This window comes from Punica granatum, chromosome 2, assembly GCF_007655135.1.
Source record: "Punica granatum isolate Tunisia-2019 chromosome 2, ASM765513v2, whole genome shotgun sequence".
NCBI lineage: Eukaryota > Viridiplantae > Streptophyta > Magnoliopsida > Myrtales > Lythraceae > Punica > Punica granatum.
The window spans coordinates 29,800,027-29,870,356 of NC_045128.1; the positions used below are offsets into that span (position 1 = coordinate 29,800,027).

The following is a 70,330-nucleotide window of genomic DNA, read 5'->3' on the forward strand; positions in this document are numbered from 1 at the left end:
ATTTTTATTCTCGGAGTGAAATCGGAATCACTAGTCCCGTTGTGAATCGTAGAATTGTGCGATTTTACGATTCGACTCGCGAGTCTAACAACCATACATAAGTGATGGTGTAGTAAAGCGAGAGTACTTTGTTTCTTATTTTTGATGATGTGACGACGTGAGAGTTGTTTTCATATATATATATATATATAGTAACGGGATAAAAAGGAAACATTTTGAAAGTTGATGTACATTAATGTAACAAATTAAATGTACAGGACTTTAACTGGAAAATATCAAAGTTCAGGGACCTTATTGGACATGAAGATCAAGGTGCCGAGTTTACCAAGAAATGACGCCACCTGCCACACATGCAACCGACCATAAAACAGCTCCAAAATCAGATTTTGGTGGCAATAGCGGCTTCGAAAATCAGCCATGTCTCAGGTACTCCTGCCCTCGAAGATCTTCCCAGCTCTGTTATGTTTGCTGGGGACTTCGTCACTCTGGGTTCCCCTTCTGCTCATAGATTGTTCTTTTCATTTTTTTTTGTTTTGTTTTCTTCTTTTGTTGCTTCTGGGTGGCTTTATATGTGGGGTTGATGTGTGGAGATTGTTCTGATCGTGGCAATTGATGAAGTAGGCTCAACCGGACCTTGAATTCTGAGTAGATTAGGGCTGGATTTAGTTTACTAAATGGTTGATTTGAATCTCAGAATTTCCGGGATTCAACGAGAGGTGCTGTCGTAAATTTTGATTTTCTCTTGCAAATGTTCATGTTCGGTGCTAATAAGCTGTCGATTTTGTTGGCTGCAAACTATCACTCCATTTATCTCAGATCAGCAATTTTAGTGTTTATGTTCTGTTTTTCGATTCATGCTGTCTGATTGTCCAAACTCACGAGTTTTCTTCTAGTAGGCTGGAATTCAATTTCAAAGTATGAGTTGTAACTTAATGAGTCGCTATAATCTGTGTGGAACGCTGACATAGTCGGGTCTTTTTATGTGAAATGATTCATTTATGGAAATAGACCAGCTCAGTTACTGATATGCATCGGTGATAAGAGACACATATGTTTGCATAGATCAGTAGAAGTGCTTGTCTGTTTACTGCTGAAATCTTGCAAGTGTAATAAAACTTAAAGCTATTGGTTTTAGAAGGACTTGGAAAGGAGATACACAATTCTCACTCCTGTTAACCTTTTGTGGTAATTTTCTGCTTGCGCAGACTGTTGTTCTCAAGGTCGGGATGTCATGTGAAGGGTGCGTTGGAGCCGTGAAAAGGGTTCTCGGTAAACTGGAAGGTACGTTCTGCTTGGTTGAATAGTTATTAGTTTTGTACTTGAAGGAACAATGAGCCTGAACGAGATTTTATATTGACATGGAGGTTGATCTGTACCGCACCCTTTCTCCCTTTTTCCTGTGGAAAATGCTCTTTCCATTTGGCTCTAGATGACAGTCCAAGCTTCTGTTGTCTCCACTGAAAGACGCACGCATTCCCTTTTGCTTTCAATCTCTTTAGGGTGAAAAAGAAGGTTATGTTCCCATGCTCTGATCAGTGAACACGTCTTCTGGGGTGCGACCCGACACTATTCATCTCGTTTGTTTTTCAAGATCAAGAAAAACGGGTAGAATCAAACAAATCTTAGAAATAAACATCACCCGAGATGCAACACATAAATTATATCCTTATGTACCATTTCCCTGAAAATTAACAGAAAACGGGAATAATCCCTACAGGTATCTGGTTTTATTGGTAAATGTTTAGTTTTCCTTGATGGTAAAGAATGGTAACAGTTGCCTTCTTCACATGTCAGGGGTTGAGTTGTATGATATTGATCTGAAGGAGCAAAAGGTGACCGTGAAGGGGAACGTCCAGCCCGAAGCCGTTCCTCAGATGGTTTCAAAGACAGGAAAAAAGACGACCTTCTGGGAGGAAACTGAGGCTGCGTAATAATGGAAAAGCTGAGATTGCCTTGTAATAATGTCCATGTCAGTTCTAAGTAAATCTATTGAGAAGTTCGTTGGCTTTTCATTGATGAATGTAAGGCGTGATCTATGATGTGGTGACTGCAGAAAGTGTCTTCACTATTTTAATTTAATATAAATTAAATTAAAATAGAGTAATTACAAATTAAAATTAGGTGTTCATTGTTCACGCATTCGCATCAAAATTGCTTAGCTACATCTGCATTATACAGCTAGAGGAACACCGGATAATCCTAACACAACCTGTGGTATCAAATCTTGTTCAGTGGATAACGGTAAGGCTGTACATTGTCCTGTCGCGCACGTAAGATTATCCGGACTACTCATATTGAATTCACTGGACCGTGTAGGCTGTTCGAACAGTTCTCTGCAAACCTATGCGTGCATGCTCGGAATTGGGTTTACTGCAAAGATGTATGTCAACAAAGCTCGTTAATTCAAAGAGGTGGCTACCATAAAAACGGACAACTAATGAATTCAACACACCCTTCAACCTCACCTTGAATAGGGCAATAATTTTGGTGCATGAGAGGAGCGCTCGTTAAGGCCAACCTAGGGCTGCTATGGCTCGGGGATCTCGGTCTAACTTGGGCTTCGGAGTTTTTGTCATGGGGTCAATTAATTCCTAGGTCCATTGCCGGTAGCCGACTCGACTTGCCAATGTTACCCAAGTGGGCAGGACATGTGGACCAAGAAAGATCAGGGAGCAAGTCGTTTTTGTCATGGGGTCAATTAATTCCTGGGTCCATTGCCGCAGGTAGCCAACCCGACTTGCCAATGTTACCCAAGTGGGCAGGACATATGGACTGAGAAAGATCAGGGAGAAAATATAACCCGTGTGTATTCGCGAGTACATGCCATTGCCTTTGCAAATGTATCCTTTTATGGATAGATCCGACCATCCAACTCCAACCTAGTCGAGGGTTTATTGTGCTTTTTGGATACCAGGTGGTGCGCATTAAGAAATTTCATCCGCAGATCTTGTAAACACAGATGCATAAGTTGGTACAATTTCTTGGAGATATATTCAGTAGACACGAGAAGGAAACACCATATAAGTTCTTTGCTCATATTACATTAACTACCTACATATCTTTATAGCCAAATGCAACGCGAACCATCGATCATAACTAAAACACGTACAGTAATTTAACCCATGCAAACATAGGCCGAATATTGTAAACAAGCACAAACCTGGTACCGCGCTCGATGATGCCGCGTTTGCATTTCACGATTTGTCCATGTTAAGAGACGTGATCTTGCGCTCCAACTACACGGAGAAGAAAATATAAATTGTCACGTAGTCCAGAGATAAGATTATCAAACTTATCCAAACGTCGTGCATGTATAACATGCATTGTGAGTAAACATGGATCCGTACTTCTTCCTTTCAAATAATCAAGCAAGTTTATGTGTGTATATATATATATATATTTTTATAAGTATGTGTATATATATATATAGCGGTAAATGTACATTACCTCGAGTATAGTCGCCAATCTGTCCTTAGCAACCTGATATTCCCGGTTGAGTCGTTCCAATGCCAGGACGCACCTAATAAATTATACAGTTAATGCAATAGTACAATCTATCCATATCCATATATATAAAAGTAAAATTGTATCCTATTGTAATAAATGCTCTCGCATTAATAGAAAAAAGTTATTACAATAATATATTAAAAGATTAAGAGAATTAATTTAATCAAGTCAAGCTCAATTATGAAAACTCAATATCTTCTTTGCTTATTAGAAATGACCCAATTTAAAAAATAAGTGACAATTAAGAATACTAACAAATAATTATTTAATTAAATATTAACCTAATTTCTATTATAACGGTAAAATTATTGTAATATGCGAAATTATGATAATATGAAAAAATAAAAAAAATAAATACTTGAAATAAGACTTTCATCAAATTTTGTATTTAAAGAATACGTAACCAATTTTGTGTGAATATCTATAAAAATATGTATACTATACAATTATTAGATAAATATATAATGCATCAAGACCGTTAGTTAGAAAATATATGCGGGACCATTGAAGCAATTAGACTAATTTTATTAATTGATCGCCGAAGGAAACTTCAAATTAACTTTTAGCATGTTCTATTGTATTAAAAAGCAAATATATTTTTCAAAAATCAGAATAATTGTTATAACAAAGGATATATATGCGTGTTAAAGATGAAGATATATATAGAATACCAAATAATATAAACACTACAAAAGAAATTGATGATATACAAAATTTTTAATAATATCATGACCATATAAAAGAAAAAATTTGTAACAAAACGTTGTTAGCTAATAAACGTAAAATAAAATTTAAAGATTAGAATGTTATAAACAATATTTTAGAAAACAAGTTTATATTATAATTACAAAACTCAATATATATGATAAATTTATATTAACAGTTAATTTAAAAATATATATGATTCATATTAATTGAAATAGAAATTATTATTATAATAAGTTTTATTAAAAAATTATTGAAGATTATTTTTTGAATATCAAATTTTGAAATTGAAAATTGTTATAATTTTGGATAAGAAAATTCATGTTTAAAAATTTAAATAATTACAATAAAAATGATATAGAGATATACAAACATAAACTTATGCAACGCATAGGTCATTAATTACCTAGTATATATATAAAGTTATATCTCACCCTATTAAATAGAGTTAAAATAGTAAATATAAAAATAAAGTTTAAGTTAATTTTTATCAAAAAGTTAAAAAAGAAAAAGACAAAATATATAATGTCTCCCACCCTGTAAAATCGAGTTAAAATAGTAAATGAAGTTATCTACTACCCTACTCACATCTTATTAAATAGGTTTAGAATGCTAAATAATATTATTTCCCACCCTACTAAATAGAGTTAGAATGGTAAATACCAAAATAAATTTTAAGTTAATTTTTATCAAAAAGTTAAAAAGGAAAAGAAAAAAAAATTGTATTTATCTTCCACCCTATTATTAAATGGGGTTGAATATTAAATATAAAAATAAAATTTAGGTTAATTTTTATTCAAATATTTAAAAAATAATAATTAATATTTTTATTAAAATAAATTTTACGTTATAAGTTATTATTAACAAAAACACATTAACTAAAAATATGTGCATTGCACAGGCCTAACATCTAGAATTACTACAATAGACTAAAGGGAAAAGGGCTTTTGACGAACTTTTTTGGGATCTTGGGCGACCCTTTTAGGCATTGGGAAGTAATTATAATTAATGTATGAAATATCTCTAAATTACATCATGAAATAACAGAGTATACTAGATAACATTAACAGATATATTTCCCAAAGTGAAAAAAGATAAGTCTTGGTGTTGCTATGCACATGATCCTTCATGTAGGAAATCAATATTAATCATAAAGTATAACCATTGTACATGCTAATATAAGATTTTCACATAGTTACAAATATTTCCAAACGACGACTAATGTAGATTTTTGAAAATTAAAAGAGCGTTAGAATTATGATTAAAAATTGATGAAAAGCCACAGTGTTTCAAATAATATATATATATATATGATATTATCATTTATATATTAATGAAATGAAAATCATTTTATCTTATTGCATTTGATTTTTATTTTTTAACGTTATTTTAATTTCTTTCTGATTGAATATAGATGTGAATGAAAGTTATATTTTCAAACATCACATATTATGTAATAATACAATAATATTGTGACAATTATGTATCTACTTGCATTATGCCTTGGTGTTGGATTTAAATTTTATTTTTAAAACTTTTTATGTACACTATAAGATGGCAAGTAACTATATAATGTATTTATTTATGACATGCGCTCCGGTCCGAAGTGAATAAAGTTTATTTAATTTTCAATGCTGAAAATATCATTTATTAATTTGGAGATAAAATGAAAAACTTAAGAAATTATAACTTTTTTTGGTAGCTGCGAAACTATAACTACTCAGGAAGCACTTTTACTATGAATAAATTCATAAATCAAATTCAAAGTAACTCAATAAAACTAAATGGGAAACATTTTTTAGAATTAATTAGTGTTTATATTAATTTTTGTATCATCATGCTCACTGCCTAAAAGATCATTTGTTTGAATTTTTTTTAATATTACCAAAGAAATAGTTCCCTCAGTAATTCCCGAGGGAACCTTCCCTCAGTAATTTTTATTAACTTTATTTAATATATTATTATTATTATTATTTTAAAAAAACTTTTAAAATTTTATCAAGGGATCATTGATTCATTTCCCTCAGTAAATTTTTTTGAAATTTTTTAGTATTAACGAGGAATAAATATTTGGTAATTCCCTCAATAATTCCTTGGTATTACCGAGAGATTTTTCCCCCAGTAATTTATTTTATTTATTTTGAATTTTAATATTTTTATTTTTATTTTGTATTACCGAGGGAATTTTACCAATGAATATGTTCTCTTGGTAAATCTGCAGTTTCTAGTAGTGAAAAATGGCCGAATTTTCAATAAAATCCTTAATAATGCAATAATATGCAGGATATTCAATTACATTATAATATTTTATTCATATAAAAAATATAACAAAATATGGAACAATATAATAGTAGTCAATATAATTGATGGCTGTGTTAAATATAATAGTTTCTCACCCCTCCCTTGATTCGCGGTTAATAGCTTTTGCTAGGTCAGCACATCCAAGTACCATTCCACGAAGACCGATGCTGAAGAAGTGGGAAAAGTAAGAAAGAGACCATAGAAAACTTTCCACGAGTTCAATTATTTCAAGAATTAGATGACAATAAAAAAAAACTATTTCAAGTATAGCAATAGCAATATGATTCATTACGGGGAATTAAATACACTTAATAGCTTTTTTAGTTAAAAAGGCTTTTAATGGGATTAATTAAGTGAATGAAAAGAGAAATTAAGAGGGAAAAAAAAGGTATGTGAAATCTCATTGATTGGAATTGAAGGGGATATGCAGGTTTAGATTATTCCATGAAAACTTTAGAGAAAATATCACGGGGGTTAGAGTTGAAAAAAGAAAAAACAAAGCAACATTTTTTTTTTGGGTGAATAAAGAGAAATTGCATTTCGTTTTCTAATAAATCAAACCCCTTTTAAATAAATAAAAAAAATCAAACCCCTCTTGGAGAAGTTGATGAAAGTATCATGCGATAGAACTCGTCCTCATCAAATATCAATTTTTCTAGACAGTGGTAGACAAATGCATCTTCATCTCGGAATATGTTAATAATCTTGGGCTTGTATCGGTTATGACCGTTATAAAATATACCTAACACGATGTCTAGAAGAATGTATAGTCATAACGGTTAATCTTAATTAAGTTTGTCAAAGAATCGAACAACACAGTTTATCTTAAGTTTTCAAAGAATCGTCCAACACGCATGGGCAATCCTTTGTGTTGTTAATTGTCCATCGCCTGTTCAATTATTAGAACAAAAGATCTTGAAAGACATTTTCTTCACGTATTCTCAAAATGATGCCTATTTCGGAAATATTCCCGCTTAAACGCTCTTTGAACAGCATATAAATGAATAGAAAATAAAACATTCTTCATTAAGAAAAAAAATATGACATAACGGTTTGCCTCCAGTATCTTTGTGATCACGCACGTGCGTGATCATGATGCCTATGAACAGTACAATTAGAAGATTAATTTTTAAAACTCGATAATAATCAACCGCCATGAGCATATACATCGCCGGTATAGAAAGAACCATATAAAAACGGAAGAACTGTATAAATGTTTCAAGGTAGCTGATGCATACCTTGAGCTGCTCCCTTTGAGCTTTATATTGTACTCGAGAATATCATTGAAGTCTACAACGGGAAAATGCCTGTAAAAATATAATACATAAATAATTATGTAAAATCAACATATAGAACTATATAGATGCCAAAGAATAATAGAAAGCTTTTTCGGGTTTAAATAACAATGAAATTAAAGAGCTAATAAATAATATTACGTACAAGGCCCTGTGAAGACTATTCAGGAGCCTTTCGGCGTTGGAGCAGAAGGCCAAGGCCGTTCGCAGGAAGAAGAGAGGGTTGCCTGTGTCCTCCTTCACCTTGTAAAAAATGTCGAAATACTTGTCCAAGATGCCCTAGACAATATGCAAATCATAATTATACGATACGTGTGTATGATATATATAGTACAGTGAATTACTGGCCAGAACTACGCATGATGATGAGTCGTTTGCGTACCTGTTGTTGAAGGGAGGTCACAAGGCTGCTAAGTTGATTGGTAAGAGATTCGAGATCCTCACAGTCGTCGGCCATTTTCGGAGAGTGACGAAGAATCTTGAGGAGACTGTTTCAGAAACTATATAGTCACCATACAGTAGCCGAGGGATAAAGGGGAAGAGAAAGAAACCAAAGTGGTACGTTGAGGTTCGGCATCTCTTTTTTCTAGATCAGGTTCCAGTCTTCTTAATCTACGATTGGCAGAATTTTATTTTTTAATACGATGATTCAATTAAATTTGAATTAGTCGAGACTTATTTGATTCTGAATATCGAATAGTGTAGACTGAAAGAAAGGGAAAAGAGAGAGAGAGAGAGAGAGAGGGCGTGTATTGTGTGAATGCATGACTGGCAGCAGGGGAAAAGGTTTTTAATGGGGAGGTTACATAGCTAAGCCCTCCTAATTGCGATTTGCATGCAATGGCGCAATCTTCTCCAAAAAGGACAAAATTTAGGTTCCTATCCAATATGGTTTCGTGCCCTATGGGGATGAAAGGTGGAGATCCCTACGGGTGGAAATAAAGCGAAAGGGAAAACTTTTACCAGTGAGATCCGACCACAAAGATCAATCCATCAAGAGTGATATGGCAGACAAATTGAGGGGAAATTATATAGTGCAATTATTAAAAATATGTGAAGGCATTATCTAGTCAAGTGTTTTACTAAAAGTTTGAGCGAAATTCTCTCAAAATTCTCAGACTACACCTGTATAATTTACTTCAATAGTTATTTATTAGTAATCTATCTAATTTGCTCTAATTAAATCTCAAAATACGTGTGAATTACTCGAATGACGCGTAATTTATTTAAAATTAAATTTTTTATTATAATTTTAAGTAATTTACTTGCGTACATTATGCAACGCTTTTAAAGTTTTTGTACCTTATAGGCACCTTCCCCAAATTTGTATATTGATTCGATAACTGTATTACTATATGTGAGGGATTGACATTGTTAGGCTCTGAAGGCGGACATATATAGTAGGGTCTTGCAGGGTTCCGATCAATGGTGATTGAGTGGATTGACATCGGTTTAATCCTGGTCATGATTTTTCCCCCTTTTTCTGTTTTTTATTAATTAATATGAAAAGTAAATTCGTTGATTTTTTTTCATTCGGTAGAAATAAAATTATTGATTTAGACCATATATAATTCCTCGAGACTTGCAATCAGAGTATAGTGCTAGAGGGGTTGGGCTGGGACATTCATATTGATGGGGCCCATATATAAGGTGATTAGTACGGGCAGGCTCTGACTCGGCCCAGTGGGCCAAAATTCTATATAGTGGTTCTTTTTTCTTTTCTTTTTTTCATTCTTAGTAGTCGAGAAAATTAAAATAGCACTTGGTAAAGGAGTTAAATTTAATTTGATTTGATATAAGAAGATGAAGAAAAAAGTAGTTAGAAAAAGTATGCGAGAGAATTTAAGAAAATAAAAAAATAATGATTGTATTGTTGAATTGAGAAAAAAATGTTAAAATTGAAAAAAAGCGTTGAATGGTTGAAAGAATTTAGTATTAAAAATAATTGTAATAATATATACAAAAAATATGAGAGAGAATTTGAAAATAAAGATAAAAAAATAATGATTGTATTCTTAAATTGAGAGAAAAGTAAAGTTAAATTAAATTAAGTTAAGTAAAATAAAGTTTTATTATCAAAATAATAAATTCTCATTTATTTTCATCTCTAATGAAGATATAGTAACTATTTAAGAATTGTCTAATACTTATACAAACCGCATAAATCTCAACGTTATTTGTATATAAAAATATTTAATCAATATGCGAATATATAATCCCTTAAAAATTTTAGATGTCAATGATTGTCAACGTCTTCCTTTTCCATGTCTATTATGGAACATAACGAAATTGATAAGCACTATTGTATAAACATAAACAAGATGAAACAACATGTTACAATGGAGTTACGTATGATAGTTTGACGCGCGAAACACACACAAGTTTGGAAAAATTCGGCTTTCACGGGATAAAGTAAATCTTTTGTTGATTAAGGTAATACCACACTCATAAATGTTCTTTCCTCAAATTGTCAAGTCAATTTCTTTTGAAATTTTGAAATTTAATGTTTTCATGCTGAAGTCTAATTGATTTTTTTTAAAAAAATAATAATTGGAGATATTTCATGTAATAGGGTTTTATTTATTGCATCCCTTCAAACGTCGCGAACGTTCATACCCGCTCAACATCTTCCCCCCCGCTTACACGGCCACCTTTCATTGCAAAAATTAAATCTCCTCGAATTACCCACAAAGCCCATCGAACTTCGAAGCTTCCGGCGTCACATGGAGGCTATTTACGTCTTTTTGTAAAGCCAGAAAAGAAATATCCATTCTCTCTCTCCTCCCTGAAAGAGCTGACGAGGAAGGAGGAGGAGGAGGAGAAGAAGCGCCTCTCTCACACTCTCTCTCTCTCTCTCTCTCTCACTCTGCCTCGACCTTTGGACAGTTTGCAGGAACCCTAGCCAATCGGAGCCGTTGATTGGCCGATCCAACGGCTGCCATCAGTCAGTGAAGTGGTTATCTTATTCTTTGGGGGTTGGTTCCCCCATCATAAACCCTAGACGATCTATACATACACCCCTGTACACGCGCGCGCGCGCACACACACACAAACCCTCTCTCTCTCTCTCTCTCTCTCTCTCTATCTATCTGCTTCTTCGGCAAGATATCCGTGAACCGCCTTCAATCTCCCGATCTTCCTCCCTTCTCTCTCCCTCTCCGTCAACACCCAGGAGAGAGAAACAGTCTCTCTCTCTCCCTCTCTATCTCTATAGCTATGTGTGTATGTCTGCGTCTTTTGATATTTTGAGAGGCAGATCTGTCGGTTTCTTGATCTTTCCCTTGCTTTGTTTACGTTACTCTTAGACGATCGAGCTCCCTTGATCGCTGTACCGATCCGTTAAATTTCGTGTCTTTTTGGCTCTTTGCTTCTGTCGTGGGCTGAAACTCACTGGGCCTTACTGTGTAAGTGCGCGTCGAGTCGGGATCCCGAGTTCCGGGCATGGCGGTGTTCTTCTTCGTCGGGGTCCTACTGTGATGAGTTTGCGCTCTGGAGGGACTGAGATTCGGTCGGAGTCGCAGCCCGGGTCGCTCGCGCGGGGAAATTTTCCAACTCGGTGGGGACTCAGTGAGCCGACTCGGAAACTCGGTGTTGACTCAGTGAGTCGGACGGCGTGCGTGTTTGGTGTCGCTTGAGTTGGGGTTTTGTCTCCTCGGAGGTGAGGGTTGGCCCTGGAAGCTCTGGTGATTGGGGCCGGCAATGCCTTCAGTGGGTATGCGAAGAACCACGAGGGTCTTCGGAGTGGTGAAGGCTGCGGATGGGGCGAGGGTGCTGCGGTCGGGGCGGCGGCTCTGGCCGGAATCAGCCGAGGGGAAGCTCAGGAAGGGCGGCGAGAAGGACGAGTGGTACAGCTTCGTGGATAGCAAAGGCAGCGGCAAGCAAATTGGGTGGGCAAAGAATGTGAACGCGAAGCAAGAAGCCGTTGCCACCGACACTGGGGATGGCGAAGATCATGAAATGCCTGATGCCAAGGCCGTGGCTGTGGTGGAGGGTGTAATTAGTGATGTGGATAAGATGTTTGGCGTTGTCTACTGCCGAAGACGGAGGAAGAGGAAGGCACCGGACGTGAGCGATTTAGATGAAAAGAAGTACAGGATTCACTTCTCGCGGAGGCCAAAGAGGCTGAAAGCTGAGGGCATCAAGACAGACACTTGCGTCCCGTTTAGGGGACTGGCTCTTGTCGTAAAGTCAGCTTCTTGCAGTGAGGATTCCGGGTTTGTTGGATTTCTTTTTTCTATATTGAGTTACATGAGGAAGGTCAGCTTGGAGATGTCTGAGCTTTCTGGGTTCTTGTCGGAGGACCCGATCCGAGGGGTTTATTCGTCACATGGAGTTCGTTTCTTGTGGGTGAGTTGTTCCTTGACCCCTCCTGCTTTTTCTAAGCATTAGGATTTCAATTGTGAATTAGTTGGGTTCTTTGATACTTATTCCATCGACAAGAGCTTGCCAGCTTGAGTAGTTTCAGCTGGGAGAGTTGGGAAATTTTTAGAGTAACTCAATTAGATTGCCGTGTTCAGCTGAAAGAATTTTGATGGTGGAGCTGTAAATATATCGGATGATTGAGAGGAATCCTGTGTTCGATTTCCGGCTTCTATTTAATTCCAATTGATATGGTAGCTTGTACATCATTTGTTCTTATTGAAAATCTTATGGCGGAGAGATTTTTCACTAGTGGTGGCAAACTGAGCAAGTTCAGTGGATAAGTAAATTATGCTTTGTTTGTTTCTTGTGCACTAATGTACTTTTTATGAATCCTCATACATATCTCGTATTTGCTTTCAGGGCCCTGCATCCACATTTGGCTCTGGGATTTGCAAGTTGTTTGGGACCAGAGATGATATACCGATGTTTTTGGCTAATTTTTCCGCCATTCCAGATTGTTTCAGGTCCTTACATTTTGATATCTTCCTGAAGCATCATCCTGTGCCATCACCTCGTGTAAATAATTTAACCGATGAGCAAATAGACAGCGATGATGACGATGAACTGTCAGGTGACCGAACTTCTTTGCCTTCCAATACCAAGCCAGTCGCTGACACTTCAGGTGGCAGGTTAGTGCTACACCTGCCTCTTAGGACTTTGAAATCAGATGGACGTTCTGCCCCATCAAGGCATGGCATGAACACCCGTGGTATTCGCAAGAGGCGTAGCTCTTTCAAGACAATTAGAGCTAGAAATCCTTCCCTTATGGGTTTGAACAAGAACAATGGAGCATTAGCTTCAGATCTTGTAAGTGCCAAGAAGAATGGGTTCCCATTCTCCTCTGTAGTGTCAGGTGGGCAAGTTAGAAGATCTGGCCGTAAAAAACCTGCTCAAGTCGTTAATGAAATCTCCACAGCTACGACTACTGGTACTACTGCATTGGCGCCCCTACAGGATATAGACTCAACTTCTTGTTCTGCGAATTTATTGATTATCGAATCAGACAAGTGCTTTAGAGAAGAAGGAGCAACTGTTCTTTTAGAACCTTCAGCATCAGGGGAGTGGTTTCTTGTGGTCAAAAGAGAGGGGCTAATGCGGTATACTTACAAGGTGAATGAAGTGATGAAGCCTGCTGTTTCGAACCGGTTCAGCCATGCTACTGTCTGGACGGGGGATAATGGTTGGAGATTGGAGTTCTTGAACCGGGACGACTGGTTCAAATTCAAGGATCTCTATAAGGAGTGTTTTGACCGAAATAAGCAGGTTGTTTCTCCCACTTCCTCTACTGTGGCAGCAGTTAAAATCATCCCTGTCCCTGGAGTTCGAGAAGTTCCAGATTATGAGGATGCCAATCTCAGTACCTTCTCTAGACCCATTGCATATATCACCACAAGCAATGATGAGGTTTCTAGAGTGTTGGTGAAGAGGACTGCAAATTATGACATGGACTGCGAAGATGAGGGTTGGCTTCAGAGATTCAACAGGGAGCAGCAGTCCTCTGAGCATCGGGAGGATTTGGAGGAGGAGACTTTTGAGCTCATGATTGATGCATTTGAGAAGGCTTTCTATTACAACCCACACGATTTGTCGAATGAGAAACCCGATGCAGATCTTTGTGCGAATAAGGGAAGGAGGGAAGTCGTGGAAGCTGTCTATAGCTACTGGGTGAAGAAGCGAAAGCATAAGCGCTCAGCCTTGATCAGAGCTTTGCAGGTAATATTTCGTAATAGGCCAATCTGGACTTTATTGATACCCTTGGCATCTGGTAGGGTGGTTTTATTTGCAGTTAAAGGCCCTTGCTTGCCTGATTCTGTTTGTGATTCCATGATGTTGTCAATTAAATGGATTCGATTTTTTTCTTTAGAAAAGATAATTTTACCTGACATTTTGGTAGTCGATATATGCCCTAAAAGGTATGTATTGGCTTTATTTGTTCATTGTTTTAGGGAAGATCTTCGGATCTCCACCGCAGGTGTGTAGCTATTTGAAATATAACTTTAATGAATGGCTGTAGAAATATTAGGTGAAGATGGTCAGAAAACAGTATTAGCTGTGCGTATAAATAAATTACCAAGTATTTGGATTCATGTTCGTTCTGCTTGGTATTCACGGATATCTTTTAGCCACTACAATCCTGCCACTATTTATTAAAGCAAAGCTTCCATCTGGAGGAAAAAGACGCAGATGGGAAGTGATGATTATGACTTTAGGAGATACTTGTGTAGCCGGTATACTTAAATTGGCAGGACACAATCTGCCCTAATATTGTGTACCATAATTGCATGAAAAATGTGTTTTATGTGTTTGGTTCTCTTTCTTTTCCTTTTGGGCGGTGGGTGTTTCGGATGAGTGCTTTCTTCTTGATAATGTGTGAAATTGTCTCGGAAACAGGTTAATCAACCAAGGAAAGCTCCACTCATCCCAAAGCCCACTCTCCGCAAGAAGAGATCTTTCAAGAGGCAGGTAAGCCACCATGGACGTGGCAAACAACCGGGTCTACTTCAAGGTAAGCTCACAGAGCATACCTTTTTCACATTCATCACTCGATTTTGGTCTCTGTATTACTCTTCCTTCACCATATCTGAATATGCTGAGGTATATGTTTTTTTTTTTCCGTCTTCGCAGCATTAGCAGCTGAAAGAGAGGCTCTCGAAGAGCAGAGGTCCCTGAAGAAGCTTGAGGAAGCTAAGGTCTCAGCAAGCCGGTCACTGGAGCTGGCAGTCTCAAAGCGGCAGAGGGCCCAGTTCCTCATGGGGAATGCCGATCTGGCAGCATACAGGGCTACAATGGCCCTCAGGATCGCCGAGGCAGCTGAAGTTGCGGAATCGCTCAACGAAGTCGCCAACCACTTTCTTGACTGACTTGGAGGCAAAAATGATGAGAGACGGGATTGATGGATAGTTTGAAGGGGTCGTTTTGTAATTTTTGTATAGGCGTTTTTCTGAGAGTTTGAAAGCTGTGTACATTGTTCTGTATCATTATGACCTCACAACTGATCGATGTTTGTAAAAGCCAGAAGAGGATTTCTTTGAACTTCTTTTGGGAGAAGTGAGAGATGGAAAGCCCAAAAAAAGAAAAAAAGAAATTACAGGAATAGTATTTAACCCGGAAGTCTTCTGGGCTTGCTTCAATGGGCGATCACAGTTTGCATTTCGAGGGAACGCACAAATTTGTATCCCGGGCTTATGGTAACTGTCGATCGGGGTGGAAATGTGTCCGTTGGTGATAAATAATTACGGTAATATGATGGATTCGGCACGCAGGGAAGACTCCCATCCTATGTTGATCGAATCTGATACCTTTGGCTTGCCATAGATCCCTTCAGTTGTTATTTTACCCATTACCGTCAAATTGGCCGGCTCTGCTGGCATGACACTCGCTGACTTTATCCTCCGATATGTCTCATTTTGTCGTATGAAATGGCCTTTTTGGTCTGTTTCATTTCGTGCTAATGGAAGACTAAATGCGTGGCATATTCCATCGGCAAACTGAAACTGATGTCATTTCCTGAATCCGACTTAGCATGATATAGAGCGCGGTGGAAGGTTCTCTAAGCACTTTTGTACTGCCCTTATTTTGAGTATCAATCAATTATTTGCTATAATCTCAACAGTTTCAAATTGGTGTGTTTAAGAAGCTTCAATACTTACAGCACCCCCACACTGAAGCCTTGCTATATCCATTCGCTTGTCTTTGACGAACCATCCGAATTTTCCCAGAATGCAACGCCCGAACCTGTTAAAGATCCCTCCTCAACTTGACAAAACTAGGAATACAGATGATTTATTCCCTTAAAACAGTTAATTCCCATCATCATCATCTTCCCTCTTCTTCCCTAAAATATCTCTTGCAATTCCATTTTCTGTCAATACTATGAACCCCTCTTCCATAAAAACCACCTCCAGAAACAGTTGATGTCCATAACACAACACTAAGGTAGTCCCTTAGTACAACAACAAACATTTGTTCATTCATTCGAGTTCATTACATCTTAGGGATCAAAGAAAGGGGAGGGCAGATACGAAAGGACCCACATCAGTTAAATGGCCTCGGCTTTGGCAGGGGACGATCTGGCGCGGACGCTGAGCAGCCGGTCGATGAGCGGGCGCTCCTTGAGCCGTCGGGGCAGCATTGGTTCCGCCAGTGGGAGGAACTGGGCCTCAACGAGCTTCCGAGAGGTGTGGAGCACCCAGGGCGATGTGTTCCAAAAGAATGGGAGGGAGGACGACGAGGAGGAGCTCAAGTGGGCTGCCATCGAGCGCCTCCCGACGTACGACCGCCTCAAGAAGGGGATGCTAAGGCAGGTCCTGGACAACGGGAGGGTTGGGTATGAGGAGATTGACATTACAAACCTTGACGTGCAAGAGAAGCAACATCTTATGGAAAACATATTGAAGGCTGTGGAGGAGGACAACGAGCGCTTCCTTTACCGGCTTCGAGAAAGAACCGACAGGTGACTGATTCTTTGACAAGAAAAATCATTGTTGATTCCTAAGAAATTGGTCATTTGAACCAAGCTTTCTTGCAATAGACGGGTCCACGGTTAAAATCTTTTAAAATTTGATTTCTGTGTTGCTTTGATTTCATGCGTTGAGAATTGGTTGATTTGGTAAACCAGGGTAGGAATTGAAATCCCAAAAATTGAAGTTCGGTTCGAGCATTTATCAGTGGAAGGAGATGCTTATGTTGGGACAAGGGCACTACCGACTTTGATTAATTCTTCCTTGAATGCAATAGAAGTAAGTCCGTACTCCTTCAATAGAATGCCGCGTTTCCTGCACCAGGAGGACATCTAATTTATCTTAAATATGATGAACAGGGAGTCCTAGGGATGATTAAGCTCATCCCATCGAAGAAACGAGTCGTTAAGATACTTCAGGATGTGAGCGGCGTAGTGAAACCGTCAAGGTACGACATTTTACTCATGAATCTTCCAAAACTTCAATACTTTACAGGACATAAAACTTGCATCCGATGACAAGGCTGCCAAGCAGTTTTCCGATTACTGAATCGGATGGTTTTCTTTTTCAGAATGACACTTCTCTTGGGTCCTCCTGGGTCGGGGAAGACCACATTGCTCCAAAGCCTTTCGGGGAAGCCCGATAAGGGCCTTAGGGTATGTTCCCAAGCTCCAAGCTTAACATGTAAAACTTGTATCTGTACAAACGTTCTCTAAGGCTTTATTTCTTTTTCTTCTATGGACAGGTATCAGGAAAAATCTCATACTGCGGTCATGATCTCTCTGAGTTTTTTCCTCAGAGGACATGTGCTTACATTAGCCAGCACGACCTCCACCACGGGGAGATGACGGTCAGAGAGACTCTAGACTTCTCAGGTCGGTGCTTGGGGGTCGGGACAAGATACGAACTCTTAGCAGAGCTCTCAAGGCGAGAAAAGCAGGCGGGAATTAAACCTGACCCTGAGATTGATGCCTTCATGAAAGCCACCGCAATGGCGGGTCTGGAAACTAGTCTAGTGACTGATTATGTTATCAAGGTTCGATTGCTGAATCTTATGAAGTTCCTTTTTGTCCCCCCAGATTTTCCTTTATCTAGGAATGGTATAGAAAGACTAATAATCAACTTGAATATAATTTTCTTCTGGCAGATTCTCGGGTTAGATATCTGCGCGGATATTATGGTGGGTGATGAGATGAGACGAGGCATTTCAGGTGGCCAAAAGAAGCGTGTAACCACCGGTAAGTAAACACTTGAAAAGAAAGAGAACGATTTCGTATACCATGAAAATCACAATCATGTTTTCTTCCTGCGGAACGGTCCTGAAGTGTTTGGTTACTTTGCAGGGGAGATGCTGGTGGGGCCAGCAAAAGCTCTGTTCATGGACGAGATATCCACAGGGCTTGACAGCTCGACAACCTTCCAGATTGTCCGATTCATGAGGCAGATGGTCCATATAATGGACGTGACCATGGTAATCTCCCTCCTGCAGCCTGCCCCAGAGACTTTTGATCTGTTTGACGACATCATCCTGCTCTCTGAAGGAAAAATCGTATACCATGGCCCCCGAGAGAATGTCCTTGAATTCTTCGAGAGTGTGGGCTTCAAGTGTCCTGAGAGGAAAGGAGTCGCTGATTTCTTGCAGGAAGTGACCTCTCAGAAGGACCAGGAGCAGTACTGGTGCCAAAAAGACATGCCTTACCAGTATGTCTCCGTGCCCCAGTTTACGGACCATTTCCGTAGGTTCCATGTGGGGATGAAAATGCATGAGGAGCTATCAGTTCCGTATGACCGGTCCAAGGCCCACCCGGCAGCACTGGTGAAGGAGAAGTACGGGATACCAAACTGGGAACTCTTTAAGGCGTGCTTCGCCCGGGAGTGGCTCTTGATGAAGAGGAACTCATTTGTGTACATATTCAAGACAGTGCAGATCACCATCATGTCAATCATTGCAATGACCGTTTTCCTGAGGACAGAGATGAAGTCCGGGACAGTCGATGATGGGGGCAAATTCTACGGCGCTCTCTTCTTTAGCCTCATCAATGTGATGTTCAATGGGATGGCTGAGCTTGCGATGACCATATTCAGGCTCCCCGTCTTTTTCAAGCAGAGGGATTTCTTGTACTATCCTGCTTGGGCTTTTGGGTTACCAATCTGGCTCCTTAGGATTCCCGTCTCGCTGATGGAGTCGGCGATTTGGATCATTCTTACATATTACACAATTGGTTTTGCCCCATCAGCCAGCAGGTAAATTCTCATAGAGTTGCTTGCACAACAAGATAGTCTTATTATGCTGTTCCAGACTAAATCCCAACAAAATTGATTGCTCTCTTTCCGATAAATGAGGTCAAATTTCTACATATTTATGTCGGATGAAATCTAATGGTTTGCTCCCTGCTCATATTAAAATTCTTTTACAGATTTTTCAAGCAGCTTTTGGCATTCTTTGGGGTACACCAGATGGCTCTTTCACTCTTCCGTTTCATTGCTGCGCTAGGGAGAACACAAGTGGTGGCGAACACGCTTGGAACCTTCACGTTGCTAGTGGTTTTTGTCCTTGGTGGATTTATTGTCGCCAAGGGTAATGTTTTATCCCAATACAAATTCTTCTGCTTCATTTTTTTCAGCTTCTGGTTTGATTTATTATGCTCTCCAATCGCTCCAAATAAATTGACTTTTAAAGGAATATAACAGATGATATTGAACCCTGGATGATATGGGGATACTACGTTTCTCCGATGATGTACGGACAGAACGCCATAGTCATCAATGAATTCCTTGACAAGAGATGGAGCACAGTAAGACAGAACATCTTAGAAACTTGTCCAGAATATTGAACCGAACTAATTCACCTGCTACAAACTAATTTTGTTTCATAATAACCATTTTCAGCCCAACAACGACCCGAGACTCTCTGAGCCCACAGTGGGAAAAGTGCTTCTCAAGTCTAGAGGCATGTTTGTGGAGGACTATTGGTACTGGATCTGTATTGGTGCACTCTTCGGGTTCTCTCTGCTCTTCAACATTTGCTTTATCGCGGCCCTGACCTACTTAAATCGTAAGAGCAGAATCTCTTACTCCAATTTGCTCTAATCAATCCAGTCACATGTTTTATGACTTTTCTAACCTGTGAATTAAAACTTAATTTCAGCTTTGGGGGATACTAAGTCCATTATCTTGGACGAGGACAATGCTGCTAAGGGCAAAAATAAATTTTCTCCGGGCAGTCAGAAGAAAATGGCAGACATGGAAGTTAGCACAGCATCTACTGCACCTTTTTTTGAAGGTAAGATAAAGAATTTAAAAAAAAAAAAAAAAAGAAATCTACTTCAGTTTGAGGAAGCTGAAACCCACATTGAAAGTAATTTTGGACCAATGCAACACGTCGATAAACCTGATGCTGAAGCAACATATTGTTAAATGTATCATTTCCTTTTTGCAGGTATAGATATGGCAGTTATGAACACACCAGAGACCCAAAAACGGGGTGGGGCTGCCATGGTGCAAGCGAGCTCTACGAGGGGAATGGTGTTGCCATTCCAACCTTTATCTCTCGCATTTAGTCATGTGAATTACTATGTCGATATGCCTGCTGTAAGTAGTCCTCTTCAAATAATCTCGTCATCTCTTGAGCTGTAACACATTAGAAATTGGAGTGGTTCCTTTCTTTCCTGAACCAAACGGATGCCACTTCCAAAAATTTCAAATTCATAGAGGAATGCCAACACCTATGATAACTCCTCTGCAATGTAGTATTGCTTGATTATATACCTGAGTTTCTGATTTCAACTTACGCATCATCAGGAAATGAAGAGCCAAGGAGTCGAAGAGACCCGCCTGCAACTGCTACGAGATGTCAGTGGAGCTTTTATGCCTGGAACACTGACGGCACTGGTCGGTGTTAGTGGGGCTGGAAAGACAACCTTGATGGATGTCTTGGCCGGACGAAAGACCGGTGGATACATTGAAGGAAGCATTAGTGTTTCAGGCTACCCGAAAAACCAGGCAACATTTGCTCGGGTCACAGGTTATTGTGAACAGAATGACATACATTCTCCCAATGTTACAGTCCACGAGTCACTCGTGTACTCTGCTTGGTTGCGTCTGCCAAGGGATGTCAACAAGGAGACTAGAAAGGTATACTAATTGATATACATTTTTCCTACGTATATAAATACACTTATTTCCTCAGAAAACAGTTATTTCCGGGAGAACAAATATTCTCAGAATTTGTCCACTGGATAAACTCTTCCTTGTATATTTTGGTAGGAAACAATGCTTTATCAGTTTATACAATCAAAATTATTTTTCTAACCCTTCTCTTGTGAATAGATGTTTGTGGAGGAAATCATGGACTTGGTCGAGTTACACCCATTGCGGAACTCTCTGGTGGGCTTACCGGGTATCGACGGCCTCTCAACAGAACAAAGGAAGAGACTCACAATAGCAGTTGAGCTTGTAGCAAATCCCTCTATAATCTTCATGGATGAGCCAACCTCGGGCTTGGATGCCCGAGCTGCTGCAATTGTCATGCGGACGGTAAGGAACACTGTCGATACCGGAAGAACCGTTGTGTGCACAATTCACCAGCCGAGCATAGACATCTTTGAAGCCTTCGACGAGGTACTTGTCTAATCTTATGTTTCTCGACTTCATGTTTAAATGAGGTCAATCGTGTTTTATTCTTGTTTGTGTTGCGTTACAGCTTCTGTTGATGAAGAGAGGAGGACAAGTCATTTATGCAGGGCAGTTGGGTCGGCATTCGTGCAAACTCGTTGAGTATTTCGAAGTAAGTAGTGCTATTGCTTCATTTGGTTCCTTTGTAAACTGTTTTCCTTAAAGCATTTTCAAGGAAACGAAGATGAAAACAAAAGGCCAGTCGTTTTCTCTGCGGAAACAAATCAAAATCGAAGTTTATTAGGTTTCAAAGTGCCTCAACTAATCATTACACTGTCTCACAGGCTATTCCAGGAGTTCCCAGGATCAGAGAAGGCTACAACCCAGCAACATGGATGCTCGAAATCTCTTCCACTGTCTCGGAGTCCCAGCTCGAAGTAGACTTTGCAGAAATATATGCCAACTCCGAACTGTACAAGTAAGCATGCAACTGTCATGGAAACTAACTAATTTTTCCACCTTGATTTGCGTACCAGACCCATTTAACTTCTGAGAATATACCATCCAGGAACAATCAGAAACTCGTCGAAGAACTGAGCACACCGGTCCCAGGAAGCAGCGATCTTTACTTTCCGACGAAATATTCTCAGTCTTTTCTCACACAGTGCAAAGCTTGCTTTTGGAAACAGCACTGGTCCTACTGGAGGAACCCGCAGTACAATGCCATCCGATTCTTCATGACAATTGTGATCGGAGTTCTCTTCGGACTGATCTTCTGGAAAAAAGGGGATAAAACGTAAGCTCGGGATTTGATCAATTTGTTTGGCATCTTTTCCACATACCGAAGGATGTCTTAAAGATTGTTTCCTTTTCGACAGAGAAAAAGAGCAAGACTTGTTGAATCTCTTGGGAGCTATGTATTCTGCCGTGCTCTTCCTCGGAGCCACCAACACTGCGGGAGTTCAGCCCATTGTCGCAATTGAGAGAACAGTGTTTTACCGGGAGAGAGCTGCAGGAATGTATTCTGCATTGCCCTATGCATTTGCTCAGGTACGGAAACTCAGAACCATTTTTTTCCTTTAAGGACCCGAAAGACTTGCCAAGCTTTCCATTTTCCTTTTCTCGGAAAACACAGAAAGATAAGGTCGTATCGCATTGCACTTATAAAATTTTTATTGGACACCGAATGAAAACCCAAGTTTACTTTCAGACAGATTGAAGGAAATTTTATTCTAAACCAATATGGAAAACATTAAATCGAAAACTGAAACTATTTCGGAAAACCATACAGAAACCTAAGGCCATGTTCAGCATGGCAGGATGCAAAGGTAACAGAAATACCTCGTTTTATTCCCAAAAGTTTCCCTGCTTTCATACCAAAGACGACATCCGACCATTCCACCGGATCTGTGTTTAACTTAATAACCAGTGCTGAATTTATTACGCAACTGCAGGTGGCTATAGAAGTGGTATACAATGCGATCCAAACGCTGGTTTATTGTATCCTCCTCTACAACATGATGGGGTTTAATGGATCATTTGGCAAGTTCTTGTGGTTCTACTACTACATCTTCATGTGCTTCGTCTACTTCACGCTGTACGGGATGATGATTGTCGCTCTGACTCCGAGCCACCAGATTGCTGCTATAGTCATGTCCTTCTTCCTCAGCTTTTGGAACCTATTCTCAGGTTTCCTCATTCCGCGAACGGTACACAACTAAAACCGACATTATGAAGTATTCCATTTGATTTTAACCCCAAAAAAAGGCTCATGGATTTTCTTTCTATGCAGCAAATCCCGGTGTGGTGGAGGTGGTACTACTGGGCATCTCCAGTGGCATGGACGATATACGGGCTGGTGACATCTCAGGTAGGCGACAAGACCAACCCTGTGTTTGTCCCTGAGCACGTCGGCTCCATTTCCGTGAAGGACTACCTTAAGGAGACCAAAGGCTTCGAGTACGACTTCCTCGGGGTTGTAGCACTCGCCCACATCGGGTGGGTTGTCCTCTTCTGCTTCGTGTTTGCTTATGGCATCAAGTTCCTCAACTTCCAGAGAAGATGAAGCAACACGAATTCATATCCCAAAGAAAACGTAGTTTTCTCGTCTCTTCTTCTCCTTTTGGCTGCGAAGAAGAAAATGTATTGGGTGCTATTCTTTTATGGAATAATCTATAGTTTCGAATGCCGAATTCTGTGATGAATCTTCCCATCTCGCAACTCTCATCCACTGTTTCAGTGATTATATCCCATCTGAAGGATGGGGCGGATCATTCTTTTCCATCGGATTTAATCATTAATTCGTTATTTGAGCAGATAATTACAGAACCTCAAAACAGAGATGCTCTTTAGACCAGCAATTGCACAGTTATGATATGGCAGATAGATGCAGATTGTACTATCAATGCACCATATATACACTCCAATTTATATAATCCATCCTTGATTTCATTTTTCTGCAAGTCCATATATAAGATGTCCTTCATAGCTAGGAATCAGGGTATTAGACATAGAGATCCATAACAATGATCCCTACGATCACATCCAATGGAAGAAGGGGAAATCAATTTCCCCTCTGACACTATATTTTCGTGTAACAAAGAGTCCTTCATCCTCGGATAAATGTAATAAATTTAGCTGCTGACATAAGTTTTTCAACAATGAGCGTACACAAATCCTTGTAAGTGAATCCATACATGTACAACATAGAAGTTTACAAACTGGGCCGCAGAAGACAGACACATTCTTGCGATAGTTTGCTTGGTCGAGGAATTTTAAGAAATAGATGGAAAATCTCTTCGGGCGTACCTCCATTACTTCTGAAAAGCGCAGCAAAATGTCGGAAACTACGTTTGGCTCAATCGTCTGTAAGTTTCTTGTACTCTTCCAGCAGCTTTGGAATATCATCCATGCGCAGCTGAGAGCAAAACACACCATTAAGATGGGGAAAATATTAAGATCTAATCAATTATCAAAAATTTTGCTGGCTCAAGACAGCTAATCTATAACTTTGAGACCCGTAAATTTATTAGGTTTTCTAATCATATTACTGTGAAGTGAAAAAACTAGCAGCTACCTGGGATGCACTTTTCAAATGATAGTATCGATGTGCTTCCATCCTTCGTAGTTCAGACTCAATTGTTTGTGGATCCGATTCTTTATTTGCTCTAACAGAAATAGAAATGGTAATAAGAACAAGCAGACAATGGATAGAGAGGAGGAAAGCAGGCAATATGCCAATATCTATTGACGCTAACAAAAACTACAGCAATCATGGTGGGTGAGTTACGGGCAGAGAGAATAATTATCCTTACACTTCATGGAAAATCATGCGTTGGTAATCACGAAGCAAGGGCCCGAGCTCCTTGAGATGTATAGCTTTAGGGTCCACTATCTTCCAGCGGTCACGAAGTGCCTTTTTGGAGTCCTGTTCAACAAGTGAATGTTGATCTTGAAAATTGCCAAGCGATGCGGAAAAAAGTCCAGAGTTGTCAATGGAACACGGGGAGAAGGAAAAAGAAAAAAAAAATGAACCTTTTCACCGCTTGATTTTCCATCCATCATTGTTGATGCCAATTCACAAAACTCTCTGTCCTCCAACTCATCTATGATTTGAGGACCCAATCTAGAGAGAGAGGAGGATATTTCCAATCGCTTTCGCAATTCTGAGACTGCATTTTCTACCCCCTGCTTTTCCTGTTTTGCAATCAGAATCAAGCACAAGAATGTGTAAAGGATATAGCACACAAATTCCACCTGACATTTAGTATAATCATTGGACTAGGACTACCCTAACCAAGCCTAAATTTATTATTTCGAGTTGAAATTCACTACTTGAGGATGGGGATTATTCTTCCATGTCACGTACTTTGTATGCTTCTGAGGTTTTATTTTTTTATGTATCACGTGATCCACAAGATGGGTATTATCTTCGGTTTACCAAGATAAGATTTGACCTGATACCTCTCGAGTCGATTCGTCATTATTGTTTGTCGATGCCAAATCCTTATCTTCACGGACAACGGGTGACGGATCTTCAGCAGGTCGTTTTGCAATTGGATCACCTAAAAGGAATAGTCTTGTTAAAGTACAAGTAAACTCCAGGTCTTGATAAGAAATCAACTGCGTAATGATCCCCTTGGACCAAAAAAGGCAGTTATGCTTTCATTTCTATTAACAATACTTCCACATCTTTTACATTCCAATTGCTAGACAGCCAGTTCATTACCTTCTGGAACTAACCACCATATATCGCCAAATGTTGTTTTCCCGTCAAAACCACCAAATAACAGATGCCGGGACCCAATAGATGTCATAGAATGATACGCACGAGCTGGAGGGGGCTCATTTTTTATGGGCAATTTCTTCCACTGCGCAGACACTTCAAGAACAGGGAAACACTCAGTACACAACCACTGCCACAGGGATGTAATCTTCAAAAGTACGCATTTCGTATGTATAGATCAACAGTTCTCTCAGAAGTGATAGAATCATCAACAGGAATAAAAATTTCATATAAAACCACTTCTCCCCCCCCCCCCCCCCCCCCCCCCCCCCGGTGATTAAGTTTTGATAAACCACTGCCACAGGGATGTAATCTTCAAAAGTACGCATTTCGTATGTATAGATCAACAGTTCTCTTAGAAGTGATAGAATCATCAACAGGAATTAATATTATATACAAAACTACAACTTTTTTTTCCCCTTGGTGATTAAGTATTGTTAAACCACTTCATTAAGGATAATCATGTAAAATATGAGCAATAAAGTCGATGTTTTAGCTTAAGAATTCAAAACATAATGGAACTTCAATGTCGACATACTGGGAATCTAAAGTGAGTCCAACAAGAAATTGTGAGCAGCACTTACCTCTATCCAGAATAATACAGTCGTCATAATAAATATCATAGCGGCTAAGCCAACCACCAGTTCCATGCCCTCCAAATAATAACAGCTGTAAAGAGAACAAGCACTTGTTACAGTCATAGATCATCAACAGAAAAAGGTTTCAAATGAAAAGAACGGTGCATCATCAAAGTTTTAAAGAAAGCAAGCTAAAATACGAGTCTATGAAGGAAAAATAAGAGTAAGATTTCCATCATCAAACATCACTAATAAATAGTTCACCCCCAGTCTCAACAGCAGGGATGAAATAAAAGCAGAAACTTGAAGCCCAAAATGAATGATAATGTTTCCAAATGCAGAGATGTAATTACATAAAGCCCTCCAGATGTAATAGTGTGGCCACAGCGGGCTGAAGGAGCTTGCCCAGGAAGCTTTAGTTGTGTCCACCCAGGTGCTTCATTCTCTTCCTTCCACCAAAAAATTATAACAGAAACTCAACTCAGCTGTAGAATGAAGAATATCACAAGCTGAAAATAGATGAACTCGTAAATTTGTATATAAGAAAAATATTAGCAAACCTCCATCAATCAGGCCTTTGAGAGCCCATAAGTCACCCATGATTGGCCCGCCACCTCCTGTTAAAGTGAAGAACTTATATTGCTAGAGCGAAAGATGTAAACTTTCTAGGATATGGCAACTGTTTTTACTGGAAATTACTTATTTAACCATTATGACTCATTTGAACTCAATACATTTTTGAGAAGTTGAGCATCCCAGCTCTCACATCTCAGGTTTTCCAACTCTTTTTTTGCTTCACTTAAGAAGCCTCATGCAGATTCAGGTGAGAATACAATAATATTTTAGACAATTGAACATAAAGGGACGCAGAAAAGAACTAGAAGGAGACGCAACGATGAAAAGCACTTCAAATGATCCAAACACCCATCTGCTTCAAAGAAGTTGGATTAATATCTTGCAGTGTTGCGGAGGGGCAGCTACACCAATTCACTTAGTAACCCAAAAAAAAAAAAGAGCAAACAATTTCATGTTACCTCTGCCCCCATAAACAAGTAGACGTTTCTCAACCATAGTAGCTGTATGGCCACATCTAGGAGGTGGCAGTGATCCTGTCACTGAAAGCTCCGTCCACTCCAGTGAGACTGTCAAAAACAACATGACCACACAACAGTTTAGCTGCATTTAAAGAATAAAAAGTTAAATTTACACACAGACACATATTTATATATATGTAACCGTATCTACATTTACAGACAAACATATATAACCACTTTAATAAATGCAAGGAAATTACTTGTATCCAAGACATATACATCCGATAACCATTTTTTACCATCCCATCCGCCATACCTGCAGAAGCATATAATATATCACATTAAGATAACAGAACCCTCTGCAACCAAACATATGAAAGACACTTCAGTAACACTCACATAACAATTTTTTGGTTGCCAATTGCAGCAGCAGCAGCAAAATCCCTTGGTGAAGGCAAGTCACCAAAGCTTGTTAGTTCTGTCCATTGCCATATATCTGGAACAGGAAGAAACTCGCACAATATTCAACTTCATCATATCAGAAATTCTTTATCATAAAAGACTATCGAGCAATATGGTTATTTATTGAAAATCTTACCAGTATCAAGAACCCAGAAATCACCCAATCTGAAAGTTAATGACCGGCATGAGCATTAGATATATGATGCAGCAACATAAAGCACATAACAGAACAACTAGAGGATTAATGCATACCTTTGGCTACCACAGCGTCCCCCAAATATGAACATATGACAATCAATTGAAACAGCAACATGAAATGCTCGGGGGCTAGGACCAATTTGCCCATCAGCCCCACTTCCAGTACACTGAGGCTGAAACCACACTTTGTTCTCTGAGGCAGTCATCATGGAAAAGCATAAATTATCGTTACCATTTACCATCAAATAATGCTCCACTGGAACAAGAAATAATGTTGGAGGACAAAGGCGAATGCGTATAATCATTGACTATCTTACTAATCAAATTATCACAGGGAAAGCATTTGATTCAATGTCCGAAAATAAGCTAAATTATATTTTGGTCTTCTCTGGAGGACCACTAAGCGCAATATAACCCCTCTCAGTAAGTGGAAACTGAACATAAATAAGCACCGGATTGGACAAATTTTGAGAAGATAAACGAAACGTTATTTCCTAGAACCGTGTGCAGATTAAATATGACAATCAGCAAGCAGAGCAACAAGTGATAATTCAAAACTTCAACTTTTCCAACCGATTTGAAGACGTTCAAGAAATCGAAGGCAATTGTCACAACACACTGAAGTACATTCAAACACCTCAAGCAGATTGATAGATACATAAAAGCAAGCAATGGCATCAGGTAAGCAAATGATAGCAAACAAACTGTACAAAAAGCGATAGATTGGGCATAAACTTGAGAAATTCGGAGCTGTCAGAATAACAAGAGCAATCATATCAACCGAGGAGGATCACGAGCCACCTAAAGAAGTTAACGAACTGTCCAGGACATAAAATTGATCGACGGAACAATAAGAAAGGCAAAGATATGGAAGCGTACCGACATCGTAGACGAAGATGTCGTTGAGGAATCGCTTGTCGATGAAACCGCCGAACACGATCACCTTCGACTTGCCGATGTTGACCGCAGTATGGCCGCTGCAACATAGCTAATTGGCATCAATCGACACAACAGAATATGTATCCAGTCACCGAGCGATCTCCAAGTGTAGCTGACAGCAAGGAAGGGGGGAGGAGAGAGAGAGAGAGAGAGAGAGACCTGCGGGACGGAGGAAGAGAGCCACTGAAATCGGAGGAAGAAGCTCGAACCCAGGAGTGCATCCTCTCTCTCTCTCTCTCCGTGATGGAAGGAAGCTCAGATTCTTTCAGGGAGAGCTGAGCTGAGATCAGTGTCTGCTGCTGTGATTCACGTCGAAGATAACCGTCGCCGGCGAGAAAAGAAACTCCGGTCGGTGAGTCGATTGTGTCCTTTCCTTACCGAGTTGGCTAAACGGGTTTGACCCGAACCCGACATATGCGAGTAGTAAATAGTAATCTCCTTGGCTGGGCTTGAGCCCAATTATTGATCCATCCACTCCGTGGTGGGCCTGATCTCAAGCCAGTAAAAATACACGATTTGTAGCATCAAAGTTTCCTTTTCTTTAAAAAGTGTGGGAGATATTATCCTCATAATTATGGGAGATCGAATATTAAAAGTTATTCTCATTTTCAATAAGTGCGCTTCCCATGACTCACACTTGTGCTCTCCTTACGGGGTTTAGAGTTGTTTACCATTGTTTAGAGTTGTTTATCATTGAACCAATACTTTGTTAGTACATTAAAGTTCCTTGGATTACTTAATTTGGGCACGAATATTAGCACTCATAATTGTTGTTATACTAGCAAAAGAAGCACGGCAATATGAACAGCTCCTGTTCGGTTTTGGAAGCCATGGTTAAAGCTTAGCCTCGCTACTATATCCTCGTCAATGAGAATACCAGTTGGAAGAAGAGCAACGTTTTTCTTGGAGGCAAACGATGGGCGATACCAATATGAATGTAGAAAAATAAATGATAAATAAAACTATACGGAATTGGAGATAAAGAATTGCAAGGGCTTATGGAAGGCCGTTGAGATCCAGTAAAATTAAAGAAGAAACTATTGGATTAATAGGGCGACTGACAAGCCACAATCAGAAGAAAAAGGCAATATGATGTTCTATTCCATCTGTCAAAACAGTCCAGCATTAACTTAGAGTGACGGAAATTTGACATGACTTTCTACGTGGACTAACGATATAAAAAATAATTCGAAGAATAATTATAGTAAAAAACGATCATGTTTTACATATACTTTTCTTTTTAAATTGAACAAAATAGGGAGAAGGGAGATTGGGTGGGGCTTCCCACCGGCGACCTTTCCACCGGGCAAGTTCACGGAGGCCCCAGGCAAGGTCGGTGGGGGGAGGCCTCATGAGCTTCCCCTCCAATCTCACTCTGTTTCGATAGTGAGAGAGCTGAGGGGGAGCTCAGGCTAGACAGCAACTTCCTGCCGGATGAGGTCGCCGGTGGTGGAGCCTCCATCGGAACTGTCCCCAATGGTCCCTCTCCCTTTCAGACCTCCCCTCTTTTTAAAATAAATTATTATTTAAGTTTTAATTTTTTAAAAGAGCAAAACGAGGTCATTTTTGAAATTTGACAGATTAAGTGACGGCGTTAATGCATGTAGGAGGTTACTTAAATTTTTGGCCGTTTTAACAATGAAGCATTTTCACAGAAAAAAATAAAACATTAGAGACCAGATTGATGGCAAAATTTCTTCGAGGATCAAACCGGAGGCCGTAATAAACTTCACTGACGATGTTAATAGTTTTCTCCATTAATAAACTACTTATGTCATTGCGAAAAAGGGCACACCAAATTAAATATTTCCAAAGGTGCAAGATAGATACACACGACTTTTGAAATGTTTGTACTTTGTATTACTTGGTTTCCGAGAGGGTGTAGAATATTTAGGGAATAAGCATGACAGGATCTTGATCTTAATCTTAATCTTAATCCAAACTAAAACTCGTGTACATGAAGCCACATGGCACTCTCATGATTTTGCCGTTATTATTATTTTTTGCCACAAATATAAAAAGAAAAGTGATGAGGGATAGAATTTTTTATTTTTCTTTTTAAGCCAAATTAAAGTGATGGAGAATTTTGGGGAGTGCCTTGTGAGGTGATTGGGAGGTTATTTTAAGGGTAAATTGTTACGGTGGTCCAAAATATTTTATAAATATTTTATTATGGTTCAAAAAAATTTTTTCGCTACATGATAGTACAAAATGTCTTAAAGTTGTTTCATGATGGTACAAACCGTTAATTGGCCCTAACGCCGTTAACATTTTGCTGACGTGGCGCGTCCTATGTGTCACTTTTGTTACGTGGAACCAATCATAGTGCGTCACGTCATTTAAGAGAAAATAAAATTTTAAAAGTCCAAAAAAATACCAAAAATAATTTTAAAAAATACAAAAAAAGAGTAAAAATTTTGAAAAAAAATAAAAAATTATTTTAAAATTTTGAAAATTATTTTAAAATTTTGAAAATTTTAAAATTATTTTTAAAAAATTTAATTTTTTTTTTAAAAATATAAAAATAAAAAAAAACAAAACAAAAAAAGAGTAAAAATTTAGAAAAAAAATTAAAAAAATGTTAAATTTTTTAAATAATTTTTTATTTTTAAAAATAATTTTATAAAATTTTAAATTTAATATTAAAATTATTTTAAATTTTAAATTAAAAGTTTAAAATTATTTTTAAAAGTTTTAAAAATTTAAAATTTTTAGAATTATTTAAAATTTTTTGGCCACATCAGCAAGGAGGTGACACGTAGTAGCCACGTCAGCGTCGGCTTGACGGCGTCAAGCTCGAGTTGACGGTTTGTACCATCATGAAGCAACTTTAAAACATTTTGTATCATTATGTAGCGAAAAAAACTTTTTGGACCATAATGAAACATTTGTAAAATATTTTGGACCACCAGTGCAATTTACCCTTATTTTAATTTACATTTTTCCAAAATCGGCCATATTATTAACGTAGTAAATAAATTGTTGTTATTTTTATAGTAAGTTTGATTATAGGGAATTCACGTGGTAGTTGTTACATGAAAAATTCCCTTAAACAATAATAATATAGTATAAAATATAAAATATAAGATATAAGATAGATACTAGGCCTCCCGACCCGAGTTTGTGCAAGAATGAGATTACTTTAGTTTCTCTGTGCAAATTTGATGATTAAATTTGGTACTTCATTTTTTATTCACAGAATCGACAATCAAAAAGCATCAATGGGACAATTGTGGAGGATTATGGAGGCAACATAGTGGTGAGATTTTAAAAAAAATATTTTATTAATTGTCAACCCGTGGTACCAAATTATTTGTTAAACCACATTTCAAGATTATAATTATGCATGAAAACAAAAACTCTTGCACATGAAGCCATATGACACTTTCATGAATTTTCTGTTATTATTATTTTTTGCCACAAATATAAAAGAAAAGTGATGAGGGATAAGGTTTCTTCTTTTTCTTTTTCAGTCAAACTAAAGTGATGGAGAATTATGGGAAGTGCCTTGTGAGGTGATTGGAAGGTTATTTTAATTTACATTTTTACAAAATCAGCCATATTTTTAATGGAGTAAATAAATTGTTATTATTTTTACAATGAGTATAGGGAATTCATGTGGCAGTTATAACATGAAAAGTTCCCTTAAATAATATAATATAATATAATATACAAAATATAAGATAGAAACTAGGCCTCCCGATCTGCTTCGTGCGTAAATGAGATTACTTTAGTTTCCCTATGTAAATTCGAAGATTAAATTTGGTACTTCATTTTTTATTCACAGAGTCAACAATTAAAAAGCGCTAGTCCAGCAATTGTGAAAGATTATGGAGGCAACATGGTAGTTATATATATATATATATATATATATATATATATATATTTTAATTGCCAACCAAGGTCCCAAATTGTTTGTTAAACCACATTTCTAGATTATAATTATGCGTGAAAACAAATTTTTTGGGTCCAATTATGTATTATTAAATCATAGAAATATGTGACTTTTAGTCCCATTTGGGAACCACCTAGCGAGCTCTCTCGTGGCAGTTACTTTTTCTTTTATTTGCAATTTTTAAAATTTTCACTCTTTTTTTTCCTCTATCTTAGTATTTTTAAATTCGACCCAAACAAGGTAAAAGTGTAATTCGTTTGGCCATCGGGACAAATGATCCTGTCATTATGGACTAGTGCCTTCACGACTGTTTTATCTTTTAATTTTTTTTAATTCGATTGACCCGTCAAGGTGAATGATCTAGTCATTATGGTCTATCAATTACTTCTAAATAAAATTTTCCCCCAACTTTGTCTAGAAAAACCTTAAGAAATTTTGTTTCGAAAATATTAGATATACAAATTAGAATATATGCAATTATTGTTTTTTTAGTTTAGGTTACCAAAGGGAAACCTCTTCCCAGTTCCACTATTGGGAGTTTAACTTCATAGACCCATGAACACTCTAAATACATTATCTTAAGATCTTATCATCATTATTGAATAAGCATGTATAAAAAATAATTTATTCAGCAAAAAAGTATAAGAAATAATAATTTCTTGATAGTTCATGTATTCAATAAATAATTTGAGACAGGTTTCAGACCCGCGGCATACTGCTGACATAATATTAATTGTATATATATTGGAAGTGCAGTTTTCTATGTACATTGAAAAAGTTGATCCGTATAACTCATCGGGAGTATACGATCGACTAAATAGGGTCAATTCATCCAAATACATGGAAATGGTAGTATTGCAATTATTAAATATAATGAAATATCAATCAATAGGATTATAGTTGAAGGGAGTGATTTTCTGAGACAAATTTCAAGTTTGAGTCACACTTGAAAACTATGCATGATAATTCTTCTTATTGGACCACCTACGAATGAAAGCTCGAACACCATCGTTATGCAAAAAAAAAGAGAAATATTATTTTGAGTTTCATCCTTCTATATATATATAATAATAATGATGTAGATTTATAATAGATAAATTGTAAAATTCAAAATATCTATTTTATTTTATATATTTTCTGAAGTAGTAATTATTAAAATATTAACTTTTAAGATGAAAATTTCTGATTATGCCTAGTAATCAAGCGACTATCATCATGATTACTTGCGACATACAGAACTAAATGCATTGGCCCATCTCCATAATTAGATTGCATAATCAAAGTGATCACTTCCTAGTCCCCTCAAGAGAGAGAGACCTCCCACCACATTCTTAAAAGGAAAAAACACTGAGCAGTTCCCGTCGATTATGTCTGCTATGTTTAACAAAGTTAGATTTTTCCTATCTTAATTTAATTATACTTTTCCAACAATTCAACAATATAATAATTATTCTTTATTTTTTTACTTCAAATTCTCTCTCATACTTTTTCTTATCTATTATTTAAATTAAATTTTTATATTAAATTCTTTCAACTACTTAGCATTTTTTTCCTCAATTTCAATATTTTTTCTTTATTTCAACAACATAATTATTATTTTTTTATCTTCTTCTTCAAATTTTCTTACATGCTTTTTTTAATTATTTTTGTCTTCATCTCGTCAAACCAAACGCTATGTTAATATTTTACGCCGAGTGAGTTTTGGCCTATTTTGAATGGTTTAGGTAATTCTCTCTTTTGATATATGACGATCCACAATCCATTGCTTTGAGTTGACACACATAAGTCATAACGTGATTTGGCATATGGGCACAACATCTAGTTCTAGATTGAATGATCTGTTCGGAATCATCAATAGAATCCCAGTGCTTGAATACATACGTTGAATTTTCACATACTTTTTGTGTAAGCAGAAATCACTTAAAAGGATCATTACAATCGTCTCCAAACTGTACTGCTAATACGATCGGGCCGAGTAGCACGCTAAACTTCCACGTATTATTGCTCTATCATCCATCTGTTGACTAATGGAGATATGTCGTATGAATGTAACAGATTAAATCAATCATTTCTAATGAAATGTTATCGATTAGGGCCATGTCACGAACTTCTGCAGACGTGACCTAAGCTGGACAGAGAGAGGAACTTCAAAGTCAATGCCGGTCAATCTTTACTTCCGACCACACCACATGGCTCGGCCCGTGATGGTGCCCAGATTTCTTCGGAGTGAAAAATACGCAAATAATAAAAGCAAAGACAACAACATGGGAGAAAAGGAAATTCAGCAAAAAAAAAAAAAACATGGGAAAAAAAGAAGAAAAGATCTGATGAGATGAGACCAGTGAATGGAAAAATGGCAATCAGGACCAAACAATGGATTGTCATTTTTGCAGATGGCCCCATCGGCTTCTCTCTAGTGGGTCTTTCCTAAAAAGGAGAAGCTTCTTTGCTCATTCCCAATGGACCCAACTCTGATCTCCTTAAAGACAACGAACAGTGAAAAAGTGAAGGTCTTCTCCTTTATCAGTTCCCAAGTTCAGAGCAAGTAAAGGGCAGAGCTTGGTCTGCTCTTCCTTCCTCTTCTCCCCTGTTGTAATCTCTTTGCTTCGGGCAAGTCCTCGCCTTCTGGTCTCCTTTTTTTTCTTTCTTTCTTTTCCCATTTCTTGAGCTCATTTCTTGGTTTTCTATGCTGGGTATGCGAGATTTAAGCTTTGAGCCGAGGGGTTGATTTCGATGAGTTTTCGGTGTATCAGGAGCTGAGATTGAGCTGCAGTCTTTGTGGTGTTAGGGTTCACTTCACTGCCTGAAGATGCAGCACAGTGATCAAGATCAGAGGTGAGGACCCCCACCTGGTTTCTTCCAAGATTCGTGTTATGCTATATTCGTGATCCTGATCTGTTGATGCTGTTTTTAGCTTGTGGGTGTCTCTCTGGCAGTCTCAATTAATTGCCCTAGATTCTTTACAACTTGAGGAAAGCTTTTGTTGGGGAATTAATGGCAGTTAGGTATTGTTAAAAGGTTCCCTTTTTCAACACACTTAACTGGGATTGTTGATTTAATGAGCCGTCTGGAATTGTTCGAAAAATAATTGCTTCACCAACATGTTTTTGGAACCAAGTAAAGGAGTTACTTTTTTAAAATTTTTTTAAGAAACAGAGTATGTTCAGGAATCTGTTTTCAATGTATGTTTTTGAAAGCCATTGCCAATTACTGGAATCTAGCAACAGGTAGATGGCATTCGACAATCTGCCACAGGAGCTGCTGATAATGGTTGATAGCAGTGTTGGAAGATGTAAAGAATCTAGTCAAAACATGAATATTATGTCTCATAGTACTAGTAGTTATTCTTGGAAATGCTATTCTGATAAATAACCTTTATGGAAACACTTCAAGATAAAAACTGACAAGTTGTTTCTTTTTCTTTTCTTTTCTGTTTTTTTCCTAATGGAAAAGGTTTTAGGCTCGTCCATATTAGCCCCCAATTTCATAAATTAAATTGTTGGTCAATATCCAGAAGTTTGTATGGGTCCGTAACTTCATAAATTAAATTGTTGTTCTGTGGTTAATACTTTTTGTTTTTCTTTCCTCTTTTCAATTCATTTCATTTATTTCTCCTTTGCCTTCTCTAAATATTTACTATACCTCATGCCCCTGAAACCCCCTTTTCAATTTTTTCTCTCCCAATTCTTATCTTATACCATTCATAATTGTGTCAACTTTAGTTAAGTATACTATGGCACTGCATATGTATCACTGAGGCTGTTAATTCTTGAATCACTTTTAATTGGTCCGGTTCAAGCCTTAGGCTTTTTACTTTCTTGCATTTCCTTTCCATGGGAGAATAGGGAAAAGAAACTGTAAACTTCTTTGAATTTGCAAGTTCCCATAGTGGTTAATTGTTGGTAGTTCTGAAGTTCACTTTGTAATTTGTATAACAAGTTCCCTGTGCTTGAACCTGCATTTTCATTCCCTCAAACTGCTTGACTAATGCTTGATTTTCTACTTAGTCATCTGTCTGCTTGTTATCTACCTGATGTTATCTCCTTGGTGGTTGAGCGAGAGTTCGATGAGCAAAAAGTACTGTTCAATTCAAAGGGAATGCTGAGATAGTTGAGACTAATATCTTTTTTATTTTTTATTTTATTTTTTTCCCTTTGTATTGTCTGTTGCTTTTAATCAGAAGTTTGGGCATTGAAGATACATCAATCACTGTTGAATTCCTCCGGGCAAGGCTATTGGCTGAGAGATCTGTGTCAAAATCAGCAAGGCAGAGAGCTGATGAATTGGCCGAAAGGGTTAGTTTCTTAGCACTTCCTATTATCCTACCATAAAATAAATAATAAATTGATGAATAAATAAAACTTCTTATTAGCTGTCACCTAAAAGTATGATCTGAAGTTTGCCGAGGGATCTTCTGATCCACAGCTGATTCAGGGTCATGGAGAGATTATTGCATAATATAAGTCAAGGACTAGACCAGTTGCAGCGCAGAAAGCAAGTCAAGCATATTGTAGATCACGTAAAAAGGAAAAGGCAATTAATAATTTGCAAGGTTCATGTTCTTATTAACATCCACTAACAAATCCCACTATTGCTCTCTTTCTCTCTCTCTCTCTCTCATTGGAACTAGGTGGCTGAGCTGGAGGAACAGCTGAGGATTGTGTCTCTCCAGAGAAAGAAGGCCGAGAAAGCAACAGTAGATGTTCTCGCAATACTGGAGGCTCATGGAATGAGCGATATGTCCGACTCATTCTATTGGAGCTCTGATCAGGAAGAGACACCTCGTGGACAGAAAGTGAGGGGCAGTGGTTCCAAGAAAGCAGAGGGCTCTGTCAACTCAATAGAGAGGAGCGAACCAGAGAAGTTCTCGGCCTCTGAGCTTGAGCCTTCGTCAATGCCAGGTAGAAGCTTATCCTGGAAGGGCCGAAGGGATCCTTCGCGTTCTGTCGAGAAGTCTAAGGATTCTCCAATTAGAAGAAGGAGCAGCTTCGCGTCAGCCAGCTCGTCTTCGAAACATCGGCTGGGTAAATCGTGCCGTCAGATAAAGCGAAGGGAGCAGAGGTCATTTGTCTTCCAACATCCTAAATTTCATTTCATTCTAGTGACCCAACTACAAACCCATATTAATATTGTTACTCAGTTTGCCTGAGAGCATTAGGGAGTCTCATGGGTGCAGTCAAGTCGAGACATTTATCACCAGGCTGGAGCCTGACTCAATTGGTAACTTCAGCGCAGTCTTCATGCACGCCTTTGATTGAGTATTCGTTTGAAGATCAAGCTCGATCGCAAGTCTTTCTCAAATGGCTCAACCTCGAACATTTCATATAGCTCAAAATATACTGCCTTGATTTGAGCTTGAGAAGTAAAATAACTGAAAATAGGGATGCATTGGCAACTCTGGAAAGTATAAGTCAATCGAATTAGGCTCATGAGCATCTCATTCCTAGTATAGCGTGAGTTCTAGCTTGGTTTGGTCACAAAAAAATTGAGTTGAGCCCAATCTCTCACAGAGAAGCATATCCAACTTGCACCCCTGGATAGCGTTGTATAACATCTATCTCTTTCTTCATCTTACCAGATTAGAAGCCGCCAAGTTTGGGGATGACTCTTCTGCTAAGGCTGATTCTCAGAACGATGGAGGTGAGTCCGAGGCTGGGATGGAAACCTCAAGAGTCGACTCAGGACTGCAGGAACAGAATGAATCACTTGAGGCTGCAGTCTTGAGTCATTCGGGAGATGAGTTTGGAGCAGAAAGAGAAATGGAGAGGGCACTTGAACATCAGGCTCAACTGATAGGCCAATACAAGGACATGGAGAAGGCACAGAGAGAGTGGGAGGAGAAGTACCGAGAAAATAACAGCAGTACAGCGGTATGCTCCTATCAGTCCAGACTTACATTTCTATTTCTGTTGACATATTTACTTATTTTCTATTCCGGAAAGTTGTTGGGGTAGCCTGTGAATGTCAATGTCACGAGGACCAAATAAAAACTTGTAGCCCTCTTGGTACAAATGAAGGAATAATACTAGTGTTCTAACACATAGCTGTCTTTCCCTGCTTGTTCTTTTTCTCCCATTTGCTGGGTTCTAAAGATTATCTTTTCATGGAATTTCAGGAATCCTGTGACCCTGGAAACCACTCCGATATAACCGATGAGAGGGAAGAGATGAAGTCTCAATCTCCATATTCTCATCAGAGTGTTACAATTCGGCCTGAAGATTCCACATTGAAACTCCCATCCACATGTAATGGCTTCTCTGAGACCCATGCCTCCCACGAATTCGTGGAAACTTCCCGAGGTGATAAAAAGGCAGATTTTCAAGTCCAAGAGGGACCCATATCTTCACCTCCTTGTGATCCCATGGAGCAGAAATCATCAGCTCTTGCGTCAGACGGTCCAAGTAAACAGGAAACCCCAGAGAAGATCTTGGCACAAGGCTCTGAAACTTCGGGGAAGCAAATGGAGCCTCATGCCCTGGTGCCACATCAGACATCCGACCGAGTGGGCTCTTTGCTTGACACGCTTCAGCAGGCTAAGTCTCTACTACAAAAGGAAATAACTCAGGTTCCTCCTGTTGGGTTCGGAGGTGCTGGAAAAGCTATTGAACCATCTTTTCGTGATCCAGGTCCCACTTATAAAGCAAACATTCCTAGGGGCTGTCCGGGGCTTTTCAGGCTGCCCACGGATTTCATGCCAGAGCCTACCAGAGGTAACTTCCCATTCTTCAGTTCAAGTTCAGGCTTGAGTTCAAGATCAAGTTTAACCGGTTACTTTCCCGATAATAGAGCTTTGTTAGGTTCTGATGATCGATTTGCCGTTGGTCGTTGCATAGATAGTAGGCCTATGAGCTTATCTTTAGATGATAGATTTCTCTCCAACCAGTTCATGGACTTCGCATCAAGAACCATTCCTCCGAACCCCAGATTGGATCCTCAACTAAATTCTGTAGCTCCAACTTCTTACACCTCTTATCCGCAGTATCCTTCCTATCCCAACTTGGTACCTAGACAGCCCTCAAATGGAGGATATTTCCCGAGATTGGATTCAAACATGGCATCTGCAGTCCCACCTTCAGATGATTTCCACATCCGCGGTGATATTAGTGGATCGAAGATGATGTATAGATAGGTTAAATTAAATCATTCTGTATGATGAGACTCTGTACCTTGTACTTCAGACATGCCTGAATATGTATATTGGAAAATTCTTTTGGACTCTCTTCATTACAGTTTTGTATTAGTATGTCATTTAAGAGATGCGGATGTTATTTTACCAATCTTCTTACGATCTAATTGATCAAGCTTTATAACTAGCTGACACATCAAAAGAACATGGATCCGGCTTCACAGGTCATAGTTAGCTGATGATTGCAAACGATACATCGAGAAATTCGATGTCTTCGCAATGGAACTTGAACACAAAAATTGACCAAGCGTCCAGAAGTTCTTCCTTTTAATCCTTAGATTCGGAACACTTCATTTTTTTTTACACACAGATAAACGGTTGTTCATACAAACTTCTTTAAATATGCCTTGTACATATCTCCAAAATATATTAAAAAAATATTTAGATGGCATATTGGAAGAATATTTATGCACTAAATCGGAAGTACTTTAGATAACTTGTGAGACTAATGTATATATTATGGTATATAATTTTTTCATTCAAGATCTGGACATTATTATGTAAAGCTCATAACACTTTTTTTTTAATCTTTCTTAACGTTTGATAAGCACATGACGTATTTGTTGATCTCATCTAATATTCTGGCAGTATTTTCAAGAGTTACTATGAAAACGGAAACTTAGAGACAATATTCTAATATTGTCCACAAGGTGCCCCAGGGCCACGACATGCAATTCCTTTACCTTCAGTTGGATAGACGGAATGTTAGGGGAAGAAAAATGATTTTATTTGAGAGTTTTTGAAAATTTATACAACTTTTTCTCTTCTCCCCACTCTTTCCCTCCATTTTTTTTTTAATAAGGGAAGTCCTTTCATTTCCTTCATATCCAAATAAAGTACCAAAGTTGATAAATAACTCAGAATGAAATTCTAACAATACTAATCAACTGTATTTCAAGCAGTCACACGTCAATCGAGGAGGAACTGGAATATGAACACATTGCATGGTGTAAACGAGTCTATATTAATTTCGTCACGTAGAAAATTAGTATCATTATAGATGAATTGTAATCGTTCATCGAGAAATTAAATTTATATGTGTCTTTTTTGGGTAATATATATGATTATTTTTTTGAAAGACATTCCTGAGAAAACTTGAGTTTGTTAGTAGCCAATCGAGTCAACGGCTTTCTAATGTCCAAATGGCCCTAATATAATGTCTCATCAACATATCTAAACTCTTAACAATAATCATTTGGAGTTTTGTAGCCGACAAAGTTATCTATGTGGCATTTTGAAAATTCTCCTTTTTATTGTTTAACAGCTAAATTGTTTTCATTTTACTAGTAGATGCACACGTACGTTGCACGTGAAAAATTCTTTTATATAATGTTACAATACATGCTACTAATTGAATACCTGGAAAAATATATATATAATTTAAATTTCATAAAAAAAATTATAACTATATCTAACATCACAATTTATCTTACTGAATAATTAAAGTGCGTCAAATTAACAAATACGAAAATTTTCAATATCATGTTACAATACATGCTACTAATTAAATACCTGGAAAATATATTTATTTATAATTTAAATTTCATAATAAACAGAGCTATATCTAACATCACAAATTATCTTACTGAATAATTAAAGTGCATTCAAATTGACAACAGAACTTCAAATTAAAGATCATGTAAACACATGAAAAACAAATGAAGCTTGTTTTTCTTTTTAAATTTATATATAAAGGAATTATCTTAGATTAAATGATTCAAAAGAAATAAAGTAGAAATAGAATTATGGTGAAAAATAAAAAAGAGAAAGACAATACAATAATTAATAATATGCCAGGAGATAGTAAAAATGTTCTAGTAATATTATAGAAAGAAAAAGAAGTAAAATTTATGAAGAACGACTGACTACGAACATCCAGATATTCTCTATGCATGGCCTCCTCTTAGGTACTAACAAATTAATGGATATGTGACAAGATGAAGCGATTCTTTTTTAAAAAGAATTAGAAAAAAAAAGGAAATTTAAAACAAGTCTCGAAAGCATGAGATAAACAAGTCAAGCCTCAAAATAATAGAAACCACAAGTTTCAAAGTTAAATTTATAAATACAGCAAATCTGACCCTATCAGTGGTATGCACCCAGCTAGTAATTCCCTTTTACTATCGTCAAAGCATATGTGCATCCTATCAAATATGGGAGGGAAGCTCAAGTTTGGTCTCTCTACCCCAATTACTGCACTAAAATTTGGGTTGCTTGTTATAATCTCTCCATAGCAATCCCTTAATTTGCTATATTGCTTCTCTTCACATCCTTCAACATGTTTTTTTGGCAATCTGCAAGGCATTGTATATCTTCCATTCACCAACTTTAATGGAGAATACATCAAATAAATATTTATATGTATCCCCTGCGGTTATATTAGGCATCCTTCTCGGTTGGTTTACTAGCTTTTCAGCAATCCATTTGCTGTTTGCTTGCTTATTCTTCAACTTCTTGGAGTAACTGTGATTGGGAATCAACTTCTTTAGCTGAAAAGCACCATATGGTTCTGACCAAGAAGAGAAGGTCTTCCACTCACACCCAAGTTAACACTTGAATCTACACTTGACCTTATCATTCTTCTTCATAACCACTTCCCTCCCAATTGAAATTGTATAATCTTTCACAGCCTCTTTGAAAACTTGCAATTTAGGAAATAACATATTCAGTTGAAGCCGCACTTGACCATATTCTGCATTCTCGTAAAATAATGCAGGCCTCTTATCAGATTCATCATCACTTCCCTTCAGGCTTTGCAATTCTTCAGAGTGATACTCGGTTTCCTCTACAAATTCATCAGTAGCTTAATGATCAGATGGTTCTTCCTTTGCTGTTCAATTCAGTGCATTGCAAGGTCTCCATTTAGGTCTTCTCACACGAGAAGATTCAGCCATGTTGGTTCATTTCCCACCTTTTTCCTTGCTTCTTCCCCTGCTTCTTGAATTGGAACTTCCCTTGTAGCTTCAACTTCCCCTGCATCACGATCATCACCAGTACAGTCATCATGTTTATCCCCATCTTGCCCTGGTACCCATGCATCATCTGAATCACTGTTATCTAAACCATCAGATTCAAGCTCCCATACATCTTCATCTTATTCTTCATCTTCACTGTCATCTTTACTAGAAACTACAAATTGTAGAACTTGATTTGCAAGTTCTGCTACAACAATCTCTTCTTCATTTTGAATGAAGTAGAACTCGATTTCTTTCACCTTTCTAACAATGCATACAGTGTGTGAGCATCTTGGTCTGTCTCAAAATCCCTCAGCCTTTCATGCACTTCTAAACCGGGAACCAACCGCAAGATCTTCTTTGATTTTCTATATCCATGCTTAACATATAAGTTCTCAATGGCGGGTTTTGATACTAGGTCAATATCTACATCCTCCCATATATCAATTTCTCTACCAACATATTGTACACGGGGTTCAAAGACTAACTCACCCCCCATTGTGAAAAATCAACGTGTACAAGTTCTCATCCATTATCTGTACATGTATTAAATAAAAAACATAACTATTGCTCTGAACCAAAAGCAGTGAACCACAAAATGGTGGACAACAAGAATAAGGGACCGCAAAGAAAAAGTAAGGACAAGAACCAAGAAGGGGACAACAACAAAAAACAGTGAACACAAATGGGACGGTAAGAAGGGACCACAAAGCAAAGAAAAATGGGTAAAAAGTCGTGATGGAAGGAACAAAAGCAGACAACAAATTGGAAGTTTCCCACTACCATTCGACAACATTTGCTTCACAACAGTATGGGACAACAACCAAAGTCAACTTTTTGCCATTCCCAAATATTCCAACTGCAATTCAACAACAAAAAGTGAAAAAGGAATGGAATTTTGACTGACCAATGCCAACAAATGGAAATTCCTTCGATCAAGTATACTGCTGCTACAATTGAAATTCCTGCCTCTTTAATGTGCGAATAACAGATCTTCCGCCTAGTTTCAACTCGCCCAAATCGAATTGTACAATGACTACAGCATCTGGGGCCCTCAGTTTGACCTAGAAACCCGAACGACAACGTTAGTGAGTGATTTTGGCGGGAATGGATGCATCAATTTGGGTTTTAGGGCGGGCTTCGATCGAGGAAGACAACGACGCCGTTTTTGGCAATTTTGGGGGGGTGGTTAATGGTGTTACGTCCAGCTCATCCGCCACGTGAGATTTCTGTCATGATTGGTACGCGCAAGATGATGGCAGGACTAAAACATCAGACGGAATGGATATTAGCAAAAAAATTTGAGGGACCAAATCCAACGCTATGGAATCTTTCAGTGACCAAAACCACACCCAATTCAAAAAATTACCTATTCACTCACCCACTTTTCTATCTCTCTCCTCTCTCTCTCTCCACCTTCTCTTATAGCTGCTTGTTACCACGGTAAGAACTAGGATGATCGATTCCGAATATCTTATATTTTTCGCGATATTTCAGACCCTATTATGTAAGGGACAAGTTTCAAGATTTTGAAACCGGACCCTATCTTGTTGAATCCTGGAACCGGAGCTTACTTGAAACCTGTATTATACCATAGATTCCGGATATCTTGTTGGAACCTGTAAATTTTTCAAAATTGAATTATAGCCCTACAGTTTTTTTATTTTTAGAAACATGCCCCATCGTTGTACTGTTCATCGTCTTCCTCACAGGGGGTGTTCGGTTCGGTAAAAAAAAGATACCTGGACCCTTTTTTCCACGGTAAGGGGAAGCCATCTACAAGGCTCCGAGGAGTTTGTCGATCACCAATGGATTGACAAGTAGAGAAAACGGAAAAAATCATTTCAGGCTTGGGAGTGCTTTTAAAACCCTAGAAAATTCACCTTCAACTTGTTGGCCCAAAATTCCCTCAACTCTAGTAATGGCGACCAGGAGAATAGAGCACAAGCAGCTTCAATGGCCAACAATTAGCTGAGCGGTGAGTCTGTGCAGGATCAGATCGAGGTCGTCAAGGAACTAATCTCTACGTGGCAAACTCAAATTGTTGAGGACTGAGAAGCGATGAGAGGGAAAGGGAACCTCCCTGTCTCTTACAAAATCGCAGTGTATTTCCTCCCCTTTAGAGTTTTTCGTTGTTCTTCGTTTGGTCGAGGAGTTATTGTGCACAATTTTACATTCTGCTTTCTGCAAAATGTACCCTAAAATTTTCAGACTTTCACGTGCGGGTTAGGAGTTTTGCACTTCAGTTTGGATCTCTTTTAACTTTTATAATTTGACTTTTGGACTTCTATGATCCAGAAATCATCATAATATTGTAACATTTGTCATATTTATATAGGCGGTGATTCGAAATGTCACTTAACTAAAATACACCTCCATCTTACATAATATCTCCCTATGTGTTGCATTGACTTTTACTATAATGCCTATTAGTATACGAGGCTATTAAAAAAAGCATATAAAGTAGCACCGAGCCACACGTATTGTGCGGCAATATATGCGTTCATTCCACGTAACATCACAAAGATAAATTAATTATTTAGCAACTAAATTTTTTTCTTACTAAAGAGCAAAATGTCATGGCTAAAACCTGTCACAGCTCATATAATTCGGCTGAACTTTCATCGCGGAAAGTTTCAAAATTATCGAATTTGACGATTAAATATATATATGATTGAAAATTACTTCAGCTGTTGAAAATGCCCTTTTAGTCCCTTAAATCAATTACTTAGGTGCTAATAAATCATATTATTATTATTATTTTCCCAAGTAATGCTACAGTGAACCCAATAATTCTCTAATCTCCCGGCGACAAATCGTCCGATGAAGACACCTCCAATTTTAACCAGTCAAAAGTAAAAATGGCGTCTTTTGTACTCTCAGAGAAGTCGTGTTCGTGTACGGACGTTTCTCGTTGGACAAGCACACCACTCAAGAGAGGTTTCCAGCAGACCTTTCTCGATGTTAACTTTTATTTTATTTTATTTTATTTTATTTTTTTCACTTGGGTAACTTGATTAAGTTATTTTTGTATTTTCAATTTTTTTTAATATATTAATTCTTTATAGAATAAAAATTACAGTATATTTAAGACAGTTTTACTTCTCGATGGATTGAGCCGTTTTGATTCCAAATTAATCAGGATTCATTAGACTTTCGAATATCATGCGATGGATATCAAATAAAATTCAATTGTTCGAAGTACAAACATTTGTATCCTCTAATCATAAATATACATCAAGTTTCACGTAAATACAATAGTTTGTGCCCACGGTATTCCATGACTGGAAAAAAATAAAATAAAAATAACATGCGTGTCTTTTGAACTTTTTGATGGGCAGAATCATCTCGCATACGAATGATGTCATCCGGACCGATGGAGGAAAGAGTCGCGATGTTACCAAAACTATTTTAACATGGTCAATTTTTTTCTGGAGATATTTTCAAATAAGAGAATTTGAGTGATCACTTCCCCGCCAATCAATAACGCGTACATGCATGGCTCAGGTCAAACTCGACCAGGTCCAGTCAATGGCTTTGCGAATGTTCAACATACATATACACATAAGCTGATCCAACCAATATATATGTATATATATATGGTTATATATATTTCACCAAATGACCTACTCGTACAACATATCATTCTCCTATTCTCACACTTTGATCATCGGCTTGTGTTATCAATCCATCCATACATCCTTCCGTAAAATCTTGGAGAAGAAATCGAATCACTGATCGAGAGTCTTTGCCTGTGTTATCACTGAGGATTGATCTGTCACAAGTTCAACACTGTCGACCCTTTCGACGCTTATAGAACAATGTTCTCGGATCTTGCTTCTATGTCAAAAGCAGAGTCTCTATTGGAGATGCAGCATGAACGCAATGAATTTTTCCCAGCTAGTCCGCACAGAGATGATTTGAGCCGCCCGTGTGATCAGTTCTCCAGCCATGATCCACGGGTGCTAGGGCTGACCGATGTAATCTTTCGAGAACTCTATGTTCAACGGCTGGATCTGTTCGAGAAGCTGTTTCCAGGACCGCAAGAAAGGATACAGAAGAAGTTCACAAGAAAATTGTCGGACCTGAGATTGAGAAGAAGGATGAAAAGCCGGTCGGCCATCCTTCGGAGGAGTCTCAGCGTCGGTTCGCCGAGGATCTATAGGTTGAGAGGAGGAGGTGGAGGAGATGAAAGCGAAGAAGAGCCCTTGAAACTGCACCGTTTCAAGGTGAGGATTGTGGATGCAGACGAAAGCGATGATTTTCCATATGATCCTCCTCAAGGTAGCCAGACTGGAACTAATAACTAGAATTTTTTTTTTCTTGTCTTCCAGTTACGAAGGATGCCCATGAGTCTAATACACCGCTCTTGATGTTTTAATAGATGTAAAATAACACCATTTGATAATTCTGGAATAGCAGTGTTTATTTTCTTTTCACTTTTTAATTTGCATTTGACTATGAAGAACAAAATTAAACTGATCAGCTCCTTCTCGATCAAATTGCTTTTAACGATATTATTACTTAGGTCATGTATATTGCCAAGTTTGTACGACCATATTAGTTCGAATATCGACTCCTCTAGCATATGAACAACTTAGATAGAGGTGATTTTTCATCGTCAAAAATTAAATTGTAGATTGGGCTCGATTTGAAATGGCTAAATTAGCTCATGGATCACTATACATCCCAAATGGGCGATTGAAAAGGCCCAATACTGCCTGAGGCTGTTTTAGTTAGGTTAGCGATTCATGAATTGGGCGTGAAGAAATATGATTTTCATCTTCATAAGCAAGAACCATCTTTTACCATCCCATGGGACTCAAATTCGGGTTCTAATAATGTGCCTTATCGAACTAAATTTAAGTTGATACAATTGCGAATCCCTTAATAGATATATAAATGTCGTAGCAGAGTTTCAAGAAAAACAACTACTCGTATAGCAAATAATTTCTGAATAGCTATTCATGAATATCCGTGAAAAAAAAATTTATCATTTTCCAAGACATATAGACACTGATACTCGACTTTGGGATCTTATAACATGCCTTATCCCTAGTAGACTTTACTCAATTCAAACTCGAAGCCGAACCAAGATAAATGTCTGCAACGATGGGATGACATAGCTTTAGGGCACACGTTGATCACTCAATCATCTATCCATATATATTCAGCCAAAAAAAAAATCTATCCATGTATAAAATAAGATTGGATCCACTGTCTAGGGAAGATATTTTCTTAAACGGGACATCGATGATTATATTTGGATAAGAATTGCGAAATTTTGACATTAGCATAGGCTCTTTAATACTCGGAGAATTAAAAGGTTAAATAAAAACCTACATATATACCACGGTTGATCAGGTTATATGATGCTTAGTTGCTGAATGAAATTTTCTCATTTCTCATTTTTTATTTTTACAATAATTTCTAATTAAAAGGATTTTTTGAAAATATCAAAAGATTTTTCACGATAAATCATGTTAATATAATATTTTTCTAATTTTTTGATGAGATACTATTAGTTAGATAATATATTTAATAAATCACAAAATTTTGAATTTTAAAAATTAAAAAATGCTTTTGAGTTTTGCTGATGTTCAATATTGAATATTAAAAGTGATATATTGGGATTGGAATTTTATGAATTTTCCTAGAGTTTATTGTTGGATGGAAGTTTTCAATGAATATTTTAAAATTTTTAAAAGATATTTTATAAAATATTTTTAGTGCGAAAATTTTAATAAAAAGATTTTTTTATTTTGTAAAAGATATTTTATGATTAGATCTTGATAAAAAGAAATAATTTTTTAATTTTTTGTGAGATATTGTTTATTAAATAATATTTAATAGGAAAAAGTACAAAAACCCTCTTATGATTTGAGTTTAAGATAAATTGAACCTTGTGATTTTTCTAGGGACAAATAACACCCAGTGGTTCATTTCGTGAGACATAATGGACATCATCGTCAATTTTTTCATCATTTTTTGTCTTCAAACTTTTCTTTTTATCATTATTACCCTCAAACTTTCAACTTTTTTTTTCAATTTAGTCCTAAAATTTGAGAAAAAGAAAGGGAGAACGAGCTGGGGCTGTCAGTTGGCGAGTCCGACCCCACCACCAAGGTTCCATGCACCCACAGATGATGTCAGCAACCATGGAGGTGGGGTCGAGGCCGTAGATTGGCGACCCCTGCCCCGGCCTCGACTGGGATCTCGAACTCGAATCAGTGACCTCGACTCGACCCTCGATGTTTCTAGCGTCCTCTGTGGGTGTCGGCAACCTTAGTGTTGGGGTCGGGGTTGCTGATCTGCAGCCCAAGCCCCTTCCTCCCCACCCTTTCCCTTTTTTTTCCGATTTTTTGGATTAAATTGCAAAAAAGTTGAAAGTTTGAGGATAATAATGAGAAAAGAAAAGTTTGAAGACCAAAAGTGATGAAAAATTAACGGTGAGGTCCATTATGTCCCACGAAGTGAACTACATGGTGTTATTTGTCCCTAGAAAAACAACATGGTGCAATTTGTCTTAAACTCAAATCACAAGGGGATTTTTATACTTCTTCCTATTTAATAAATCATAAATATAAAATTCAAAAATGATTTTGAATTTTTCTAATTTTTAATATTCAATATTAGAATTTTGTTAATTTTTCTAATATTGATCGCTGGATGGAATTTTTCGACTCTTTTAGTTTTTCTAATTTTTATAATTATTTCTAATAAGAACGATCTTTCTTTAATTTTCAAATATAATTTAAAATAAGATCCGAGTAACATAACAGATTCTTATTGGTTGTAAATTATAATTTATAACAATTTAAAACACATGTATGATATATAATAAATTTGACAAAAAGAACAAAATGAATAACATTCTGCCCCCTACTAGTCTATATATAATATATATTTGCTAGGGAGATTGTGGTTGTATGCCATTTGTCTAAATACTCCAAATGGGAGCTTCTCATTCACCGACTCTTTGTATGCCCAAGAGCTTCAACAAATCTCACAAGAAAGAATAATAATAGTAGTAATTATTATTATTACTACTACTACTATTATTACCATTACTATTACTCTGTAAATTATATATAGATTATTATTATTACTATCACTATTTTTTCAAAAAGAATAATAATAATAATAATAATAATAATAATAATAATATGACTGAGTAGTAGTAGTAGTAGTAATAATAATAATAATAATAATAATAATAATAATAATAATAATAACAATAACTGACCCTGATCTCCCCAGACCTCACCTCCAGCTCCGCCATCGTCTCCAACTCCATCAACACACCTCCATAAATGAGGTGGCATCCATGTTCGAAATCTAACGGTGCAAGTAACGGAATGATGAAAACAAAAAAGTATCGAAAGGAACAGGATGAAAATAGAAAAAAAAATAAAGAAATAGGACTAAAATAGAAAAGTAACGAAAACTATGGGACCAAAACTATATTTTTCCCTTATTAATATGTAATTATTGGGGATATCGTGATTGCTTTCAATTTGTCCAAAAACACCAAATGAGAGCTTCTTATTCACTGACTCTTCGCCCAAAAACTTCCATAACTACCACAATAAAGATTAATAATAATAATAATAATAGTAATCAATATTATTATTGTTATTGCATTATTATTATTATTATTATTATTATTATTTTATTTTATTTTATTTTATTTACTATTTTTTCAAAAAGAATGATTGTAAGCTATATATAATAATGTGATTGAAAATAATAATAATAATAGTTATAATGATAACGGGTAGGTTCTAATCAATTCTAGGTTTATCCTTTACTCGTGGACACCACTATTTTCACTATTTGTCCATTTATGTATTAACTGTTGTTTTTTAGATTGCCAAATTAAAACCATATAAAAAATATGACAAAAAAATCATATCAAAAACAAAATTGATCGATTCATATATCTCCATGCGAAAACCAATCGCCTAGTAATATATAATTGTTGGGAAGATTGTGGTTGCATGCCATTTATCCAAAAACCCAAATGGGAGCGTCTCATTTACCGACTCTTCATTTGCCCAAAAGCTTCCATAACTCCCACTAGAAAGACAAACAACAACAACAACAACAACAATAACAATAATAATAATAATGATTATTATTATTACTACTATTATTTTTTACCAAAAAGAATAATAATAATCTGTATACAATAATATGATTGAAAAGTAATAAAATCCAGTGGACAAAAATAAATGTAATAATAATAACTTTCACTAGATTCACATGGAAGAAAATCTACATTTAATAATATATAATTGTCGAGGAGATTATGGTTGTATGCTATTTGCCAAAAACTCTAAATGGGAGCTTCTCATTATCCCACTCTTTATATGCCCAAAAGCTTGCTTAACTCCCATAAGAAAAAATCTACATATAATATATAATTGTTGGGAGATTGTGGTTGCATGCCATTTGTCCAAAATTCAAAGTGGGAGTTTCTCATTCACCGACTCTTCGTATGTCCAAAAGCTTCCATAAACTCCCACAAGAAAGAAGAACGATAACAATAAACATTATAATAATAATAATATTAATAGTAGTATTAGTAGTAGTAGTAGTAGTAGTAGTAGTAGTAGTAGTAGTAGTAGTAGTAGTAGTAGTAGTAGTAGTAGTAGTATGCTATTGGACAAAAAAATAGTAATAATAAGAAATTTCACTAGTTTCACATGGAAGCAAATGGAATAATTATTGGGGACAAAAAATAATAATAACGATAATTATTGTAGAGAAAAATAGTAATAATTAATATTATTATAGATAAAATGTTTTCATTGTAGGAGATAAAATAATAATAATAGTAACTATTATTATAGATCAAATGTTGTCAATTTTTTAACAACTTGAGAGAAAGATAATAATAATAATAATTACTATTATAAATTGGATGTTTTCACAACTTTCACCGAATGTGCTAATTATTGGGAACAAAAGAAGTAATAATAATAACTTTCACTAAATAGGATAATTGCTAGGAACATAAATAATAATAATGATGATGATCACAATAATGATGATAATGACGACGATGACGGCGGCGATGATGATGATAATAACTTTCACTAAATGACATAATTGCTAGGACAAAAGTAGTAATCTATTTATAATAATATGAGAGAAAATAATAATAATAATAATAATAATAATAATAATAATAATAATAATAATAATAATAATAATAATAATAATAATAATTATTATTATTATTATTATAAATAATTGTTTTCACAACTTTCACCAAGTAGAAATATTGTTGGGGACAAAATTAATAATAATAATAAGTTTCACCGAATGAGATAATTGCAGGGAAAAAAGTAATAATATACATATAATAATATGAGAGCTGATGATGATGATGATACTAATTTCACAACTTTCACCAAGTAGAACAATTGTTTGGGACAAAAGTAATAAGAGTTTTTACCCCTGTATCCCTTGATTTCATAGTTCTTTCAAATTTATTATATATTTTTAAAATAATCTAAAAAATCTCATGGTTTACATTTTTTTTTTCAAATCTATCCCGGTATTATATTTTCCAATGTAAGTAGGCTCCAAATCTATCCCATAACTATAATTTTTTCTCAAATATATTATATGGTTTTAATTTTTTTTTCAAATATATCCCATAGTTTTAATTTTTTTTTCCTGAAATCTATTCTCGATAAAAGGGCCACAGTGGCAAGACCGTTAAATGTTGACGGAGATATAAACCATGAGATATTTTAAATGATTTTAAAAGCATTGGATATATTTGAAAGAAAGGCGAAACCATGAGATATATGGGATAATTTGCCCAAAATAATAATAATATATAACTTTCACTTAAAAGAAAACTATTTTATTTATTTATATTGTTATTATTACTGTTATTGTTATTATCATCATCATCATCATCATCATTCTCAAATATTAAAATGTTTACTTAACTTTTACTAAATGGGATAACTACTGGAGACAAAGATTACAGATATTTCATATCTATATATATTATTTTAAAAATTATGATTTTGAAAATATGATATTATGAATTAAATGTTGGAAATTTTCAATATTTTTACTCAAAAACTTCATTAGGAAGTCATTTTAATTTAGGAAAGTTTTTTTAAAAATTATTCGAAAAAGATTCAATTTTAACTTCTCAGCACCAGGTAAAATAGTTTTACTTTAAGTTACAGTTTAATTAAGAAATAATTTAAAAATAAGAATTGACAAGTACCATTACGAGTTAGTGATAGAGAAATTTCTTCAGAACGACTATGAATAAATCCCGCGCAATGCAAGGGCTGATAGGCTAGTTATTTGTAATTCGATTGACCCCTAATAAAGTGAAAGCGTAGAACCTTTCCAATATTAGATATGTCGTGTCCACAAACATAATATACGATCTTTTCTTTTTCCAAATCTAGCCTTGTCGTGCCAAGATCAGTCAGGAGAGGTCGATCAAGCATCAAAGGTGGAGGAGGAGGTGTGACGGCGGAAGCAGCAGCGGCAACTGAAAGCGGTGGTGGCAGACGGTCGTTGTGGGTTTTGGAGGAGCGGTAGAAATCGTAAATTCACTGAACGGAAGGGCATATTGGGTGTTTAGAGTTTTGGACCTATTCTTGGTGGGTCAGAATTTGGAAACCGACATTTATGGGGGAATTCCAAATCCGGGTCCGTACAGAATTGGGCCAGCAGTCGGATTTCAAATTCTGACCCAAATTAGAAACCAAACGCGGGCTCTCTTATTCTGGCGGAATTGGGCCGGATCCGAGTCCGGATTCCGCCCAACCAAACATGGCCCGGTTCGAACCTCCTTGCCTACTTCTGTTTTCTCTATTTTTTCGCTTTTTTTTCCTTCACTAAAACGATTTCCCTCCTTCTATCTTTTCCCCCTTTTTCTCTGCCAATCTGACTATATATATACATATATAACATATTATTCACATTAGTTTGCCATAATACACGAGATTTAGATAAATAAATATTAATGAGAAATTACCGTTGAGCTTTTTTTTTAAAGGAAAAAGAGAGAAGCTCGACGGAAATTACTGTCGAGTTTCATTTCTCCTTGAGTATTTTTCTCCTCTCTTTCACTTATCTTCATTGATTATTGAGTGATCCCCAACAATATATATATAAACACACACACACACATTAGGTTTTTAGATTCGTACGTGCACACACTCTATAAATAAAAATTTTCATTTATTTATAATATAAGAAATTGAATTTAACAATATTTGTTAATGTAGATTTTGTAGTTACGAATGTATATAACATATAAAATTTTTTATACTATATAAATTTTATTATAGTATAAAAATACTATTAAGATTCTTCACTATTTTCAATTTACATAATATTCATAAATTACATTTACTTTTTACGTATGTGAGAATATTTCTGATATTAAAGATATGCCATCTGAATTCTTTTAAATCTTATGATGATGATGATTATATAGTAATATTTTAATAATAATAAAATAGTTAACTCTAAAAGTGAATCTTTGTATTCAGATACATTTGTTAATTATAATTACATTAAATGTGTAATATTATATGAAGCGAAAAAAATCACATTATGTTTTGATAATATAAAAAATTCAAATAAAATAACAAACATAGACTTTTTTGTATATCTAAATAAATATACAATCACTTATCTATTATTAGTTATTTAAAATAATTACCAAAATAGATTTTCATATGTATATATATTTCCATAACATATATATTTATTTTATTAGTTATTTATTTATTTGATAAATATTTTGTTATGGTTAATTAATTGTGTATATCTAAATAAATATACAATCACTTATCTATTATTAGTTATTTAAAATAATTACCAAAATAGATTTTCATATGTATATATATTTCCATAACATATATATTTATTTTATTAGTTATTTATTTATTTGATAAATATTTTGTTATGGTTAATTAATTGTATATATTTATGATTAGACCACTATCTAATGCATTTGTATTCAAGTTTATATGTACATATATAGATATATCCATCTTTTTTACTATCATAATTTATTAACCAAAAAAACCTCTTTCTTTGTAGTTATTGTTTCTCAAAATTGCTCTTCATTTGTTGCTCTTTCTTTTCTTGAAATCAGCCTTTATTTTTACTCCTTTATTTGATACTCAATGAGAAGTCACCGTTGTACCTCCTTTGTCGGTGGATGTTTTCCTTTTTTTACTTTCACTTGTCTTCATTAATTATTGGGTCAATCCCCAACAAAAAAAATATATATACATATCTTTTTTACTATTATAAATTCCAAAAAACCTCTTTCACTGCACTTAATGTTTATGAAATTACCCATATCACATATATTTCAATCAATTAAGACCATTAAATTGTGGAAATTCTATGGTGATTAATTGAAAAAATAAATGTGGTAGTTGACTACGCATTAGTTGTTGGATTGGAGTTGATGAATTTTGTCCGTACACCTATTGATGTTTTTGTAAAATGAAAAGATTCCCTACCCATACTTTTATATATGATATTCTCGACCATTCGAACCTAGTTAAATAAAAATTCAAATATTACATAATTTTTTTCTAAATACAAAAGAGAAAAACAAAACAATAAAAAAGAAATTAATAAAACATAAAAAAAATTAATATCACAAATCCATTAAGGTAAATTCTACAGTGCAACGCATCATTTGAGTTGCACCATACAACACTTTATTTTGGGGTCCTTTCAGCTTTTCAAAATTAGATTAGCCCCCATAAGTTTTTGTCAGTTTATAATTCCATCCCAAATTTGGTTTAATGACGTGGACCAGTTATATTATGACACGTGTAACGTCCAACCCAACAGTTTTTACTCTTCGATTTACTGAACCAATCGATTTTAAGAGTCGGATGGATTATACGTTTATAACCCGACCTACAACCCAAATTCACCGTCGCGGGAATAGGTGTCGACGCCGACTAGCACGGAGGCCACTAGTTGCACTATGGTTGCCTGCACGATGGTATCTAACCAAGGTTCCGTCATCTTCCATCGTCGACCGATTGATATGGAGTGAAATTATCATCATTTGCCGATGAATCTAGCCACCAGGTCGCCACACCACAGCAAGATCCACCGTCCATGCTACCTGGGCCCTACGTATTCTCATATTGTATGCTCCCGTGCTCTTAAGATCTCAGGAGCGCAATTTTTCGATCTCATATTTTATCTCAGTTCTTCCTTCTTCAAATCAGTCAGGTAACTGCTCTTCGCACCATATCCGAATTTGTTTATTTGTTCATTTTCATGTTTGCCTGAATTCTCATTGAATTTGTTTGGAATTGAGCGAGTCTATTTAAACTTATATTTCCATTTTTTCATGTGCAGGTAATTGAAAGAATACCGTGATGACAAAAGTAGATCGTTTGAGGAGGAGATTACTGTTGGAATTGCATCTAATCATATATGTATGCTAATTTTGAACAATTTAGGTAGACTGCTTTGTTACTTTTATATGATTTTAAGTGAATCTTTTATGTAAGTCTACACTGTATGAGCTGAAGTTTTTGCACTAACAGTTGATGCACATATCTTGACATATGAGACTCTTTAAGTAGTAGGAAACCGAGTTGGAGTAATGTCTAATGAGAGAATGAAAACTCAAACATTTGACTATTATCTGTCTTGACAAATGTGCTCAACTATATGCGTTTGAAATTTTTGTATGGACAGTTGAATGCAAATGTCATGACATATGAGAGTCTTTACACAGTAAGAACTCAAGTTGGACCAATGTCTAGTGACAAGTTAAATTTCATATGCAATATTTTGTACCCAGTATAAATGATCAATGTGAAAGGGGCTACGCTAATTACATTTTTCTCATGAAGAGCAATTCCAAACTGAATGTAATTAATAAATTTATCATCAAATTGTAAAAACTGGTCGAACAGTTGTAATTAATCAGACAATATCTAAATTAATATACGTATTATTTAATCATGGTCGACACGAACTCAAATCTTGCAAGCCTCAACAACCAAACAACAAAGTGGGCATTACACTATATGCTCACGCAAACGGTGATTGATGAAATTAAATTCATGAAAAGCAGCATTCCAACAATGGCGTCCCCTTGTCCGGCACAGATGCATTTGACGGAAGGTGACCCTGCAAATCTACAAGAACCCGCTGTGAATCTCAATTGATTATGCAACCAAACCGCTCTGCATATGCCGTCAATATTGCCCATTGATTGTGCCGGCCAATGCAAGGTTGTAGAAGGCAATGCATCTGCCAGTGGATCCAGCGTTGTTTCCTGCAGCTGCAATTGCTTCTTGCAATAGTCTATAGCCTCTTATTGGTTCAATAGTTTTGAAAAATTAATGTGTGCCAATGATTAACTTGGCATACATAATTCCAACATTCGATGCATCCCCATGGAGGGTTCTAGCAGTTACACTAAGAGTTGGGGTTCAGCCTACAAAATGAGCTATTTCAATCCTTCTCAGAGCAGGAGAAGCTAGTTGCCGAGATTGCCTCAACCTGTTGTTCATGCAAACTTCGAGGTTAGAAAAATATCTCGGACATGAAGTTGATGAAGTGAAAAAATAAAAAACTTAGAAATAAGAAATGATTTACGCTTACAGTAAGCGAAGATTCATCATGCTTTTAATATCTCGGGTGGCCCAACATAGTCCGGACAACGAGAAAGATCACCTCATCATTGAACTGTTTTCGGGGTGGCATTATTGATTGCAGCGGATATGGAAGGAGCAGAAGAAGATTTGAAAATTGATAATGCATTCACCAGTCCAAGGAGTGAGTTCGTATGGCCAAGAAGTCGAAATGGTGAGAGATAACCAATTTGATTATTAATAAAAAATAATATCATTTGAGAACTGTTTGCTTTGTTTGCCACTCGAAGAGACATGCTTAGTTGACCCATTGAAAGGCCAGTGAGATTATATACGTTTTGATAACATATGTGATGTGTCTTGCCACCTTATGTCTGACTGTTTACTTCTATTGCGGAAGTGTACATATGTTTTGCACAGACACTTAAATCTAATTGTTTAAACAAAAATTATTTGGATTGAGGAAAAAAGTAGGGGCAACGATGGCATTTCCTCCACTGTCAATAGAGTAAATGCGCGCGAAGGACTGTTTGTTAAGACAATTGAATTAATATATCATGACAAATCGTGAACCGAGTAAATTAGCCAACCAATTTAATTACATGGTCCAAGTCAATGTCACATCAAATGATTGATTTTGTCGAGGGATATTACTACACGGAGGAAAGTAGAAATAATGAAGAACGGAAGCCATAAAAAGATAAACATGTAAATGGACTTTTATGATTAAAAAGAAGCATATCTAATAACTTTACATGGATATTGTATGGTATAACTCACATGTGGTGTTGCACTATAGAAACACCCATAGTAACCCCAAATCAACGTTATAAAGAAAATGAATTGATTCACATTTGAATTCCATCGATCCTTTTCTCTCTTCTAGATGTTTAATTAAGTTATTTCACAATTTTCAATCTTTCTAAAAATAAATTTCCTTGTCCAATGGAGTTTAATTGTTCAGCCAACGTGGATTAGTTCAGGTGATTCGATGTGTATTCCTCTTAAGAAAAGTCTCGAATTTGAGTTTTGTGAACTGAAAAAAAAAATCACGATTGAGAGAGCTTTATTGTTCAATGGGCTAATTTGTATCTCAAATCCTGATTAATCATGAGCCATTAGACTTTTGAATACCAAGTGATACGCGTAAAAAAAAATCAGTTGTTCAAAGCATGGTTGTCAGAATCACGATTCGAATCGTAAAATCGTACGCTTCTACAATTCAAGGGGGGTCACCGATTCAGATTCTACGGGGTGAGTCAGAATTGTAGAATCGCGCTGGAATCGCGCGCTGGATCGTAGAATCGCAGAATCGGCCCGATTCTATGATTCTATGATCAGGCCCAATTCGGCCCAAGTCCGAGCCAGGAAGCGGGCCGAAGCCCAGACTCAGAAGCCCAAACTCGAAACCCTCTCCTGCCCGCCTTTTTTTCCTTCTTACCCGTCGGATGAACCCTAATTTCTCCCTCCTTCCAGTCCGATTGCTTTTACGAGCTTCGATTGACGGTCCTCCACTTGCTTCTTCCGACAAGCCAGCTTGTCCACCTTCGGAGCTTCGGAGCTTCCATCTACCTCCTCCGGTTGGCAGAGTTGCGGACCTGTGGTTACTGATTGTGGAATTGCCTGATTGCAGGTACGGTCTCCCCTTCCGTCGAACATTTTGATTTGAGCTCTTAGTTTTGGATGCTCGCGGTATGTTTTTTCTTGGGTCGCAGTTGGTGTTGCACTTGGCCCGTTCGATGAAATGCCTGAACCATTCTGACCATTCCAAGATTCAAGTTTGTCTTTTGAATGTTGTTGGGTACTCATAAGCGCGTAGTATCTTCGTGTATGGGATAAATGAGCGGCAAAGTTTTGATAGGTGCTTTGATTAGTTGGTTGGCCCCCTTGAGTCTGCTAAGCGGAAGAGCTCTCTGGTCTGGAGCTCCTATTTTCTTTGGTAATCGCTGATTAGTTTTTGCTTTACCTTGTGCAAATGGTGGATTGGTCCTGTATTTTTTGTCAAGTCCAGGGGACGCTTATTAGTACTGACAGAACAAAGATCTAGCTGAGAGAACCCTAAGATTATTTGCTTAATTTCATTTCTAATGGCAAAGATTCGGCCGGGAGTCGATTTCTAGTTGAATTGCTGTCGATTGCTGCTGAATTCGGCCCATAGTTGACTACTGAATTGCTGATTGCTGCTGTGACATATGTTATTAACTTTTTTATTTCGAGAATTTGAGTTATGATTTGGATTTTAGACCTTGAATTTCGGTAATTTGTAACGAAATTTTGTGTTTTTATGACTTATTGTTGATTTGTTGGCTTGAGATCTTTATTGGAATGAACAAGAATTGATTTTTTTGCTCATGAAAGTATGTTACATATATATATATATATATATTTTAATTATAGGTAGAATCTTACGATTCACGATTCGAATCGTGATTCACGATTCTACGACCCTTGACCGATTCTAGGTAAAATCGCGATTCTAACAACCTTGGTTCAAAGTACAAACATTTGTATCCTCTACCGATAAATGTACATAAAGTATACTGAGCACAAATCGCTTGTTCCCGCTGTGTGCTCTAATGCCGATAAAAATTAGCATGCATATCTTTTGAACTTGGATTGGCAGAATCAATCATTTCATATACGAACATTGTCATTCGAACCGATGGTGGGATAACTCGTGATGCTACCAATGGCCAATTTCTTGGAGGCATTTTCAGAGAAAAGTATTTGAGTGACTTCTTCCCTACTAATCAATGAGGCGTACGTACATGCATGGCTCAGTCAAACTCGACCCAGTCCAGTGAATTGCTTCACGAACTGTTCAATTCAACGGACATATTTATGAGCCGCTCCAACCAACTGGTAGACACACAAATGACAAATGTATATATATATATATATTACCCCAAAAGACCTACTCATACAGCATACCATTCCTACTCTCCCACTTTGCTCGTCTTATCAATCCATTCCAGCATCTTTCCATTTAATCTCGGAGAAGAAATTGAATCTCGTGATTCGATTGTTGAGGCCTTTGCTTGTGTTATCACTCACCATCGATCAGTTCACGAGTTTGTCATTGTCGAGCCAGCTTTCGACGCTTGCAGCTAGATAAATGTCCAGCCAGGATCTCGCCTCCGCGTCAAAAGCGGATTCTCTAGCGGAGATGCGGCATGAACGTGATGAATCTTTCCCAACTATTTCACACAGGAATAACTTGAGCCACTCAAGCGATCAGTTGTCCAGCAACGATCCGTGGGTGCTCATCAGGCTGACCGATGTATTCCTTCGAGAACTGCATGTTGAACGGCGGGATCTGTTCGAGAAGCTGTTTCCAGGACCGCAAGAAAGGGTCAAGAAGAGGTTCACAAGAAAATTGTTGGACCTGAGATCGAGAAGAAGGATGAAAAGCCGGTCGGCCATCCTTTGGAGGAGTCTCAGAGTCGGTTCGCCGAGGATTTATAGGTCGAGGAGAGGAGGTGGAGGAGGAGATGAAGGCGAAGAAGAGCCCTTGAAACTACACCGTTTCAAGGTGAGGATTCTGGATATAGACGAATGCATTGATTTTCCTCAATATCCTCCTCAAGGTTGTCAGACTGGAAGTAATAACCTGATCTTGATGTTTTAATAGATGTACATTAATAACATCATCTGATGATTCTGGAAATAACAGATTTTCATTTTCGTTTTCACTTTTCAAATTCTATTCAACTATGAATGACAAATTAAACTAATTAGCTCCTTATCAGTCAAAGTGCTTTTAACGACGTTATTACATTTGGTCGTATATATTGCCAAGTTTACAACCATATTAGTTCGAGTAGCCTATGAACAACTTAACGAAGGTGATTTTTCTCGTCAAAAATTATAAATTGAGATAAATTTGAAAGGAATTTATTTTCCACAGGTGGCCTTCAAAATCGCACTACTTGTCCTCTCTAACCCCAAAAAGTAATACGGTTAGTTCTTAATTTAATTTTATATTTTTATTGGACCCCGCGTGTTTCATAAATTACCTTGCATATATAATATTTGCTCTATTTGTTTCAAGGAAAATAAGTTATCATGGAAAATAAATTCCGTGGATAATGAATTCTCGAAAAGTAATTTTTTCAGTGGATTCTCGGAAAGTAATTTATTTTTCTATGTTTAGTAATGTATTGAAAAATAAAGCTGGAATAGGAAGAGAGAAAAAGAATAAGGTGTAAGATACATAGAGAGAAAGAGTGTGTTTGTGGGAAAAATGAGGTCCCTTACTTTTTAAAGGGGAGAATGACACTCGTGATCATATATGTTTGTCAATTTTTGACATCGAGTCCTAAATGTTTCATTTTGGAAAAACAAGTCCTAAAAGGTTTGGAAAAGTGACACTTTTGGTCCTAAATCTAACTGATCGTTACCGCCATGCCACGTGGCCGTTAAATGCTGACGTGGCGCTTCGTGATTGGTCACAAGTTGGTTCAGGTTCGGATGTCGGGGTGAATCGGGTCGGGTTCGGATTTGGACGTCTCCTTCTTCGCCCGACTCCCTCCCCATGTCCGAAACCCTAGCGCGGCTCCTCTCCTCCACGCAACCCAGCGCCGCCCCTGTAAACCACTGATCACGGGCACCGTAGAACCTCGAGCAACCCCGCCTGAGCCTCCTCCCTATCGGATCTGGGTTCATGCAATTGGCAGTTTCAGATTTTGCCGATCTGGTTCAAGAGATGAAGGAAGGGCACAACACTGTTGTGAAGTTGTGTGATTTGCTGTTTCGGGTGTATGCGGATAACAAAATGTTTGACGAGGCTGTCGGGGTTTACAACTTCATGGAGAGTCGCGGGTTCAAGATAGATGAGAGGTCTTGTATGGTTTGCTTGTTAGCTCTGAAGAGGTTTGGCACCCTCGAGGACTGTCTGGCATTATTCGAACGGTTGCAGATTGATTGTTACCCTAAGATTCCAGAAAACCCTAAGATTACAGATCAAAACCCTAAGTTTGCAGATCGATTGTTCTTTTTCTGTTTGATATGGCCATGAGTTCTCGATTATTGGTCAAGCATCCATAGAAAGGTTGACAAAAGAAATGGTTTCTGGAAACCATGAACATCAAGCTCCGCTTGATCGGAACACCCTTGCCGGGCCTCTTCCCGAGCTCGCACTGTCGAACTCCACAACACAGCACGGTACAGAGAGGAGGAGAGAACAGAGGGAGGGAGAACAGAGGGTTTCGGACATGGGGGAGGGAGTCGGGCGAAGAATGAGACGTCCAGATCCGAACCTGACCCGATTCACCCCGACATCCGGATCCGAACCAACTCGTGACCAATCACGAAGCGCCACGTCAGCATTTAACGGCCACGTGGCATGGCAGTAACGGTCAGTTAGATTTAGAACCAAAAGTGTCACTTTTCCAAACCTTTTAGGACTTGTTTTTTCAAACCGAAACATTTAGGACTCGATGTCAAAAATTGGCAAACATATAGGATCATAAGTGTCATTATTCACTTTTCAAAAATTTGTCTTGTGTTTTCCATCCAAGGGAAAGTAATTTCCTGTTAACTAATAATTTTTGTGTTAACAAATACAGGAAAATGGGGAATTCACATTCCGGTAAAATACTTTCCTTCAAACAATTGTAGGTTTGGTGCGTTTGGTTTGTAAGTAACATTTTAAAATTAGATTTTGATTTTGAAAAAGAGTGGTATAAATGGGGCCTGCCCTTTGATTTTGTATGAGTTATTTTGTTTTGTTATGTGTAAAATTAAGTTAAAGTAAGATTTTAAAATCTCACTTTGAATTCAAACGGAGCATAACTTCTAATTTTCCCTCTCGACTCTCCATCTCTCTCCACAGTTCAACCTCTCCTTCAACTTCTTGAACAAGGCATTCGCCTCCTTTCCTAGGCTTTGCTCGCCTGGGGGCATCGAGCAGGCAATTAATCGTGTCTGCCCCAACTCTGTACTTATGCTTCTTCATCAGATCAAATATCCCAACATCCTTCTTCCTCTCCTTCGAGGCTGTGAAAGCACAAATCGCGATGCTAAAAGTTTCCTCATAAAGAGATGCTGCTCGCCCATTTCCTTGAGCGTTGCCGCCATGGTCTCGAACTGTCCGTCATCCTACCATCACATCCTCTTGTAGATTCTCGAGTCATGAGCGAAGCCCAGCTTTCTCCACTCTTAGGTGAAGAACCGGAGGGCTGGTTTCATCACGTGGCAGAACCTGTCCAACATCACAAGGACGAGATCATGGGTCAGCTCAATCCTAGACTCGTCGACGACCGCCTCCATGCTCCGGTCCAACTCAAACAATTTGCCCATCACTTTGAATACATTCTCAACCGCTCTCGGGTCCACCATAGAACACGAGCCGCTGCCTCCATTCTCGGAGACATTGCAACCCTTCCTTGATGGTAAAGAATGGTAACAGTCTTCTTCACATGTGAGGGGTTGAGTCCTATGATATCGATCTGAAGGAACAAAAGGTGACCGTGAAGGGGAACGTGCAGCCCGAAACTGTTCTTCAGACGGTTTCAAAGACAGGAAGGAAGACGACTCGCGTAATAATGGAAGAAAGTCGTTGGCTTTTCACTGATGAATGTAAGGTGTGTTCTAAGATGTGGTGACTGCAGGAAGTGTCTTCTCTATAAATATCTGTTTGTCTGTGTGTAAAAAATAAACACATAAAATAAAATAAAATAAAATAGAGTAATTACAAATTAAAATTAGGTGATGACAATTCTTTAAATGGATCTTCCATGTTCACGCGTTCGCATCGAAATTGCTTAGCAAGATTATGAAACAGCTACATCTGTATTATACAGCTAGAGGAATACCGAATAATCCTAACACAACCTATGGTATCAAATCTTGTTCAGAGGATAAAGGTAACCCTGTACATTGTCCTGTCGCGCACATAAGATTATCCGGACTACTCATATTGAATTCACTGGACTGTGTAGGCTGTTCGAACAGGTCTCTGCAAACCTATGCTTGCATGCCCGGAATTGGGTCTACTGTAAAGATGTACTATGTCAACAAAGCTCGTTAATTCAAAGAGGTGGCTACCATAAAAACGGACAACTAATGAATTCAACACACCCTTCAACCTCTCCTCGAATAGGGCAATAATTTTGGTGCATGAGAGGAGCGCTCGTTAAGGCCAACCTAGTGCTGCTGTGGCTCAGGGATCTCGGTCTAACTTGGGCGTCGGAGTTTTTGTCATGGGGTTGATTAATTCCTGGGTCGAGCCGGTAGCCGACTTGATTTGCTAACGTTACCCAAGTGGGCAGGACATGTGGACCAAGAAAGATCAGGGAGCAAATATAACCCATGTGTATTTGCCAGTACATGCCATTGCCTTTGCAAATGTATCCTTTATGGATAGATCCGACTCCGACCTAGATTAGTCGAGTGTTTATTGGGCTTTTTGGATACCGGGTGGTGCACATTAAGAAATTACATCTGCAGATCTTGTAAACACGGATGCATAAGTTCGTACAATTTCTTGGAGACATATTCAGTAGACACGAGAAGGAAACACCAAACCATTATCTTTGCTCATATTACATTAACCACCTACATATCCATATTCCCTGATGCAACGCAAACCATCGATCATAAGTAAAACAAGTACAGTAATTAAACCATGCAACATAGGTCGAATATTGTAAACAAGCACAAAGCTGGGGCCACGCTCGATGGTGCTACCTTTGTGTTTCACGATTTGTCCATGTTAAGAGACGTGATCTTGCGCTCCAGCTACTACACCGAGAAGAAAATATAAATTGTCACGTAGTCTAGAGATAAGATGATCAAACTTATCCAAACGTCGTGCTTGGATAACATGCATTGTGAGTAAACATGGATCCGTACTTCTTCCTTTCAAATAATCAAGTAAATTTATATATATATATATATATAGCGATAAATGTACATTACCTGGAGTATAGTCGCCAATCTGTCCTTAGCAACCTGATATTCACGGTTGAGTCGTTGTACTGCCAGGACGCACCTAATAAATTATAGAGTTAATGCAATAGTACAATCTATCCATCCATATCCATATCCATATCCATATATATAAGTAAAATTGTATCCTATTGAAATAAATGCTCTTGCTTCAATAGAAAAAAGTTATTAAAATAATATATTAAAAGACTAAGAGAATTAATTTAATCAAATCAAGCTCAGTTATGAAAATCTAGTTTCTCTGCTTATTAGAAAAGATCCAATTTAAAATATAAGTGACAATTAAGAATACTAACAAATAATTATTTAATGTGATATTAACATAATTTCTATTATAAGGGTAAAATTATTGTAATATATGAAATTATGATAATATGAAAATATAAAAAATAAATAATTGAAATAAGAATGTCATCAAATTTTTTCATTAGTGAATACATAACCGATTTTATGTGAATATATGTGTGTTAAAAATGAACATATATAAAGAACATCAAATGATATAAACACTACAAAAAAAATCGATGATATACAAATTTCTAAAAATCATGATCGTCTAAAAGAAAAAATTTATAACAAAATGTTGTTAGCTTATAAAAATAAAAATAAAATTTAAAGATAAGAATGTTATAAACAATATTTTAGAAACCAAGTTTATATTCTAATTATAAAACTCAATATATAGGATAAATTTATATTAACAGTTAATTTAGAAATATATATGATGCATATTATTTGAAATATAAATTATTATTATAATAAGTTTTATTAAAAATTATTGAAGATTATTATTTGAATATTAAAATTTTGAAATTGAAAATTGTTATAATTTTGGATAAGAAAATTCATGTTTAAAAGTTTCAATAATTATGATAAAAATTATATAGATATATATAAACATAAACCTGTGCAACGCATGGGTCATTAATTACCTAGTGTGTGTGTATATATATATAAAGTTATATCACACCCTATTAAAATGAAAAATGGCCGAATTTTCAATAAAATCCTTAACAATGCAATAATATGCAGGATATTCAATTACATTATAATATTTTATTCATATAAAAAAACAAAACAAAACATAGGACAATATAATAGTAGTCAATATAATTGATGACTATGTTATATATAATAATTTCTCACCCCTCCCTTGATTCGCGGTAAATTGCTTTTGCCAGGTCAGCACATCCGAGTACCATTCCACGAAGACTGAGGCTGGAGGAGTGGGAAAAGTAAGAAAGAGACCATAGAAAACTTTCGACGAGTTCAATTATTTCAAGAATTATATGAAAATAATAAAACCATTTCAAGGATTAGCAATAGCAATGTGATTCATTACGAGAAATTAAATACATTTAATAGATTTTTTAGTTAAAAATGCTTTTAATGGGATTAATTAAGTGAATGAAAAGAGAAATTAAAAAAAAAAGTAAGCGAAATCTCATTAATTGGAATTTGAAGGGGATATGCAGCTTTAGATTATTCCATGAACAGTTTAGAGAAAATATCTCGGGGTTTAGAGTTGAAAAAAGAAGGGGAAAAAAAAAGCAACATTTTTTTTGGGTGAATAAAGAGAAAACTACATTTTGTTCTCTAATAAATCAAACCCCTCGAATCAAAAAAATGAAAAAAAAAAATCAAGCCCCTCTTGGAGAAATTGATGAAAGCATCGTGCAATAGAACTCGTCCTCATCAAATATCAAATTTTCTAGACAGCGGTAGACAAATGCATCTTCATCTCGGAATATGTTAATAATCTTGGGCTTGTATCGGTTACGACCGTTATAAAATATACCTAAGACGATGTATAGAAGAATGTATTGTCATAACGGTTAATCTTAATTAAGTTTGTCAAAGAATCGAACAACATGTGTCGTATATTCATAACGGTTTGTCTTAAGTTTTCAAAGAATCGCACAACACGCGTTGGCAATTCTTTGTTGTTAATTGTCCATTACGGATTCAATTATTAGAACAAAAGATCTTGAAAGACATTTTCTTCACATATTCTCAAAATGATGCCTATTTTGGAAATATCCCCGCTTAAACGTTATTTGGACAACATATAAATGAATAGAAAATAAAACATTCTTCATTGAGAAACAAGAATATGACGTAACGGTTTGCCTCCAGTATCTTTGTGATCCCGCACGTGCTTGATCATGATGCACATGAACATTACAATTAGAAGATTAATTTTTAAAACTTGATAATGATCAACCGCCATGAGCATGTACATCGCCGGTATAGAAATAACCATGTAAAAACGGAAGAACCATATATATGTTTCATGGTAGCTGATGCATACCTTGAGCTGCTCCCTTTGAGGTTTATATTGTACTCGAGAATATCATTGAAGTCTACAACAGGAAAATGCCTGTAAAATTATAATACATAAATAATTATGTAAAATCAACATGTAGAACTATATAGATGCCAAAGATAAATAGAAAGCTTTTTGCGGTTTAAATAACAATGAAATTAAAGAGCTAATAAATAATATTGCCTACAAGGCCCTGTGAAGATTATTCAGGAGCCTTTCGGCGTTGGAGCAGAAGGCCAAGACCGTTCGCAGGAAGAAGAGAGGGTTGCCCGAGTCCTCCTTCACCTTGTAAACAATGTCAAAATACTTGTCCAAGATGCCCTAGACTGTTGGGGTTAGGGATGTACTCAACCAAACAATAACGCAGCAATTAATCTTCCTCCCCTACTGGTGTAATCGAGATAGGAACTAATCAAATCAACCAACAAGCAGTAAAGTAAAACAACACCAAGAATTTTACGTGGAAAACCCCAATGTGGGGAAAAACCACGGGACCAACTCCGAATCAACGATCCATTATGAAGATTATACAATGTCTTTCGTCAAGGGTAAACCCTTGGATCACCAAACTCAAGAGAAACACTCTCTTGGATCACCCAAATACTAAATTCGTCACCCACACCGGGTGGTTCACAAAATCAGCTGAAACAGCACCTACAGAGCTCGAATAGAAATTCTGACCGTTCAGAAGTTAGCCCCACGTGTTGTGAAGCTGCTGTCAAAATTTCGTCCCAATCGGAGTTCGTTTGATGTCCCGATCGAGGTTTGATCTCCAGCTGCGCGCTGCCCCTGTTGAGCAGAATTCTCCTCTGCTCTTCCTCTGTTCTGCTGTCTGCTGTCTGTTTGCGGCTGCCCCTTTTCTGCTGTCTGCAGCTTCTTTCTTCTACAGCCTTCTCCTATATTCTTTTCTGCCGCTACTGCTATATATATATATATATATATATGCCGCCTAACAAATATAAACCCTAACTAAAATGGGTCTTGGGCCTATTAAAGCCCGATAAAAGCCCAATACAATTTGAGCCCAACTTCCTCCAAATTGGAGGGAAGCCCAACAAACTCCCCCTCCCGACTATTTGGAGGCTTCAAGCATACCGGCTATACTTCGGCAAACATGAAGTTTCTCCCTAGCGAGAGGTTTTGTCATCATATCAGCTCCATTCTCATCAGTGTGTACTTTGTCTAGCTTCACCAGCTTAGACTCCAACACATCTCTAATCCAATGAAACTTGATATCGATATGCTTCGACCTCGAATGGAAAGTGGGATTCTTGCAAAGATGAATGGCGCTTTGACTATCACAGTGTAGAACATACCTTTCTTGCTTCAAGCTCAACTCCTGCAAAAACTTTTGCAACCACAACATCTCCTTGCAACATTCGGTCACCGCAATGTATTCGGCTTCCGTTGTAGACAAAGCGATGCACTTTTGAAGCCTTGATTGCCATGAGATAGCTCCCCCTGCAAAAGTCATCAAGTATCCCGAAGTGGATTTCCGGGAATCGATATCTCCTGCCATATCTGCATCCGTGTAGCCCACTAACTCCGGCTTACCAGTGCCAAAGTGTAAACACACCTTGGATGTTCCTCTGAGATACCTCAGGATCCATTTAACCGCATTCCAATGCTCTTTCCCCGGATTGGAGAGAAAACGACTTACCACACCAACAGAATGAGCAATATCTGGCCTTGTACAGACCATGGCATACATTAAACTTCCTACAGCTGATGAGTAAGGAACTTTCTTCATCTCTTCTTTCTCCTTCTCACTTGTAGGACATTGCTTCGAGCTAAATTTGAAATGAGAAGCAAGTGGTGATGAAACTGGTTTAGCATTACCCATGTTGAACCGATCCAAAATCTTCTCGATGTACTTCTCTTGAGAAAGCCAAAGTTTTCCACTTGATCTGTCACGAGAAATATGCATCCCAAGGATCTGCTTTGCCGGTCCCAAATCCTTCATGGCAAAGGACTTGCTGAGCTTTTTCTTCAACTCTGCAATCTTGCTCATATCATGACCGACAAGCAACATATCATCCACATATAACAGTAAAATGATAAAATCACCATCCGAGAATTGTTTCACGAACACACAATGATCTGAAGTTGTCCATGTGTAGCCATGGCTCAACATGAAAGAGTCAAACTTTTTATACCACTGCCGAGGTGCTTGCTTAAGCCCATACAAGCTCTTCCTCAGCCTGCACACCAAATGCTCCTTACCTTTAACTCGGAATCCTTCAGGCTGCTCCATATATATTTCTTCCTCCAAGTCACCATGCAGGAAAGCTGTTTTTACATCGAGCTGCTCGATCTCCAAGTTCAGACTAGCTGCCAGTGCGAGAACAACTCGGATCGATGACATCTTGACAACGGGCGAGAAGATCTCCTCGAAGTCAACTCCTTTCTTCTGGTTGAAACCTTTCACTACCAGTCGAGCTTTGTATCGAGGTCGCGAGTTCTCTGTCTTCAACCTGTAGACCCATTTGTTCTTCAATGCTCTCTTACCTTGCGGTAGCTTCACTAGGTCATACGTGTGATTTTCAGACAAGGAGTTCATCTCCTCATTCATCGCCT

General features: G+C 37.1%; 7 protein-coding genes across 10 annotated transcripts; 5 read left to right on the plus strand and 2 right to left on the minus strand.

The window, feature by feature from the left end:
* Positions 1-502: 502 nt before the first annotated feature.
* LOC116194751 (copper transport protein ATX1-like) lies at positions 503-2,048 on the plus strand. The gene is made up of 3 exons (XM_031523640.1): positions 503-716; positions 1,206-1,281; positions 1,795-2,048. Exons 1-3 carry the CDS (start codon positions 675-677, stop codon positions 1,929-1,931), a joined length of 255 nt encoding a protein of 84 aa, XP_031379500.1. The 5' UTR covers positions 503-674; the 3' UTR covers positions 1,932-2,048.
* Positions 2,049-2,186: 138 nt separating this feature from the next.
* LOC116194750 (histidine-containing phosphotransfer protein 2-like) lies at positions 2,187-8,520 on the minus strand. 2 transcript variants are annotated; one of them, XM_031523639.1, is made up of 7 exons: positions 8,191-8,520; positions 7,954-8,087; positions 7,752-7,820; positions 6,609-6,680; positions 3,448-3,520; positions 3,161-3,236; positions 2,187-2,370 (listed from the first exon to the last, which is right to left on the minus strand). In XM_031523639.1, exons 1-6 carry the CDS (start codon positions 8,263-8,265, stop codon positions 3,195-3,197), a joined length of 465 nt encoding a protein of 154 aa, XP_031379499.1. In that variant the 5' UTR covers positions 8,266-8,520; the 3' UTR covers positions 2,187-2,370; positions 3,161-3,194. The 2 variants fall into 2 exon arrangements, with proteins under 2 accessions (XP_031379499.1, XP_031379498.1); XM_031523638.1 differs by lacking the exon at positions 2,187-2,370 and having other exon boundaries at positions 2,919-3,236; positions 8,191-8,515.
* Positions 8,521-10,602: 2,082 nt separating this feature from the next.
* Positions 10,603-15,361, plus strand: LOC116198060. Its single transcript, XM_031528375.1, has 4 exons — positions 10,603-12,155; positions 12,591-13,943; positions 14,622-14,736; positions 14,856-15,361. The coding sequence occupies exons 1-4, from the start codon at positions 11,508-11,510 to the stop codon at positions 15,089-15,091; spliced, it is 2,352 nt and encodes a 783-aa protein (XP_031384235.1). The 5' UTR covers positions 10,603-11,507; the 3' UTR covers positions 15,092-15,361.
* A 567-nt stretch (positions 15,362-15,928) lies between these two features.
* Positions 15,929-23,672, plus strand: LOC116198062 (pleiotropic drug resistance protein 2-like). The gene is made up of 20 exons (XM_031528379.1): positions 15,929-16,683; positions 16,849-16,969; positions 17,050-17,138; positions 17,262-17,346; positions 17,436-17,726; positions 17,838-17,928; positions 18,034-18,934; positions 19,108-19,268; positions 19,382-19,485; positions 19,580-19,745; positions 19,839-19,973; positions 20,130-20,281; positions 20,492-20,824; positions 21,020-21,310; positions 21,393-21,476; positions 21,649-21,782; positions 21,873-22,100; positions 22,183-22,354; positions 22,759-23,013; positions 23,097-23,672. Exons 1-20 carry the CDS (start codon positions 16,274-16,276, stop codon positions 23,367-23,369), a joined length of 4,476 nt encoding a protein of 1,491 aa, XP_031384239.1. The 5' UTR covers positions 15,929-16,273; the 3' UTR covers positions 23,370-23,672.
* A 180-nt stretch (positions 23,673-23,852) lies between these two features.
* LOC116198061 (protein GLUTELIN PRECURSOR ACCUMULATION 3) lies at positions 23,853-29,132 on the minus strand. Of its 2 annotated transcripts, none has more exons than XM_031528377.1 (16): positions 28,960-29,132; positions 28,741-28,838; positions 27,916-28,054; positions 27,800-27,828; positions 27,601-27,697; positions 27,462-27,517; positions 27,202-27,309; positions 26,728-26,784; positions 26,521-26,612; positions 26,174-26,258; positions 25,533-25,685; positions 25,268-25,368; positions 24,839-25,000; positions 24,619-24,731; positions 24,381-24,471; positions 23,853-24,221 (listed from the first exon to the last, which is right to left on the minus strand). In XM_031528377.1, exons 1-16 carry the CDS (start codon positions 29,019-29,021, stop codon positions 24,162-24,164), a joined length of 1,503 nt encoding a protein of 500 aa, XP_031384237.1. In that variant the 5' UTR covers positions 29,022-29,132; the 3' UTR covers positions 23,853-24,161. The 2 variants fall into 2 exon arrangements, with proteins under 2 accessions (XP_031384237.1, XP_031384238.1); XM_031528378.1 differs by having other exon boundaries at positions 28,741-28,849; positions 28,960-29,102.
* Positions 29,133-35,028: 5,896 nt separating this feature from the next.
* LOC116196470 lies at positions 35,029-39,922 on the plus strand. 2 transcript variants are annotated; one of them, XM_031526203.1, is made up of 6 exons: positions 35,029-35,305; positions 35,449-35,530; positions 36,879-36,990; positions 37,326-37,756; positions 38,274-38,565; positions 38,811-39,922. In XM_031526203.1, exons 2-6 carry the CDS (start codon positions 35,505-35,507, stop codon positions 39,822-39,824), a joined length of 1,875 nt encoding a protein of 624 aa, XP_031382063.1. In that variant the 5' UTR covers positions 35,029-35,305; positions 35,449-35,504; the 3' UTR covers positions 39,825-39,922. The 2 variants fall into 2 exon arrangements, with proteins under 2 accessions (XP_031382063.1, XP_031382061.1); XM_031526201.1 differs by having other exon boundaries at positions 35,031-35,305; positions 36,876-36,990.
* A 6,523-nt stretch (positions 39,923-46,445) lies between these two features.
* On the plus strand, positions 46,446-47,317 carry LOC116197078. The gene has a single exon (XM_031527098.1). It carries the CDS (start codon positions 46,657-46,659, stop codon positions 47,143-47,145), a length of 489 nt encoding a protein of 162 aa, XP_031382958.1. The 5' UTR covers positions 46,446-46,656; the 3' UTR covers positions 47,146-47,317.
* The last annotated feature ends 23,013 nt before the right edge of the window (positions 47,318-70,330 follow it).

Excerpts from the sequence above, each read along its gene's own strand:
- LOC116198061 (XM_031528377.1), bottom strand. The coding sequence starts at position 29,021 with ATGCACTCCTGGGTTCGAGCTTCTTCCTCCGATTTCAGTGGCTCTCTT. Across the intron at positions 27,829-27,915 it reads GGACGCTGTGGTAGCCAAAG|ATTGGGTGATTTCTGGGTTC; the intron begins GTATGCATTAAT and ends ATTAACTTTCAG. Across the intron at positions 26,785-27,201 it reads ACTTGTTTATGGGGGCAGAG|GAGGTGGCGGGCCAATCATG; the intron begins GTAACATGAAAT and ends TCACTTTAACAG.
- LOC116194751 (XM_031523640.1), top strand. The coding sequence starts at position 675 with ATGGTTGATTTGAATCTCAGAATTTCCGGGATTCAACGAGAG. Across the intron at positions 717-1,205 it reads TTTCCGGGATTCAACGAGAG|ACTGTTGTTCTCAAGGTCGG; the intron begins GTGCTGTCGTAA and ends CTGCTTGCGCAG. Across the intron at positions 1,282-1,794 it reads GGTTCTCGGTAAACTGGAAG|GGGTTGAGTTGTATGATATT; the intron begins GTACGTTCTGCT and ends TTCACATGTCAG.
- LOC116196470 (XM_031526201.1), top strand. The coding sequence starts at position 35,505 with ATGCAGCACAGTGATCAAGATCAGAG. Across the intron at positions 35,531-36,875 it reads CACAGTGATCAAGATCAGAG|AAGTTTGGGCATTGAAGATA; the intron begins GTGAGGACCCCC and ends GCTTTTAATCAG. Across the intron at positions 37,757-38,273 it reads ATAAAGCGAAGGGAGCAGAG|ATTAGAAGCCGCCAAGTTTG; the intron begins GTCATTTGTCTT and ends TCATCTTACCAG.
- LOC116198060 (XM_031528375.1), top strand. The coding sequence starts at position 11,508 with ATGCCTTCAGTGGGTATGCGAAGAACCACGAGGGTCTTCGGAGTGGTG. Across the intron at positions 12,156-12,590 it reads ATGGAGTTCGTTTCTTGTGG|GGCCCTGCATCCACATTTGG; the intron begins GTGAGTTGTTCC and ends ATTTGCTTTCAG. Across the intron at positions 14,737-14,855 it reads ACAACCGGGTCTACTTCAAG|CATTAGCAGCTGAAAGAGAG; the intron begins GTAAGCTCACAG and ends CCGTCTTCGCAG.
- LOC116194750 (XM_031523639.1), bottom strand. The coding sequence starts at position 8,265 with ATGGCCGACGACTGTGAGGATCTCGAATCTCTTACCAATCAACTTAGC. Across the intron at positions 3,521-6,608 it reads AACCGCGAATCAAGGGAGGG|GTGCGTCCTGGCATTGGAAC; the intron begins GTGAGAAACTAT and ends ATAATTTATTAG. Across the intron at positions 3,237-3,447 it reads GATTGGCGACTATACTCGAG|TTGGAGCGCAAGATCACGTC; the intron begins GTAATGTACATT and ends TTCTCCGTGTAG.
- LOC116198062 (XM_031528379.1), top strand. The coding sequence starts at position 16,274 with ATGGCCTCGGCTTTGGCAGGGGACGATCTGGCGCGGACGCTGAGCAGC. Across the intron at positions 17,347-17,435 it reads AGCCCGATAAGGGCCTTAGG|GTATCAGGAAAAATCTCATA; the intron begins GTATGTTCCCAA and ends TTCTATGGACAG. Across the intron at positions 20,282-20,491 it reads ACTATGTCGATATGCCTGCT|GAAATGAAGAGCCAAGGAGT; the intron begins GTAAGTAGTCCT and ends ACGCATCATCAG.
- LOC116197078 (XM_031527098.1), top strand. The coding sequence starts at position 46,657 with ATGTTCTCGGATCTTGCTTCTATGTCAAAAGCAGAGTCTCTATTGGAG.